Here is a 72,089-nt window from a genome sequence, read left to right on the forward strand (position 1 = left end):
CACACACACACACACACACAGGCAAACACACACACGACGTCATAGACTGGAAGATTGCAACATAGCCAAACGGAAAAATATCCTTGAATGTCCTTAAGTCAACTAGCTATGTAACAATATAAAATGAAGTACAGTTTCTTTATGAACACTGCAGATTTTATTCCCTCTCCTTTTTCTTTCGAACCTGAATTCTTTAGCCATCAACACTGAAAGACGGGCAGTGACGGGGCGTGTTCCGGATGGGAAGACAATTCAGTCACATTGATCTTAGGCCTACCTTCGATACACTATAAAAACTAAGAAAACAGAGAGTGTAGGGCCACACATTTCAAGCTTTAAGCTGTCCGTAGACATCACTACGAGTATATTCTTTCTTTTGTTATACATGAAAGAATTGTGCTCATTACGATTACAGGAAATCAGCGTGTTGGCTCAAATAAAATGTCGATATTTTGCAGATGTAGAAACCCATAAATCAAATCAAGTATAGTATCTTTCATATATTTATAGCGAGATAATCATCAATCATCAATCAACACAGGCATGTACAAAAATTATAATCGCTTATCATGTAAGCCGATATTGTTGTGTGTCTATGTGTTTGTTAAATTGTTTTCTCCTTCTTCTTCTTCTTCTTTCCCTTGTTTTTTTTTTGTTTGTTTCCTTTTCTTTTTTGCTTCGCAAGTGACTGCATTGCACGTTACCATTTCAACTTGTACGGATATTTCTTTGTAGTCCATTTTCTCTGTTATTATAATTGAAAGGGTGGAAGATTCAATTAAGCCTATGTCAAGGGCTGCGACTCTGATGAAGACCAAGGAGGAAGGAAGAAACTCCGTTTCCAAACGAGATGACAACATAGTAGCTAGGAGGTCGGCAAAACGCCTCCGAGACATCTTCTTAGTCGCGGAGGAACGTCTCCGCGAAGTCTCCGGTAGGTCGCCAATAGTATGGGTCCCTGCATGGTCGCGGAGACGGCTCGGAGACCTCGTGGGCAAAACTGATCTCCGCGACTTAGCCACGACGTTAGGCGACGTCACGGAGACGTCCCAGGAGACGTCTTCGAGACTAGTTGGAGACTGGAAAATGTATCCGAAGGTGTTGAACATGTCTAATTCTTTCGCAATACCCTGGAGACCGGGTTAGTCTAAGAGAGACGTCCCGGAAACGTTGCGGAAACGTCTCCTTGACCACCCCGCAACTAGCAAGACTCTCGAGTTACCCAGGTCTCTACCTATAATATATAGTCTCTAAGCCAATCAGGGCACTCACCAAACCGACAAACGTTCAATTAAAAGTTACGAAGTTATTGTTATTCACCAGTGTCGGATAAGTGTGAATGGAAATCAAATACATTGTAGGCCCTACATCATAAAATGACGCATGATAGCTGAACCATGCATGGAGAGTAGGGTGATGTGTCAGATATCACCTGATTATAGTCAAGGTCAAGGAGGCTGGGGGTATGTACTTTTGTTTCAATTATTGTATACGCAACGTATACTTTGCAACATTACTAATCTAATGATTATTGAAACTGGCTCACGCTTGTGAGAAGTTTCCTTTCTTTTCCAATAATGTTAACGGCTGAAATTGTGGTATCATAGTTTCACCTCTTTTCCGCTTGTGCATCATGTAGGCCCTGTGTGGCATCATATAGAAATGGACAGAAGAGGAAGCATGTGGGATGGGTATCCCCTCCCATAATATATGACGCAATTTTAGAACTAAACGTTCTGGTGCACACTTTGAGGGGAGTATTTGGAAAATCGTCAATCTGAAAGAAAAATTTGTATTTCTAAAAGTATCATAGGGATTATATCCAAGCTGAAGTTTTTCTTCTCTCATTCAACTTTATTTCTATTATAATAAATTCCTTCATTCTCCCATGTAGGTTATTGCAATATTGTATGGAGAAATTGTGTCTCTATACCAAATATTCTGTCTTTGAATTACAAAAGAAAGCTATCCTATACGTGTTTGTACTGGATCGCATTACTTAGCTCATACTGCTGATTCTTTATTTCATGAGCTTAAAACACTAAAGATTTCTGATTTGAATATTATTCAAGTATAGCAGTTGTTAATTATGTTTAAATATTTTCATGATCAATCCATCATCTTTCAATAAAATGTTAAGGTTTAATACCTCTGTCCATTCAAACCCTTCTCGTATATGAATGTTAGTACAAGTGTAGAAATTTACATCTTTCGAATCCAAAATTAGTGACACACAAATCTATTAGACATTCGGGTCCGGATATTTGGAATAATCTTCCGGACATCAACAATATTACACAACTATTTATTCTTTGAAAGCTTCACTCAAGCGGTATTTGATATCCACAATCATGCTCCCCACTCATTACGTTAATATAACATTATATTTTAGGTGAATGATTGTTATTTTTATTCAATCTCTATTTTCTTTCTTCGACTGCATACTGTATTGCACTCACACACCTAATTTCCTCGTGTTGTGTCGCCGGAAAGTCTTTTTATAAGGTCCCATCCTTTTCAACCTTAATCGCTCACGATGGTGGTCCCCTGCATTCATTAACAAGTATATGTTTGTTTAATTTTTTTTAAATGAAAAATACTGTATATCTTATCTATCTTAAATTTATTTTGTTTCCGTGTTTACTGCTCAATGCCATTGCTTATGTGTATCTATTTTTCTAGTGTTATATTATCTTTTTTGTATTATTGCACTTGCTATATTCTTTGTCTTTATGCTTTTGAAATTTGTATTCAATTTGTATTTGAATGAATGCGGAAATAAATCAAATCAAAATAAAGATAAAAAATAACTTGAGCATTCAAGGCAAAGTAAATAGCATGATAAGGTATATAATCTGCCATCTCTTCTTCGGCGTACCCAGAAATTCAATCATGATGATGATAATGACTATAATAATGATGATAATAATGATAATAATAATAATAATAATAATAATAATAATAATAATAATAATAATAATAACAATAATGATAATAATAATAATAATGATAAATGATGACGATAATGAGATCCAGAGAGTTAAATCGCATTTGTAGAAGTGTAATTCAACGAACTGGTGCACACTTTTGATTGAAAATTTTGATTTTTTTTTTTTTTCAATCAAAAAATTAATTTTAGATTCGAGCTAGGCGTTCAGGGACAAACGTTCGGGAACAATGACGTGAATGGCATCGACCATCTTTTATTTTCTTGTTCTACACATGTGCTTCTTTCACTGTCTAAGAAGCCTATGAACTTTGAAAGAAGGGGCAGACTTGAGAGGGAGGGTGTGAGACTCCAGGGGTCTTTTTGAGGACTCGGCTTTTTCATAATCGAGTTATGCACTCTTTTATATCCACGTCCAAAAGGTTTTCTGCAGGTCCTGAAAAAGTCTAAAAGGGTTTTTTATGTTTAATAAACATTTTTATAACGTCCATTTGAAACGTTTTAAATACGTCGAAAACCTTCCACAAAAAGACGTTCTGAAAACATTTTGACAAAACGATCGTTTCAAGAACGTTCAGAAAACGTCCAAATGTTAGCTGGAATGGCATATCATGGTAATTTTTAAACGAAAGATTTTATTGATTTTCATCATAATTTACCCTTCTATCAGGTTAGCATTTACTAAATCGATTAAGAATCCGAAATGCAATCTCGAAAGTACAGTAGTAAAATAAGAATAGGCCCTAGTATGTCAACACGTAGATTGAGAAATTTAGGGGAATGAGTCCCTCTCTCTTCGCTATATGGTACAGTATATAAAAAAGAAAAATAAGAATATGTGAGGGGCTAAGCTTTAAAAATCGAGGGTATGCCCCTCCCTAAATGCTAAATGCCATTAGGATCCTATAGGCCTAGGTCTATAGGAAAATACTTCAACTCTTTATAAGAAAAAGGAAAACAAAAAGAAAAAATGAACAACTTGTTCGAATGCCTCAATGCACTAATAACTAAACCCAATTACCTTGACATGTAAAATTTATGACTAAAACTCTTGTTAAAGAAAATCCCCCCCCCCCCCAAAAAAAAAAAAAAAAAAAAAATACTCATGGCTCACTTTATTGAAAAACGTCTTAATGAAAAGACTAGCGTTGTGGGATTCCCACACCAACATTCCCTTCTCTTCTGCCATTGCCACCAAATCAAACAAAAACAATAATGGCTTCTGGTAGTGTTACCACAACCTGGAGCTGGGCTGGGGGAGTCAGCTCGAACAAGAACGTGCACAATTGCTGAACTTTGAACTGAACTGAGCCCTTTTATGTATGCGGAAGACTCGACTCATCAAATTTACTTTGCTTGCACCATGTACCACCGTTGAACATTGTCATTGCATTTAGCATAGCATTTTGGTTGAGTACGTCGGTCTACGGCTGTTATGCGCATGCATGTTGAGTTTGAGATCTGCCTGCCGGTCTAATAAGCTGTTACTACGACTGTGTAAGTATATTAAATTTAGTTTAATGCAAGTGTCTGGTCATCTTCTTTTTCTGCCTCCTTCAATAAGCTGAAAATTCTTGCAGACTTCACGTTCAGGTCAGAAGATACTAGACTCTAGATCTAGTGAGTAAATTTACTGTATAGAACACCAGGGGGTAAATTTACAAGTCTAGTAGAGGAACGTCCACTTCACTGGATGTGGATGGGAGTTGAAACTTGTAACTTGTTAGTGAGAGGGTTACACTGGAGTCTGTATAACCGCAGCAGCTACCCCATACGGACAAATACGTACAGCGCCCCGCGACGGGGTTAGAGTCTGTAGGCCCTAGTGCTACTAGTACAGTAAAGGTACCGGTTTTCGACACTTTAGCACATTTCCTTGTTTACCATCAATACTGCACCGTTTTACCTCGGAATTTCGATATGATGTTGAGCTACAAAGGCCAATAATAATATGCCTTGAACGAATTCCAATTTGAATACACTCGTGTTCAATTTTAGCAATTTCCGTCACGCCGTCGCTGGCATCAGATTTCGACACCCAGCATCATTTTTCGACACAATCACAGCGCGCATCACGCATAAATCACATGGCGCGTACAGTATGCGTACACTGCATTGTGGACGCAAACCAGCAAAGTACCGGCGCAAGAACTTCTTGTTTCCTCTATATACGTGTCTTATAATGGGAATGTCGAAATCTGGTGCCACATTCTCAAAGCCAACTCTTTCTGCAAGTTTGCTCATTTATCACGAATTCAGCCATGAAATTACTAAAGTCGATTATGAAATCAAACATCAGGATTTGGCAAACAAACTGATACTAAAGTAAGATAACCGGCATGGGTGAATTTCATTTTACGGCGATGTTTACAAAATGCGTCATATTGTTTGAACACCTAAAAATGGCCGACATCAAAATTTCTGCTGACACTGTGTTGCTTTTCTCCTAAATATTCTACCGTCGGATTATGATGACAAGTGACAAACGGTGTTTATATAAGACTAGAAATGTGATTGATAACTTGGTTGATTGTTGAAGTCAGACGTTTGTACTGAGTATAAAATCTAATAAGAATTATCTGCTGGGTGTCGAAATCTGGGTCCTGTCGAAAACTGGTGCACTAACGGTACTAACGTTAGTAGTAAAGAATCCTGAAATAGGGCCTAACGTTGTTAGTTGTCTAGTAGTCAAAGTGGTGTGCACACATTGATCAAACTGGAAGCACAGATGGGCTCTCGGTGCACATGTTTACAGTGAGGTGACATCTAACGACTTAACGTTAGGAATAATTCCCACAGTTTGACTTCCTGTAACGGTTAGGCGTAATAATGCCTTTTGGAAGTCATCAATATCATGGCAATAGACAGAAAGATCTGTCTGTCCAGAGGAGTCTTTTATTTTTTTGATGTTATCGCTCTCCTCCGTAGACAGACGGAAGTTATTAGTACCCATCGCTGTGTGGATGTTTTAACCACGATCTCTATGGAAAATTGGGTGAGGTACCTCACCCTTCTCGATTGCGTCTAATTCACGGCCCTAGGTCGGCAAATTTAAGCTTGTATAGCAAAATCAACATTGCAAGAATGCACTACACTCACCAGATTAACGAATAATCCAACATTTTGGTAGAAAAAAAAAAAAACATGTAAAACACACATCAACCAACCCGTCGCATCGTCACGTTCAAACTGCAGAAACATATGAATCCGTTAGCCAATCACATGCGAGGTAGTTTCTACGTGTTTTTTTTTCATCAAAACACGTACCGCGGTACCTCGCATGTGATTGGCTAACAGATTCAAGATGGCGACTTACTGGGGTAGCGAACGGCGATGTTGCGATATGGATAAAATTTCTGCGTTATAACCTAGTTACTGTGAGTATTTCGATTGCACAATGTGAGAAATTTACCCCAAATATTGTTACATAATGTGTCATGTCATGTCAAACTTTTTTGAATGTAAAAAAGCTGTCTGAAATTTGGTTTATTGTAACGTTTAATCTGTGCGCGACCGCTGGCAGTGCATCCACACTGGAGCCCGAATCAATGACTTCGGTCTGTATAAGGAGGGGATCCGTGAAGCCAGACGCAGTCTCCGCGAAACATTTCCGCGACGTCCAGATGCAGACCGATCTTTTGGTCATCAATATCAAGTGATGGGAAGTCAGCTGGATCCTCCTTGGTAAAGGATTATCTCTACCAATTTGTGGAAGCCTGTCTGGTTCAAAGAACACTGGTGCGCTGTATTTTTACCAGTAACACTCTCACACAGGTCGCTGTTGCAGTTAGCTCAAAGAAATATCTAAAAGATTTTATGAGTGCACATGATTTTAAGAACTGATTTCAGACCTCTTATTTAATTCATCAAGCATTTTTATTTTTCTTTCCTCTTCTACTTCTTCTATGTTACTGTCCAACACCCAGCACCCCTATGAAGGGACCAACCGGACAGGGGTGCACTGCTGTTGTTTATTGCATGGAGAGAGAAGTTTAATAACTACTTAACCAGTTGCTTTGCTCTTTGATGTAATGGAGCTATAGTGGAGGATTGCTGCTTTGAAGGAGTCTTGTTTGTGATGCTGGTGACTCGACTGTCAGTGGGAGTGCGTTCCAATCTGTGGTAGACCTAGTTCTTGGGATGAATTTACTGAGTAGAACCTACTTAACCGTTTTTGTTTGTGGCAATCGGATCGAATACTCAAATTGTATTATTAATTATAGGGGCTGCTAATGGCCTAACATCTGTTTTGTCATTCTTTTTTCAGTTCACCACTGATGATGCATCTGCTGTCAAAAGGCTTCTATCTATAGACAGTTGTCCTGACCTGGGGGGCGTTTCATCAAGGAGTTCGTCGTCGGTTTTCACCGACGAATTTGCTATCAGCCAGTCAGACGCAAGGATTTCAGTAGCTTTTAACAGTTGTCAATGTAAATCACTGACAAAAAGTTTCATGGAACGGTCCCCTGGTGTGAAAGAGAATACTGAGGCTATGTAGCACCAATGTCGGTCATTGTAGGGACACGCGTCGTCCGTGGTCCAAACTGGGAGTATGGTGACAAGCTTGCTGAGGAAGGCCATGTTGGGACTGTAATCGAAGTAAAACAAGCGCTCTCGGTCACTGTCATTTGGGACAACGGAAACAGAAATGACTATCGTGCTGGTTCCCAGGGTCGATTCGACCTCTGCGTGTATGACAATGCCCCCACAGGTATGGCTAAATGGATAGCATGTATTTTGTCAAATGTGTAAAGCACTTATAAGTTTAGTTAGATACTGTAAAAAGTGATACAGTACTTGGTAAACCTCACGTAAGTCAACATAGTACTTGGGACTAACAAAAATCTGTTGGCTTTCATACTTGACTTTCAGCTTTCCCATATGAAGACAAATGTTGACTGACACATGTTCAGAAATTAACAGTATATCGTGAATCACCAGTATAATTGTTTGTGAACATATCTACATTTGGTAATTTGAAATTTACTGCTAATGTAGTGAACCTTAGCAGTTTGAGGTTACTGTAGAGGTGGAATTTTTTGCACATTTCACGTGACATGAAACTACAATAGGGCAAAAATGAAAGCTTGCAAATGTTTGTGCATCTTTAGTATGTAATGATATTCTATATCTTAGATGAACTGCAATGCCTCTTTCCAGGCCCTTTCAAATATGTCGCTAGCATTATTTTTTCTAGATTGAAAATGTATATAATTGTTCGATAATTTGTATTCAGTGCATAACAAAAGTAGCTGATGGGGCTGCAATGCTCAGCAGATACTGAGTAATAACAATAGTTTTTATCCAGATCTGTTAATCAGTCAATGATAATTTTGCATACCGGTACGTGTTTAGTTTCATTTACTGATAGCATTTTATGTTCATTTGAGCTCTTTTAGAATTTTGATGAAGAGAATTTACTTTGATATTAGATTTTAGATTGCTTTTGACAGCTGCAAGTAAACTTATTGATTCTCATCAAATGAATTCTGTCTTTTATCAATTATGAACATGGTAGCGAAATGGAAATATGTGATGTTCCTTTGATAATCAAATCTTTCATCCATTATGAATTAACCAGTACTTCCAACTTTTAGGTGTACAGTCCTCATAAGTCCATAATTTGTTGAATACCTTAGTTTTTGCATGTAAAGTAAATAGCATGTTATATGTCAAACATGTGAAGCACAGTGTCCTCACTTTTCTTTTAATAATGTCAGTACTACTATGTTTCTATTTAGAGTGTATCTCTCAAAGCATTGTGCTACTTTTAATTATTCATTATCTTCTGTTTTGTCTTCTGTTTCTATTCATTGTTATGCTGTGTTATATTATTTCATATATGTTTCAATATGAGGTGATTGTTATGGGTGTACTACACATGGTTCAAACAGGGACAAGAAAAAACAAAACAAAACAAACCAGACAGAGCTTGACCTCTGATGAAGCTAACCTGAATTCCTTTGGAAAATGTGAATTTGCATTTATGTAAATTTATAAACAAGTGATCATCCACCATGCAGAGGTATCTTCTCAAACATTAACACCCTCATTCTCTGTCTTGTCTTTTATCATCACTCCAAGGTGTTATCCATCAAGGTATGCACTGCTCAGGTTGTGGGCAAGAAAGCATAAGGGGCATACGGTGGCAGTGTTATCGCTGCTACGATTTTAATCTGTGCCAGCCCTGCTTCAACAGTGGCAGTCATGCGATTGGTCACGAGTTCCTCAGATTGGTCAGCAGCGACTCGCAGGGGTAAGTCAAAGTTGACCCCAAAGCAGCGTCATCATACTAAGAGTACCGGTATAGTGAAAGTTTCTAAGGAAAAAAAAAAGAAAGAAAAAAGAAAATGATAAATTAAAAGAATTTAAGTTTCATTTGATGTCACAAAGCAATGGGTGCTGTTCACAATCACAATCAAATTAGATGAAAAAATAGGGCTTGTCCTCGTATGATTCTCTTTGGCTTGCGTATAAAATTCCTGTAATTTTCAAATTTCCATTGGCTGGGTTTAAAGTAAGAAATTGCATTTTCCCTATCACATTGCTCATTAATTTCAATGATTTGCCAGCAGTTCATTGACAAAGGGAGATACAATTGTACATAGTTGTATTATGTTGCTTGAAGAGTTGCATAGTTTGGTTGTTCGAAAAGTGTTCAATACGTCATTTATTATAAAAATTCTCAGAAAGGTGAGATAGTTATCATCACCTTCCCTAGTAATATGCATATGATTGTTACGAGTATTGCTGTTTTGTGAATACACGTGGAACTTTCAAATTCCATTCCTGTCACTATTTTGTTTACTCACTACTGAAAGTTTGATATTATGTATCAAAATTTCCAAATTAAAAAACAAAATCAAATTCTATTTAATTATAACGAGTAGTCCTGTAATCAGTTTTCACATAATTCCTGCATGATAAAGTGCAATGTGTAGAGTTTGTGTCAATATTTGTCAAGCCTTCCCCCATTCAGACATCATGTGCCGGCTGAAAATCTGCCCGTAAGATTCTTGTGATTATTTCATTCACTAATCAATATAAAATTTGTCATAAACAGCCAACCAAAATTTTTATCTGTGGTCCACTTCTGATGTCTTTGTTTTTCTCCATTGTACTCACAAACCAATGTATTTGGTAATTTTGAGATGATTATTAAAGTCATGATAACCCTAAAAACACTTGGGGGGGGGGGGGGAGAGTCATTGATCATGCCCTCCCCCTCCCTCACCTCACCCCAAGACTTCATGACTTTTTTCTTTAGAGTCTTGCACATCTTTTGATACCTAACTTGTGTATACCTGCAGCGGTGATGGTGTTTCGTAGCATTTCACGGTCATTATGTCAGTCAAAAATGATGTATTTGTATGTGTTTATGTATACAATTAATGAGGTTTTGCAAGATTCTAATGTGTTACCTAATTTTTTTTTTTTTTTGGAACGGTTTACAGTGTGCAGAAAATGTTTATTAAGTACCATGGCATTTTGTGCAGCCAGATTCTGTGCAACTGTAACTAGTTCCTCACAGGATTAGTAGATTTTTTGTTATTCCTTTGCCTTTGGTTATGTGCCTCAAAAAGTTGAGTTCCAAGCAATAGTGTGTGCCTACTGGTAATAAAGTACTGTTATGTGTGTTTTTGCTGTTGTTCAGGACGAAGTTGTACTCTAGAAATTCAGCCCGGCAGGTAGAAGCCCGGGGGCTGTTCCCAGGAGCTCAGGTCCAGCGAGGAAAAGACTGGAGATATGGAGATCAAGATGGTGAGATTGTCCTGTAAAATTTTTGAACTTTCTAGACGCTGGTATTCTTTTGAGGCAACCAATCTTAACCATTGTTATATGACAAGTCTTCCTACAAATGCTGGGAATAGACCAACTTCTCAAGACACCTGTAGAGAACTATAATTGTATAAAATAAATCATTGTAAAATGCCTCCAATGACTATTCAATATCATATGCTTTGTTTGCAAGTTGATGTAGTTTAGAATGCAGAGAATTTTACTGGATTTAAGCAGGTTTTGTCATACAATGTTGACAGATTTACCTTTTTCTGTGCAGTCAAGCAATGACTACCTGCAACTTCTTTCTGCATTATCAACATGAAAGACAGTATAACAGGAATATGTGACATTGTAAAATGACTTGCATTATTCTGATGTTAATTTGATTGTCTACAACACTATGAAGGGGGTGATTCGAGGCGCTTAGGTTATGTCATCGACGTCAGGAGCTGGCAGGAGACCGCCTACCGTGGGGCCGTGGCGGTGCGTTGGCCAGGCAAGTACGAGGACAAGATGTACCGCTACAGGGTCGGAGCGGATGGAAAGGTGGACCTCAAGAGCATTCGTGATGGTTCAGATGGATCCTACTACCCAGATATCCTTCCCAAGTTGGGTGAGTGAGCTAGCCAGTAGTTGGACAGCTCAAGACAGCTACTGTAAAAGTGGAAATTTTCGCAATGTTGACATTTTTTGGCATTTCGTGCAACAAGAAACTAGCACCAGAATAAAAGCACTCAAATATTTTTGCTTGCCATATGTTCCATTACATGATGTCTTGATTTTGAGGAATTGAAAAAACTTGCAAAACTCAACTTACCTGGCTGAGGGTGAAAAATTACTCTCACGAAAATATCCACTCCTACAGTATTGCCATCATTCACTCCAGTGTTTGGCGTGCATTTGACCATGCAAACACGTGGTCAAATTTTCTGCAAACTATGCAGGCATTATTGCAGGTGTGAAAGCAAATATACACATGGACACCATGCCCCCTTTCCATGAGTCTCCCACATATGTTATGTTCTTCCTTGTTAGTCTCCAAGAATATGCGGAAGGTAAACTTGTGATACTCAGGTGAGTGCTAGACCCACTGGGTCTCGCGTTTCATTCTTCAATGTTTTTTTTTTTGCGGTTATGCACTTTGCAATTATATGCCAGGCTGCATTCATCAGTATAAGCCAGTTCGGGGTTATTGTCTGCGCATGTGCACTGACCCCGGAAGCCAGATCCGCGCTGGGTCACAAATACCAAAATTCTGTAAAATCTGTGAGCTCCCATTTGTTTACCTACGCTCGGTCGATCTAAAGAGTTCTTCTTCCTGCTTCTTTTCCGAATGTAAGTTTGATATATTTCGAAAAAAGAGACGATTTTCTTGTAAATCGTATCACAATTTAGTTTTAAGTCAAGAGGTTTATTTCATATTCCAGTAAATACGGCTTTAGCTGGTAATCAAAGTCTGCCGTCAGCCAGCTCGTGACTGCCGTCGTATCATGTTTATCGGTCCGATATGTGTAAATATGTGTTGGCTATAGGTCTACTTATTTTGAGGAAGAATTCTGATCGTCTCGTCGCGTTGCGTTTAAAAAAAATCGTTACTTGAAAATCAAAACGTATTTATTCGTTGTCATATTGCATCTGCAGTTGCACTATTGAACTGTTGAGTTATGAAGTAGGTCTACACCCCCAAACTAAGTCTCACATGTACACAAGTGTTGACTATGATATAGATCTAGACCTAGACCCTAGTCACTTAGTTTTAGTTGGACCTAATCTTCTACTGAGTAACTGACTTCTTTAACTAAAAAAAAAAACCAAACAAACAAACGAAAAAAAAAGTTAAAACGAAAATGAATCCTAATTTTTGACATTGACATTGTTGTTTTATTTTGGATTCTGATGATGTCCAAAATAGCTACAATTTCGTTTGACAAGAAGACCGATTGATGACTAAGTAAACTAATACTAAACGCAAATATGTTCACAACTTTAAATTCAAGTAATGAAGTAGATCTATGTTGTAACTTGCAGAACCACAGAAGTAAACTATTTAAAAAGCCTTTATATTCCTTTCAAGACTTTCAGATTTATCAGATATTTCCTGGATGATTATTTAGGTGGATGTAGTTATTGGTGAAAGAAATCTGTGATTAGAATAGCTAGGGTCATGATGAATATTCGTTAATTTCATCCTACCGTAAATCATGGCAAATTAATTTTTTTTAATCCTTTTCTCTCATTTGCTTTTTCAGAAAGTATGGGACGAATATGTGCAATCAAGGGCTGCTCAAATAGCCAATATAGACTGGATAATTGGTTATCCCAGCTATGTGATATCCATGGACTGAAGTTTGGTAGTTGTGTATGCAAGCCACCCTTCACACTATTCCCATTTCCTACAAAGAAGAAGGACATTGAGAGGCGAATGCAGTGGACAAAATGTGTGAACAGAAAATCTACTTCTGGGAAAAACTGGGCTCCTACACCTAATGATCGAATTTGCTCAAGACATTTCAAAGATGGAGAACCTACAGAAGCGTGGCCTAATCCTACGGAATTTCTTGGATACGATTTACCTGGATCCAGTACTATCAAGCCATCTCGAAAACCTCCCAAAGTAAGAGAACCATATGTCAGCAAAAAAAGGAAAAAAAGGATACTAGAAGAGATTGTAACAGAAACAGAGACAACACTTGAACAAGAAACATTGGAAAAAATACATGTAGAAGAACATGTCTCAGTTGACGAGACTGTACCTGCATCATTCCAATCATGCTATGAAGATCAACATCATAGTTTGAAGGATCACACCTATCAAGCAACACGTGCTAAGTGTCCGGGATGTGCAGAAAGGGAACGCAAGATTGAAAGCCTTGAAGAAAAACTTTTAGATATTCAGCCCAAGTCGCAACTTAGCAAAACAAAAGGAACAAAGACGCCACTTTTCACCATGGAAGGAATTGTCATGAAAAATGACAAAACATGTCGGCAATACACAGGAATGAACACTAAAAAGCAGTTTGAATCTCTACATTCTTACTTGGAGCCAAAGGTGCTTCGGATGAGGTACTGGGAAGGTGGGAAAAAAGAGTCCTCACCAAGAAGTACACCTAAAGGAAAAAAAACTCCCTCAAAACCAGGACCAAAGAGAAGCCTTGGCTCGAAACAAGAGTTCATGCTTGTTCTCATGAAATTGAGATTAGCCCTTACATTGGCATTCTTAGCAAGTGTATTCGACATATCGCAAAGTAGAGCGTCACAAATTTTCAACACTTGGATTAAATTTCTTGCCTCTGAATTAAAGCACCTTATATTTTGGCCTGATAGGGTAGCAATTAGCTCATTTATGCCTAACTCACTGAAGGACAAATACAACGGTCTCAGATGTACTATAGACTGCACAGAAATTTTTATAGAGAGACCAAGGAATTTAGAACTCCAAGCACTCACCTGGTCTGACTACAAGAAACATAACACTGTGAAATTTTTGGTTGCAATTGCACCTAATGGAATGATAAGCTTCTTGTCAAAAGCATGGGGAGGAAGAGCTACTGATGTTCACATTACTAGGGAATCAGGTTTTCTGAATCTCATTGATGCAGGTGACATTATTTTGGCTGATAGAGGCTTTGTTATCAGGGAGGATTTGCTTATGAGACATGCTAGATTAGAAATCCCAGCATCTAGCAAAGGCTTGGAACAACAGTCTCCAGAAGATGTAGCTGCAACCAAAAAAATAGCTAATGCCAGAATACACGTGGAAAGGGCAATTGGGCGAATGAAAGTATTTAACATTTTGCAACACACTTTGCCATTATCCATGGTTCCTCTTATTGATGACATTGTCATTGTTTGTGCAGCATTGATTAATCTCCAACCTGCATTAGTTAAGTAGGAAGTAAAGAATGGTGTACACTGTAAATGTATGACATTTTCTGTCACTTTGATGGGTTTTTTTTTTCAAATTCCTCATTTGTGAAAAATCCTTTCACTTCAGCATGTGAAGATAGATAGAATGTTAGAAAGGTTCAAGGGCTTCATTTATTGATTTAAATGTTTAAAGCCATTAGTGTTTTATTTATGTATACATGCAATCAGATTTTGTAAACCTTTCTTTAGACTACAGTATAAGATAAGTTTCACATTGAAGAAAATCAAGTGGACTGGAACTATCAACTCAGTAAAATAGATGAAGTGACAAAAGGTAATGTATGTGTCTATGGAAGGATATTTGTTTTAATTCATGGGTACTTATCTGCATGTTAGCATGCATGGGATGACATAAGTTGAAATTACATAAGTTCATGTTTATACCTGCAGGCCTAAGAACTTGCGTGTGCTAATTCATACAGAGAGATAACTCCTGTAATTTAACAATGTTGAGTATCTAGAAAATTTAGCCTATTTTCTGCTTGTATGAAAAATATCCTGAGCTGGTAGTGAATAGCCCAGGAAAAATCATGGCACAGGAATTTGCCTGCACAGATTTGTAAAAGGCTTGATAATTACATTTACTCTAATGTGTGAGAAGGAAAACTGGAACGTTTTTATGCCTCCGCCAACGAAGTGGCCGGAGGCATTATGTTTTCGGGACTCACGTACAGACGTCCGTCCGTCCGTACGTCCGTACGTCTGTCCCGTTTTGTTTTAGTCGATATCTCAAGAACCGTGGGGTGGTTTTGCATCAAACTTGGTATGCGGGTATATCATGGGGGGATGATACTTTGTCTGGATTTTAGGGTCAAAGGTCAAAGGGCACAGGTTATTTTGTGAAAAAAAGGTTGAAATTTCATGTTTTTCTCCATATCTCGCAAATGGTTCAAGGTATCTACATGGAACTTAGAATATATGCATGTACGGATGGGCAGTGATTATGTAGGGAAGTTGGGGTCAAAGGTCAAGGTCAACTCCTCAAAATATCACTACTTTCCTTATATTTATGCAATGCCTGAAGGATTTTTTTTTTAACTTGATGTATGCATGTATAACCCAATATATATTCTGTGGTAAGTTTCTTGCCAAAAGGTCAAAGGTCAAGTGAAAGTGTTTAATTGCACATCTTCCTCCATATCTCAAAAGTAACTGAAGGTATTATCATGAAACTTACATATTTATGCATGTTCTACCTAGCAGTGATTCTCTTTGGAACTGTGGGGTCAAAGGTCAAAGGCCAGGTTTAGATAATACTATTTTACCATTTGATGCTGAAATTATACTTTTTCTCAATACCTTGAAAATTACTCTATGCATAAACTTATAAAAGGGTCAAAAGTCAAGTAAAAATCATCATTTCCCCCAAATACCTGCACTCTGACGTTTTAATCATTCATCCAATTGAACCTAGTTCTAGGAAAGTGAACTTTTTGGGGGTCTTTTTTCTGTTATCAGTCAATTGCAGATATCAGGTGTGTAGCAGCGTGTGTAATTTTCACAAATTCATCACTGGACATCTCTATTATTATGTATTTTTATACATTTCCTTACTTTGTAATAGAACAGAATATGAACACTTCCTAAATATCAGACCTGTGTCTTCGAGTTTATGTATTTGTACGTATACAATGTGTGTAATTGCATGTTTGTGTGAATGTGTGTGTGTGTGTGTGTGTGTGTGTGTGAGTGAGTGTGTTTGTGTGGGGGGGGGTACATGTGATAATTGACTTGGTAGGATCTGTGTGAGCTACATGTAGAGTGGTGGGGGCTGATGTGAGACTTTTGTATGTATGGTGGATAAAATGTACACGTAGATTACAGACCATCTCTTTGGTGAACTATCACAGGTTATCAATACAAACCATTACAACATTCAAGTGTAGGGGTAATTTACATGTACTTGTCAACAAGTGCGACCAAATTGTATAAGGACTGGTTGGTTCTGAGATGGTCTCTAATCTATGTTTACAACTGCCAATTCCATGGATAACATGGACAACTTTGAATAACGCTCATATTTCTCCACAGTGCACACTATTTTATTTTCTTCTTCCTCCTTTATAATCGTTGCATCATAAAACTCATATTGTAATAAACACACACACACACACACACACACACACACACACACACACATAAACACAGTCACATACACACAAGCACACCCACACAATCCACATACACACAAGCACACCCACCCACACACACACACAATCCACATCAAGACGGGTCAAATACAATGTATGATACAATCTATCACAATTATCACCAATCTATCAAATACAAAACAAGAAAAATAAGATTGCTTTGAATTGTTTGTCATGATAAACTGACCAGATGTTCTAGGACATTTTATTTGTATTAATCAAAATAATGAATTTCATAGGTATACAAGTATCAATAACCCCCCCCCCCCCCCCCCCCCCCCCGAAAAAGAAAAATGAATGTCACGATTTCAGTTCGGTCCTCAGAATGAAACGTGAACAAGCAAAATAAGTTACTTTTACTGTTAAAAAAAAATCCCATTTCGAAACTTCACAGAATTATTAGTAACTTGCATTTTCCAGAAATGTACATGTAAATCATATTCCTTCACTGAAAGAAATTAACAAAATATAAAACATCGAAACTCAACACAATCTTGGGGAATGCCAAGGTCTAGGATCAGATTATCGCTTAAACATTCAAATAAGGCTGACTATTGTACTAACTGCATTTTGTTCTCAAACTTAGTATTGCATGTCAGTCTTGATAGGTCCCAGATTGTAAACACGAACTCAAAATAAGGGAAACTAATATGAAAGATTTTTTTTTTTCACAAAACCATGGTGAAACTATTAAGGACAGTCCACAGATGAGTAATCAGCTGTGCAGGCCAGGCAGATATAAAATGAAAAGCATCTGGTACATGTATGATTCTTTGCATGATGACCTTGCTAGTATGGCCATTTATGTATTGGAATGCTTCAGTTGACTAAACTGATATGGAGGAGCAGATGCAGTGAGGAATGTCCGTAACTGCTGTATACAAAGTAAAATGGAACATTACATCTGAGCAACCATTTTTTCCTCTGTCAAACAAATGAGCATGAACTGTACTCACTAAATGAAAATAACTCATGCTGTCTGTACATATCATACATGTATCAATCAAATAACTGGCAAAATGATTCTGTGACCATGTGACCATATCATCAATGTACTGAAAACAGTAATGTTAACTCTGTTGTTGTATGTGCCATGGTGGAAACCCCCTGTGTGCCACGTTATTCTGAGACACGAAGGTAGTTATGCTTTGAGAAAGAATTTTGTTTTTTCGATTTGTATATGCCAAGCTTTGTTACGATATAAATTGTACGACGAATCTATTTTCAATTCTTCTTTTGAATGACCAGTTTCTACATTACTGTAAAGGCATGACTTTTGCACATAAAACCGTGACAGAAACTTAGAATGTACAAGCAAATCTAGTTGGGAACATCGCTTGATAGTCGACCACCACATATAATGCAAGTCGTATATAAGAGGAACAAAAGCACGAGAAACGCTTTCATTGTGCCGTGGGATTAGCAGTGATTAGCGGTTTATCGATCGGTTGGGGCTGCTTTGTTTGTTGAGCAGAATATGCGAAGTTGGCACGCCGTCGACTGAGTCGGGCGTGCAAACGTGGCACATAAAGAGTTAATGTAAAGCAGAATATAATAAAAATTTTCCTGGTCATACACGTAACATATTTACACTGTATAACATAAAAACATTTAAATTGATCAACCAAAGTACCATCATAAATGTAAATACCAATCAACATCAAGAGTAGAATTTCCAATCAAAGTACTAAATTTTCAGTGGTTAACATTGTGGGGGATCAATTGTAAAAATTTTAAAGCTGAGCTGCCTGACCTGTATCTGTTCAGATGGATTAAAAGTCAACCAAGAAGGCAAAAATAATGAGTGGGTAACACATTCACTAGCAGGTTACCTATGAAAATTGCATTTATTTTCACCTACTACAATAATTCTAGCATAGTCTATATTCATAAGGACTGGTCAAGAAGTGTTTGCAAAAAATATGGGAAATTTCAAAATGTCAAAACTTCTTATCTGATTCACATAATTTTTGAACCATTTTGTTTGGAATATATTTCTTTTTCTCATTAAATTTGGTTACTTCTGGCTTGGACTTCTCCTTTAACAACTTATTTATTTGAATCCTCTGAATGCTACTTTACATCAGAATTGACAAATAACATGTAAGTGAACTGGACTGGAGTTTGATTTCTCATTTTCTTGTTTCAATCATCACTACACGTAGGATCATCATCACACTTTTCTTCATGTGTCATGTTATTCCAAATGTCTTTAGTGACAAGTTCCTTAGCGACCTTTGAAATGAAAAATTCCTTGCATGTTACAAGGAGTTCTTGCCATCTATTCTCATCAAAGAGCACACGTACACAAAGGCTCCCGTGGCGCGAATACACATAAAAGTCACACCATCCTCTCTTCCAAACTCCCATTTGCAACTGTACTTGAGAATAGTATGGATGACTCTGTCGCAGGTTTCGCTGTCCATCTATCTCGTCTATGTAGGGGACATTGGTGCTTGTTGGCTCCACAGCCGAAACGCTCAAAGGGCACTTAATTTCAAGAACACCTTCTCCACAGCATGAGCAGCTTACCAACCCATCTGCACTAGCTCCAATGTACACCTGATCTTCTTTCACAAGAAGTCCACACTCCTCTACCCGTAAATGAGCATGTCCCGCTCTCTTCATTTCTTTAGCATACATTTTCCGGGCCTCATCCTCCATTTCTCTTCCATATTTTAGGGATGGAAGATTATTACTGGGCGTTGAATATCGCAGTACCCTCCGAAGCAAAGGAGCACTGTCGATTGCTTTGCCGGAGCTCTGGAGAAGTCTTCTCTCTCTAGTCAGCACCTGATGCGCTACTGAACTCGTAATGCGTCCTTTTCTGTGCTCGAACCATGCCTCGTTGTTTGACTGTCCTCGTGTGATCCTCTCCAGCTCACTGGTGGTTTTTGAACAGTATACTGGAATATTGGCTAAAAAATCTTCTACGCTGTTTGATTGTTCTGCTAAAGTTGTTAACGGAATGGGAAGATCAGTCGTGGCCACTTCTGTCTCATGGTGTACATTTAAGTCCGATGATGGGTCAATGGCAAATGACGCAGATGGTGCTTCCTGTTGAGCATACTGAAAGCAAGCTGCCTCCTCAAAGTCAGAGTAAAGAGCCGCAACTAGCTTCTCCAGTGTTGAAGAGGGCCTTGTTCCACTTGACCTTGCCTCTATCGGCGAAAACAGTTGCCTCACACTAGGATTGGTGCCTTCATGATCTCTAGAAGGGCCTGCAAATAGAAAAACATAATATTCAATTTTGTGTGTCTTTACATGTGTATATGTGTGTAAATGTTTACCGTACATGTGGGAAAAGCGGAAAACTTTCAAATATTTTTAAAACAACCTTATGTTCATGTTGCCTCTTCAGTACTTTGTATTCCTGTGCCTGAGCATCTGTTGTGTCACCAATGCAGGCAAATGTTAGCTTTACAACATGAAATGTTTTTTTTTTTCTACTAGCTATAATACTTATATGACAAAGTGAAAAATGCTTAAGCCCTGTAAAGGGTACTTGAAGATTATCTTGTACATCTCACATGTCACGTAAAAAAAAACAAAAAACAAAACAAAACAAATACTGGATGGAAATTTGCTTCATTTTATCAGGTTACAAACAAAGCTGCATAATATATTCAAATATAAAAAAATCAGAGACTAAGCCATGTCCTTACCTTGCTTGGAAAACAAGGGCTTTTTCCAAGTCATCTCGCTGATCCTCTTGGGCTCTACAGCTTGCTTGCTGCCGAATGCTGCCCATCCACATTCACGTGATGTGCAAGCTGGGTTGGTGAGGCCGTTGCGCCAAGCGAAGTCAATCTTGAACAGTATGGCTGCAACATGATTACATGTTCCACTGAAACTGTAAGGAAAATCATGAAAATGAGAGAAAAAATTATTTTGTATGACATACAGTCTCAGTCAAAATAGGATTTCATTAACATAATACGATGAATGTAGCTACAGGGCAAAATTAATGATAAAGAAATTTTTGAGGCGATATCTTAAGTAATGACAATAATAAGTACTCTCGCACTGATGGAATACGAAGACTTGACATGCAGATTTTTAATACAGGTGCAGGTATAGAATATCTGCATTTATAATATACTACAAGTGGACAGACTCTGGCACACTGTGATCATTCACATCAGATTTTGTTAGCAAAATATCAAGTGACCGATAAAGAAAAATATAAATGTGTAGAAGAGGTCTACATATTATAAACAATTGATAATTGTATACTCTTTCTAGGTATTGACTTGTTTTTGCTGTATATGCCTTGAAGTTTTGAAGTTTTCATAAAGTCTTAAAGAAACTATCTGCTTAATCTGATCATCAGGCATCACATGTGACACCCACGGCACCACTAACAACTTCATAGGACATAGACTTTTAATTATAAATTTATTTCCTTGTCTATACTATAGAACTGTCCTGTTCGTTTGTTAAACTCTTACTGTCCTGAACAAGCTCCAGCCCTACACAGGTTACAGGAGTCCTGCACGCACAACTTAAGTTATAGTTTCAGTTTTAGCACTCATGACTTCGACTTTCACATGTTACACAGACTTTGTCATCTTTGACATGAAAAAATAAGCTCAGCCTCAGCTTACCCAGCAAAACATGTACAGTAGGCACTCTTTACTGTTCCCGACGACTTGCCAATGGCCACCCAAACTTTCCATGGAATATTTCTGATCCGCTGCGAAGGGCGACATTCCGTACGCAGGAAACAGAACTCGCTGTTCTCAGAGATGGGATGGAACTCCACCTCCTTAACCCATCCGGATTCGAAGTACGAGTACCCCTTCCCATCTTTATAATCCGCCATCAGTCTTTGTCGCAAGTCAACATTGTCAATAGATCTGAGATACTCTCCAATGTCAAATGACATAGTTGGCGGCCATTGTGGTAAAGACTTTACCTCTGAAATCCACCCAGTCAGAGTGTTGGGGTCTGGAAGGCTTTCCTCAGCCCTGAGTCGCAAAAGATCCTCGTACTTCTCCGACTTCGACTCAGTCGACGGCCGGGCAGGGGCTGGGACCAGGTGAGGCATCGTTTTAGCTGCATACACCAACGCAACAAGCTCATCCTTCCTCCGAGAAACTTTCAAATTTCTCTCCTTCAGAAAGTCTCTCAACCTTCCAACTGTCCAAAGTTTGATATCATCGATCGAAACTCCCTGTTCCTCGTCCATCCTCACCTTGACTTACAGAAAAACACGTTAAAATCGCTATTTTATTCGGTAGAATGAAGTACGATCGTCAAGAAAAAGAGTATGCAAACACATGTACGAAAATCACATAGCGTTGTACACAGTACGTGCGGCGCGTACTGACACACCGGACATAGGATCGGCGAACGCTGAGATTTTGGTATTTTTGACCCGATGACCTGTGACGTCATGATCTCCTTGTTACAACCCCGAACTGGCTTATTTAGGGAGCCTTCATTTCTCTGTAGCGTAATGTAAATGAGATACTTAGGTGTTACAATGCAACAGGTCCCTCCTCAAGAAGTCTCTTGTGAGTCATTTTGGACTACAAGGATTAAATAATCCTCATCAAGTTGCTTTCATCAGGACCTACGTGATACTGAAAAAGTGGAAATTTTCATGGTGTGGAAATTTTCACACATTTCATGCATCAAGAAACCAGCACGAAAATAAAGCATGCAAAATGTTTTCCCCAGTATGTAACGCTATTTTGTGTTTTGATTTCATGGAATTTAAGACACTCAAAATTCATCTTACCCTGCTGAGCGCAAAAAAACACTTGCACGATGATATCCACTTTCACACAGTAGTAAGCAAAGAAAGCATGCCCACTGATATGCTCTCACGGTCACACATGCTTGTTTGCTCGGACTACTTTTTTAATGAATTGACATTACTGTGAATTATTTCCTTCCCATACAGGAGAGGATGATGACATCCGAGTTCATGATAGTGCCGTCATTGCCCCCAACAAGGAGAGCAAGAATTGTCTGCCACCCCAAAAGACCTCTGCTATTCAAGAGGTAATTATGCTATATCGTCATTTCTCTGTTTCAATGCTGTGCAGTGCAATGATAATTTGTTATACTGTATGAGCCTTGCTTTACAGTAACAATTGTTTGCCCTTATTTAACGAGAGGTACATTTTCAATAAACGATGTTGTGTTTGCTTTCTTTTAAATGCATTGCAATGATACAACTTTCTGAGCTTTGTGGAAATCTAAATTTAAATTTAATTTTTTTTAAAATTTAATTTAAAAAATTAAATTTATGTCACAGCATGGTGTGAGTGATTTTTATGTTGTGTCATTTTGGCACACAAATTTCCAAACAAGGAAAACAATGTTCAGTTACCTTTTTCTTTATCACAGTCTTTGCATTTTGCAGATACTCTCAAGCATTGTCCCATCTATGCAAATCCATGTGAGATTTAATTATGATTGAGAATACCAACTTGCTTGCATATCCAGATTTCCCAGAGATTTAATAATGCCTTGCAGTAACTCAATTTTATTATTCATCTTTTAGTCTGTATCACTCATTACCTCTATTACACTTTTGTTGTTGTTACTACCTTCGTATTTTTTTTTTTAGGTATCGGGGAAAGAGTGCAAAGTTTTGGCCCTAAGTGACAAGGGTATGGTCACTGTTTCTGTCCAGGCCACAGATGAGCCTCGTATTCTGGAGGTGCCCTCTTTTACCCTTCGAAAGGTCAGTACCCTTGCCATCAGCTATGTTTGTGTTTTTCTTCTGCTAGTAGTGGTTTTGATAGAGCTCATTGGTTTGACCTAATTTGGGTTTGCGCAGTCTCATGTAGGTCATTTACTTACTGTATGCGCCATATATTTTGCGAGTCTAAATTTTCACGAATCGGGAATTCCTGACGATTTTGCGAGTGGTTAAATTCGCGATCGTGGAGTCTTGAACTGAACGGAGAAATGTACACGCGTGCGTCACATCCACATCGGGATCAGAGTCAATATTTTCGTGTGTCTTTAATTTCGTGAATAGCACCTAGACTCGTGAAATTCGCGAAAATAAAAACCTCGCAAAATATTCGACATATACAGTACTTGGTCTGATGTGCTTTTAAAATGTCACTCTTTCTTTTCCAACTACTCATGGTAACTTAAACAGGTTGGGAATTCCCCTTTAAACCAGGATCTGAATCTGCTGTTTCTCATGTACCAATTACACATCCTAGAATGAGTAATCTTCTCTTCTGTTGTACTTCCTTTAGGTGCCCAGCTTTCATCAAGGGGATAAAGTGCAAATCGTTGATGACGTTGAAGACTTGGCAAGAATGTTGGATGGAAAGAATGAATTGCAGAGCATTGTGAAAAGGGTAAGATATGATGTTAGCGTTGTTTGGGGGGGGGGGGGTGAGAGAAGGGCTGGGGCCCAACCACTTTTTTTGCACAACACATAGGAATACATACGGTGTAACCAATTTGGGGCCCCCCACATTTACCCGGAAATGGCACCCAAAAAAAAAAAAAAAGCTGCTGAAACCTTGAAGTAGGAGTGGATTTTTTTTGCTTGTTAGCTGATGAAACCTGCAAGTGGCACCAGAAGAAACTGCCCCCCCCCCCCTCCGAAAACGTGGCGCCGGCCATGTTAAGTACACGTAATGATTAAAAAAATAGTACCAAGTAATGATGGTGATGACCATGTAACATGAATTATAATTGAAACTGTGATGGATGTGTCTGAATGATTTTGTGATATCTGTCATTGCTGAATAATGGTAGTGTATTAACAGTACTAACATTCATGGTTGTTGTGAGTTCTGGGCTCCATTTCATAAGAAGTTCTATATGACAGCAACTTTTGCTGAAATCGCAAGCACCATGGTAAGAATTCTTCTTCCTTATTGGCTGTTGCTCCAAGAAGTTGTCATTCTAGCATGAGTTGCTATCATCGTATCATCCTTCATGAAATGAGACCCTAATATATGCTGTAAGCCTGTCTTCACAATGCTGTCCCAGTGTGGCTTATCATAATTTAGGCAAGTAGAAATGAACAGTAATACTCCACATTAAGTTGAAAGAGAGTATCCGCAGCATGTCTACATTTTGATTTGATTTTTTTTTTTTTTGGTTTTATTATGTTATGTTTTGTTTTGTTTTTGGTAATGCCAAGCATTTGACACAAGCAATGAAAGTTTACTGGGACTTTAACATGGACATAGACGAGGTAATCAAAGGCTTCATCATTTTTTCTGTTGTTTTTCTCTTCTTGTACTGTTGTCTCAACCAGATCAAGGAAAGGCAATTAAGTAGGCCAGGCATTGTGATGAAAGCTCCGGACAAAGCGCAAAGGTTGCAGGTGAAGATTGGGGACGAAGTGCAAGAACTGCCACCTGTTTTCCTCAGCCTTGTGGAGACGGGCCAGCGAGAGGCAGGGGCCCAGTCACACCCCGGAGGTGGGCAGACACTTTTTGACTCTTGGAATGATGCCAAAGGGAGCACAGATGATGGACAACTTATGTTCGTTTTTTTTTTTTTTTTTGTCCAGCTCACTTCTTGATTGTCTGTCAAGCATTTTCCATCATGTGCCTTGTTTTCCCCCATTTCCCTTTTCTTGAAAACTGGTGGCTGGATTTTTGACCAAATTTGGCAGAAATCATGAATAAGGAGAGGGGATCATAGTTTGTTCAAATGATGGTGGTGTGTGTGTGTGTGGGGGGGGGGGGGAGGCCTAGGGTAGAACCCAAATAGCCCAAAAAAGCAAATTTTCATTGTTGTTTTTTGTATCTCTGCTTTTTGGAAAACCAGTGACTTGATTTTAACCAAATTTTGCAGGTATGATCAATGGATTTTAGGAGGGGATCATAGCATGTACAAATGATGGTGGTGCCACATAAGGGAAAAGCGGACAGGCCTTTTTGTGTATCGTATATAACTTGTGTCTCTGATGTGTACCTTTCATTTTGATACTAAATTTGTGAGGATTTGATCCACAGTTTTGGTGTCAAATAACAGAAGCCAATCACTTGTCCAAAGTATGTTTTTTGTGTTATTCCATGGCAAAACAATGCTTATTTCCATAAATCATAACTATTTAAATTGTTATTAACGCTTTCATTGTTTGATACTACTGTCATTTGATTGAGCATAATATGTGATGCAATATCAAAAGTGAAGAAACACCCAAGAAGAATAAGGAAATAAATGAGAAAAAGTAAAGAAATTAATAAAACCTGTAAATTGTTACATTAACTTGTTGAGGAAAATTTGCACAACAAAACTAAAAAACCCGTTCTGTATTTGCTAATGACTCCCATTTGACAAGTGATAATGAAATTTTCGCTCCTATCCCTTTCATTCAATGGAAATAGGCAGCTTTCGAGAAATTGTAAAGTGTGCAAATTTAAAAAAAACAACAACAACAACAAACATGCAATCCTTGCTTTTGTATAATGGAGGGGGGGGGGGTAGCTCAGTGATTCAGGTTTCAAGAGGGGTTTCTTGGACTTCTCTGGACTGAATGTTAATGTTTACAGCAGACTTGTAAGTACACATATTTCCCTAAGAGATAGTGGCAATGTCCCAAGCCCTAACTATCACAGATGACTATTTGACTTACTGTGGACTTTTGCAGGTGGGCCCCGGTCCCTTCGTAACCCAAGATCGTCAACACAGATGGAGGAACGGAAGCTCAGCCAGGCAGCAGCATGTGGCCACATTAAAGAGATCAGGAAGATTTTGGAAGCAAATCCCAGCTTGGTACGAAAAGACCTCATTCAGCAGTCACAATCCTCTCATTTAAAAGAAAAACTGTGGGGGAAAAATGTAAATATAACACCAATGAAAGCGCACGATATAGATTTCACCTTCAGTGAACAGAAACAGAAAATTTATATTGAAAATAGTGATGGTGACAGTAATGATTGCTGATAGCAGTGATGATAATGATGATGATAGTAATAGTCATAATGATAATACATAGGACCAGGGACTCATTTCTTAAAAGATGTTTGCCATGAAGGGAGGTTACAATACTTGTTACCATGGCATGGCAACATCCAGGTAACAACGAGTCAGCCTTAAGCATTTATTTTATACTAGTCCTGTGGCATCTGCAACTACCGCATCTGACAAACATCCCTGTGAAACGGGCCTTAGTTTTGGCTCTGCCAAGGAGGCCAGCAGCTTTGAGTTTTGAAACTTTCTCTGTATTTTAGTCTCAAATAAATGGCAATAAGAAAGTCAGGATGACACAGTTTTATGCTTTAACATGTCTAATTTCCCCTATTGTGATGTTATCTGATGTATTGCTTCCTCTAGAATTGAAAAGAAATTGACTTTGTAATTGTAGCTTTTGTATATATGCTACACCTTACTTGATATCTAAATGTTGTCTCTCTGATATCAATACACCAGGTGGACTCTGCATACTCAGGTCGCTCCCCGATGCAGGTTGCTGCTCATCAGGGCCATTTGGAGGCTGTGAAGGTGTTGATGCAGTATAAGCCTTCTCTTGACTACAGAGATAGTGACGGTGATACTGCCCTGCTCTATGCAGCCTACGGGTAAGGTCTTCTCAATCCTGCTTATCAAACTGTGACTCGAATACTCTAAAACCAGATTATTCGTGGCATTAGATTTTCGCAAATTGGAGCCATCTGCCTTTTTAACAGCGTGACATTCTTACGTATTGCCACTGGCATTTAATATGTTGTAGACAGGAATTTTCTCGTGCATTTCAATTTCGCGAATCTCGGTTCCTCACGGAATTTTTCAAAAATTTCTGGTTTTACTGTATGATGTATTCCTTGTCTGAGAAGATGCACTTATACGTAATTTTACTCTAAAAGTACTAGGAGGAAGGGGGCAGATAAGTGCACGTAATTATCAGCATTGATATTTTTCTGTGATCATAAATGTGCCAATATTAGGAAGAGATGTGTACCTGAATGATAGCTCCATCGATATGACTTGTTTAGTGGATGTGGCTTACAACAATTGTCTAATAAATGTGAGACTACAGTAGAAGAGCATGCCATTGTTCTTTTTATAAGTGAACTGAAGAATTTGACAAAAAAGTTTACTCGATTCTTGTCAATTTGGGATATTTTCAGTCAAACCTGGAAATAAGAAAAATGGTTGAAAATAAGGGATATTTTCAGTCATAATGTCAAGAATGTTACCTGTTCATGCATTAAGTAAAGTATCAATGGCAATGTTCTATTTTGCTGTATCTGATGAAGGACTTTCTGTACCATGTTCAGAAGTGGTGCTTAACTAGTTATGCAATCAAACTCATCATATGCAAACCTTGCCTCCACAGTATGTAGGTCATTGTGCAAGTAGCATGTGAAGGGTTAACCTGTCAATCACATTGGTTCTCCTAGGTTGGTAGTCCCATTCTTAATAAGCATATACTTCTAGGAAACTGTCAAATCTGAAAGAGTGCACAAAATTGTGAAAAGTCTTTTTTTCCCCTTTTCGCCAGGAATAACATGGAAATCATGAAATACATGATTGACCACTGTAAAGAGGCAGGCGTCACAGACCACCAAACTTTTATCGACGTGCGCCAAAAACAGCAACGCACCTGCCTTCATGTTTCTGCACGCCGTGGCAACCTAGATTGTGTGCAACTCCTCCTAGACAGAGGATGCAGTTGCAATTTGCAGGTGAGAAGTTGATTTGCTTCCACCATTCAAGGGACAGTATAGTATGCATCTTGTTATCTGAAAGTGATGAATGAAAGTGGGCAAAATGTAAGAAAATGCACAGAAATGTCGCAAAGTTTCCTTTGATCTTGCAATCATTGTACGGTAGAAATATGGGAAAAGTGCTGCATGCATTTCTGGTATCAACTGAAGTTGGAAGTGCAGGGAAATATGCTTCTCATTTGACATTGAGCTTGTGGATCAGGTTAAAGGTAATATTTACCTTTTGCAGATGAAACAAAAATGCAGCTTATTGCAGCTAAAATGTGAGTCAGGGATTGAAACAACCAATGTAAAAATTTGAATCAGTATAATCAATGTTAGGTAGTGTTGAACAAAATGTGAACAATAGTTCTAATAAAAATGTTTCTAGACTAAACTGTCTATAGTTATGGTTTATGGAGAACAATAGTGATATCTCCTTATATTTCATGCTTTATTGCAACATTTTTTAATGGATGTTTTGTGATACAACTGCCCTACATATATACATCAAATGTGATATCTCGAACATTTTTTGAATCGCTGCTCCCAATGATAATCTGGACTTTAAAGTTTTTGAGTGATACATGCCAGTTGGGGAAATATTTTTTATCAATATTGTGGATACTCCTGGGAGATTTAGATACCTTTGTATGAAATCTGGTATTACATGGAAATCTGGAAAGATTGAATACATCAATCAGTGTTATTCTGTGTTTATTAATGGTACTTTAACTAATTAACATTTACTCGTTAAAACTGTTAAATACAGTGGTATCCTAATTCAAAGTAAATTTGCAAATTTTGTACAGACACAACATATGTCATAAAACATGACAATTGTGTAAACTCTAAACATGTTTGTTTTCCAGGATAAAGCTGGGGATCTTGCCCTCCATGATGCAATACACAAAGACAAACGAGATGTGGTGAAATACCTGGTGGAGTGGCCTCAATCAGATCTCACCATGTGCAACAAGAAAGGCCTGTCTCCACTCCACTATGCCGCACTGCGGGGAAACAAGTAGTAAGTAACACAAGGAGATTTACCATGTACCGTGTATATATAGAGAGAAACTACACTCTATGTTGCAATTTTATTAAAAATGGCTGTGATTTGGCTCAGTAGGTAGTGCGTCCGCCTCCAGATCCAAAGGATCCGCATTTGATTCCCGAGGCAAAGTGAGCAATGCCGTGGTATGAAGTCATACCATCCCCTCCTTAGTATTAGGCAAAACATTCTGTCTCTCAGTTAGGACATGAAATAGAGGTCCCGTGTGCGAGAGAATTGGAACTCGGGCATGTGAAAGATCCCACTTCATTCATTCATCGCAAAGAGCAGGGTGCATAATGCAGTGAAGTGGTCTGCTTCACATCCAATTGGACTCCATGGAAGACCAGCTAGTGCAGCAGAGTATGAGCTATCCAGCCCTCATCTCAGATGGAAAAATGAATTAAACAAGCAAACAAACAATATTTGAATAGATAAACTTGCATTTAAGTCAGAAGTAGACAAAAAAGCAAGTAGTTTCAAAATTCCCTGTTCTTTTTGACCCATGGATACAAACAGGTGAAATGATGATCTTTGGATCACTTATGGTACATTAATGGTGATTACTAGTAATCTAGATAACTAGTAATCATCATGATTGATGATGATGATGATGCACATGGAATACCTTTGGAATAATGATGGAGTGAAATGAATTTCCCATGACATTGTTTTCCTGGAATGTTTTGTGTTGTGGAAATTTTCAGGAATGATATTGAACTGGTACACAGGTATGAATACACAAATATTTTTTTAGATATAAAATTTCTATCAAATAGAAGTACTCTCATTCATAAGATTCTGAGCTCATATTGGTTCTGTCTAAAAAAAAATGAATAAAATCAACCAAAACTAAATATTGTTGCTGTTGTGTGTAATCTCTCTGTGAAGCCAGATTCAGTGCAGATCAATTGATTTAAAATCACCCCATCTTCCCCCTATCTCCCTATCCCTCTCTCTTTCTATCTATCTATATCTATCTATCTATCTATTTATCAATTTTTGTCAATCTATCTATGTGCTTTGTGTCCAACATGCTACTATACATTTGCACATCCATTGTCTGTCTCTACACATGTTATTTATTGTTTGCTTTAAATGTATGTTTGTTTGTTTGTTATTTTTGTAGTGCCACAACTTGTCTGGTCACACATGAACCATCCTTGATCAACATGCTGAGTGGATATGATGGTCAGACTGCCCTCCACATTGCTGTCAGCAACAACTTTGAGGACGTGGTTGGAGAACTCATCAAAGTTAGTGTGACCTCATGTCAACCCCATGATCAGTGTGATTAACTTGCTTACCAGTGGATTTGTTAGGGTGGTGGAATAATTTTTCAGGAATGTATATTCCTGGGAGGGGGAGAGGAGGTGATAAGATAACTGGAAAGGAAACTTGCACTATTTACAGCACCTTGTAAAGTAAATTTCACATGTATCCCTTTGTGTGTCCAGACATTGGGCTTAACCTGCCAAGCTTTTCTACAAGCATTCAGCAATCTATCCAAACTTGACCTAGTCCTTGATTAGCAAGCCAAACTTAGGTGTAGCAATGTGCCTCAGTCAAACAAGAAGACCATGATGACACTTATGAGATTAGAGGGATTAAGTAATCTCTATTTATTTCAATAGTTGCCAGATATCTGCATCAGTTTTCAAAGAAAGCACTTCAACATGCATGCCAATCATTTTACAGATCACAGAAGGTTAGATGTAACTGTATAAATTTATTTTGACAATTAGCTTCTCAAAAAGGTACAAAATGAGGGCATCTTGTTGCAATCATCTTTATGGATCAAAGACCATTCTTCAAATACATTAATTCTTGCATTGGGCTGCTTTTATTACAATTGATGAGCAAATTACCCTACATCGACATAAATAAGCACTGAGTATTCAGTGTTGTAGTAATGACCATGGAAAAAAAAAAAAGATCATTAGCATGCACTGTACATGCCATGGTTGGATCTGAACCAATGATCTCTTGATTACAAGACAGGCATTGTATCCACTTGATTGCTGAGCTCCTGCCCGAAAGCCAGTGCTGGTTCTAATCCGTATAGCATGCAGTAGGTATAGTGAGGTGCCCGCACCTCGTCAGGGGCCCAAATACCGTCACCCCGCTTAAAATTGTTTTAAGCGCACTAAACAAAAATTTATGCCCGGGATTGTGTTCTATAAGCTTGAAACTTGGCGGGGCTACCACAACCAAGCAAATTGTGGTGAAAACCGAACGGTTTTTCGCGAAAATCTGAAATTTTAATCGGAATATGTGTTATAAGTATCACCACTGTCCCCGCACACATCTTGTACGTATATGTCTATGGGAGCATCACAGTCACCCGCACACGTCTTTTACGTGCTTTGTTTATGGGAGCGCGGGTGACGAGTTGCGGGCCCCTTCCGTAGCGCGCAACTTTTTCACATCGTACGCGTTTGACGACGATAGCTGCAAATTTTCGATATTGATCAGTGAACTTGTGATTCCATTGGAATTTTCAGCATTTTTCCTGTATGTGAGTCAGATTTCAAAGAATTTCGGTGGCGAAATGTGATTCAAATATGCGCAAACATTAACTATGACGAGGTGCAGGTCACCCAAGTATACTGCTTATTTTGTTGCATTGACTTGTTTTTAATTGCAGCCAATTGACTAACTACCCTATATCAACATAACTAATAAAACCATCGTTAGGGCAATGTTGCGTAATGGATAATACTTCCGACTCCCAATCGGAGGACCCACGTTCGATCCCTGCCCAGAGCTTACGTCCATGGACAAGATGTTTTTACCCACAACATCCTTCTCGACCCAGGTGTATAAATGGGTACCTGACAATGCTGGGGTGATAATAATTGCTGGGTCCTCTGGTAGAGCAGTGGCAACACTTAAGAGGCTACCCTGGATAAAATAAGAGATAGAATGTAATTGTCATTATTGTTATTACTGTTATTATTATTATTATTATTATTATTATTATTATTATTATTATTATTATTATTATTATTATTATTATTATTATTATTATTATTATTATTATTGTCATTATTATTATTGTTGTTGTCGTTGTTGTTGTTTTCGTTGTTGTCGTCGTCATTATCAACATCACTCTTTGTGATTCCCTGACAGGGCAAGTGTGATTTGGAGGTGACCAACTACCAGGGTAACACACCACTCCTCCAAGCCCTCTCAGGGGGGCACATCAGGATTGTCATCCAGCTGGTGGAAGCGGGTGCAAGACTGTCGGCGGTCAACCAGGACGGAGAGACGTGCCTCCATCTTGCGGCTGTGAGGTCAAGACATTTCCATTCTCCGGAGGGGGAGAGCAGCATTCTTCGTCTGGTACTTTTTTTCTAAATTCCAGAAGCTGATTTTTCTTTCATTTGATTTAAAGGACAAGTTTACCTTCATGTTTGTGTGGATTGGGATGATGCAACAATATGAGTAGAACACATCAGTGAAAGTTTGAGGAAAATCAGACAATCTGTTCTAAAGTTATGAATATTCAAAGTTTCTGTGCAGTCACTGCTGGATGAGAAGGTTACTACAGTTGATGATGTCACATGCATGGAACGATATCAGGAAAATATAAAGTCAATTCCACGAAATTTCATTTTTTGAAAAAAGTACACATTCCCTCAACTTGTAACTGATATTTGTCAAGGGTAGTAGTACTCCTCCTGCCTTCTGAAAGACACAAGTCATGTGCTCTTTTATAATTCGAGAAAAGTGAAAATATGCTGAATTTTCTTTGTATTTTCTTCATATCGTTCTACACATATGACATCATTAGCTGTAGTAGTCTTCACATCCAGCAATCGCAGAGCTGAAACTTCAAAAATTCATAACTTTTGAAAGGATTGTGTGATTTTACTCAAACTTTTAGGTGTTCTACTAATATTGCTGCATTCTCTCAATGCACATGTTATGAAGAAGAACTTCTCCTTTGCATGCTGAATATTTTTGTGGTAGATATTACAATATCATTGATTGTTCAGAGTTTTCTGTGAGTATTTTTCCAGCACCATAGACCCATGTTACATGCTTTTCAATGATGCTTCAATCTCCCCCTTTTTTTACATTGTTATTATTATTGTTATTTATTCTTTCTTTTTTTTTTGGGGGGGGGGGGAGGGGTCAAACTGGCATTCTTAAAATGCACTAGGCTTTTAAATGTCATGGTTTGAGGACATATATCAGATAATGTTATTTCAACTCAGCCTGTGTGTCATTATGCCAAGAGCATCATCCTCCGTCAAAATGGATGTTCAGGGATTCATATATTCATATATTGATAATGGTTACAAGTAGATTTCTTAGTCATTCTGTAGTGACCTTGTATGATAGGGCTACTTTAAATGACTAATGAATCTGTAAAGAAATTTGGTAGGCACAGCAATTTCCTACGACTAGCATGATATCTTCAGCATGCCTGAAGTCATTTTTTTTTTCAATCGTTGTGACAGCTTTCCAAGGAAATCGATAAGTCCCTCCTTGACAAACCGGGGGCAAACCTGCTCTTTTACCTGATAAAGAAAGGTGCTAAGATCGCACAGGAGAACGATGCTGGTGACAACCCCCTGCAGTACCTGAGGGATTCGGCGCTCAAGGATGGCCTTTTAAAGTTCTCCCAACGTCGGCAAACAAGGTCAGTGTCCGCATTATGTCACCATGGTGATGGAGAATAATGTCAAGAATATTTAGATGTGTGTATATAATGTGTTGGTTCCAAAGTGTCACATTTTTTCATCTTATGGCAGAAAGCTGTATGTGCCAACATACAGACTTTATACATGCCCTTATGTGAAACTTTGTCAATGGTCTGCCACTGGTGCGGTGAGGTCGTATATCAACCATACAGGTTGTATATAACTTTGAAGGGGAACTTGACTTTCTTGAATTCATTAAGTCAAACGTGTGGCATGATTTCACAATTCATTGATCTTTCATCTGCCGCTTTCAGTCACTTTAATTGTATGTTTAGCTTTTTCTGTGTAAGTGCGGTTTGATTATGTTGAAAGGAGAGTGGTGAATGGGGCTGATTGTTTTGTCAACCAGGGAAGTGATTTAAGTAGTTTAAAATAATGTTGATTATGTTCCAAGATACTGCACCTCTCCAACTCAAGGTCTAGTGAGAAGGCCTTGTAGCCTTCTAGAAGGCTAAAATGTCCAGAAAACTGAAATAAAGATATGTAGATGCAATTGTGTGATATCTACAGTGTTGTAAATGCTACCACCTTTTAGCGCAAATTATAACGTTGGAAGGGACAATGTACTTAATTGTATCTGTTATGTAACAGTGAATACTTTTCAGTATGTTGATCATGGTTGATGACGTGTGAGTGATTATTGGGGGGACGTCACCAAAAGAGAGAAATGCTACTTCAGGTGCTTCAGAGAAGCTAGAGGGACACTCTGCTCTGTGATCAACCTGAGAGCTTGCAGTCATGCAAAAATTTGATCTCTTTGATACAGTTTGGAAGACACAAGCGATTGGGGCGAGCAGCAGCGGGTTTTCAATCTTCCGCAGGAGAAGATTGGTGAGGAAAAACCGGTGTCTCCTGAACCAATGGACGATACTCCAGCACATTTCGGTGAGAGAAATTCTGCATGTTTCTTACTGGAAAGTTTCTCTAGTCAAAAAGATAAAAACAAATACGAAGGTTGAGTGTGACAGACCTTCCAACCATTCTGAATTTGGAGGAAGGAATTTGATTTTTGACCATTCTCAGCTCTTGTTTCAAAAAGATTTACCTATTTTTTTCGATAATTTTGCTATACACTCCAATGAAAATTGCTCTTTCTTTCCTACTTTTGAGCCGAATCATCCCTATTTTTTAGTTAGAAACATTGGAGGTCTAGGCCCCGTCGCTAGAAACTTTGCATTTTAACACAACTCGAAAAATTGAACGCAAGTCCCTCAAATTACACTCTACTTTGCATTTAAACAAAAGCGCATTGCTGAAGTGACTTGTGTTTGATTTCCTACGTAAATATCAAATGTAACTTTGATGAATCAAACGCAACTTTGCATTTGACTTGTAACGGTCAATAAAACTGCCCACATTGTAGCAAAAACCGGCATTGTTACCACCAGTATATTGATATCTTGTTCAGCAAAACTTTATTTAACTGTGTGAAGTAAAAGCAGCAGCTGAGACAATGCAAAAATTCATCTCAAGGTCTGTTTTCAGCAAGTGCGTTGTCTCACATCCATCCCGTTTTGTTCATGGTGGCCAGAAGTGTGATTGCCATAAGCTCCCAGGAACATGGTGTAAACGTAGTATTAATCACGTTCAGTGAAATTTTGCCTAATTTTAAATAGCTATTGTTTTATTTCCATTCATGACAGTATTTGTGCTGAGTGCTTGAAGCGCAAGTATAAAACTCTTCTCTCAAAACTGCCATTAGGATAAAAATGCCGCTAAATCATAAGGGATTGTTTTCCAAGAATAAGGTTCAATGTGTTCAGCATGCCTTTTTTTTTTGTATTTCAGACTTTGAAGGAGTGCATCGAGTGGACTATAATGAACTGGACCTGCACGAGTCTCTTGGGAAAGGTTCATTTGGACAGGTCTATAGAGGGCGCTGGAGGGGAACCCAGGTGGCTATCAAGAAGCTGCCCCTAGAGGGCAGCAGTAGATCCCAGGTGGAAAAAGAGGTTGCCATTCACAAGTAAGTCGATAGATGCAGCCAGATGCCTAATTTAGTACCATGGCTGCATAATATTCACTTGGGGTGGCGGTAATCCAGAGGCCCCAAAGACCCCATATTAGAGAATCTATAGAAACTTCATTTATAAAACCAGAAATGCTCTGAGTAAATATAGTACATACTGTCAAGTTCGTTTACGGCAGATCCAGGGGATGGCCCCCTTTGGGCGGGGACCTAAGTGTGGGCCAGTTTTCCTATTTTGATATTCCATTTGAAGATGTGCGATCAAATTTTCTGCAAATCCGGCAGGTGGTGTTTTTTGCAAGTGTGCTTGAATATATACTAATAGACACTATACCCCCCCCCCCCCCCCCCTGGGCCCTGAAGGCCCCATAAAGTGGCCCCACCAAGTTTGCTATGGTTTTCTGGAGTAACAGTCTCCAAGATTGTGTGAAAGGGGAACTTGCAGTACTCCGGTGAATGCTACACCCACTAGGTCTCTTGTTCAGATTAATATTGGCAATAATGATTGTAATGATAGTATTTGATAAAGTAAGAAAGGTTTACAAACGGTTTTGGCAAAAATTATGCGCTTTCCAGATACCCACATGTGCCATTCACGAGACATGGTGATCTGTTTGCTATTTCAGGCAAGCCACTCATCCAAACATTGTGCAGCTGATGGCTCTAGGCTACAATGAGACAAATGCCTTCCTGGTAATGGCCTTCATTAAAGGTCCAACTCTACACGAAGCCATTTTTTCCAAAACGGGCAAGGTAAGGTGCAGACTCCGTGTGTTACAGGGTTTTTTATGCCTCCACCACGAAGTGTTGGGGGAGGCATTATGTTTTCGGGTCGCCCGTCCTGTCTGTAATCAATTTTGTGGACAGCGTAACTTTAAAAACAAAATCAGAAAAGGTTTGAGGTATCCTAATGAAACTTGGCATGTATATGTATGAGTGGGAAAAGTTGTGCCTATCAGCTTATGGGTGCACATCCTAAAGGTCAAGGTCAAATGCTCAAAATTTCACTATTTCCCCCATAACTATGCAATACCTGGAGATATTTTCTTGAAACTTAGTCTATGCATAAAGTGAACACTGAACACATTTGTGACAAACATGTCATTTTAATATTTTGCCAATTATGTGAAACTGTCGTCACGCATCGTCAAGACTTACTATAGACCTACTGGGAGAACCATGCATCATGGCAGAGGCATACCGATTTCTAGTTGGCTTATAGCTCAGTGAGCTCAGCTGAGTGATGCTGTGTGGTATTATGTAGTTACATTTTTTAAAGAAAAATGCCATCCTGATAAAATGATTGGGGGGCTTTTAATCGGTAGCAGCTAAGGGCAACACTTCTACAATTTCCTCAGAGCTTGAAGCAGGACCCTCTGAAATCCATTCATTTTCTTGACTTTGTGTTATTTTACCTTTTATTATTCAGCCAACAACAGCCCCCAAAAGTGCACTATGAAGTCTTAGTTTATGAAGGGGTTTTTATTTCGGACGTGTGGTATAATATGGTTGTATAAAATCTGCAATTAGAATCTTACTTGAAATACAGGATGGTAAGGAGGTGCTTACCTATTTCTATGCCGGACTCAGTCAAAGCGTGCCAAGTTTGCATATTTTGCTCAAAGGCAGAAACTCGCCAAAACCGATTGATAAATCGCTAAATGCCACTGTACAATGTAAGTTTCACTCAAGATCCCATTCTTCTCACATGTATCTTGCATGGTGTGATAAATGAATATCAAGCAGTGTTCCCTATTGGCTTTTCAAGTAAGTTCTGAGGGTTTCTGTCTCTGTTTTGTATGCAAAAGTCATGCATTGACAATGATGTAGTTATTGGTCATTTGTATGAAAGGTGATCATAGATTTGTCATAAAATTTACATCAAATCAGTGCTTGGAATTTTCTCTACATCTTTGCTCATTGCATGTCCAGCAAAACAAAAATCTATAAAAAGTTACTATGAGAGGAAAAAAAGAATGTTTCACAAAGCATGCTTGCGTTGCAGTCTCAGAATAATGTGGAACACTGGCAGTTTACACCGAAGCGCATAATGAGTGTCCACCTGTTTGTGGACACAAGTTGTATTTTGATATTTAGGTAAGAATATTTTTATGCCTCCGCCACGAAGTGGTGCTGGAGGCATTATGTTTTCGGGTTGTCCGTCCGTCCATACGTCCGTACGTCCGTCCGCTTTCGTTTACGCGATAACTTGAGTAATATTTATTGGAATTTTACCAAACTTGGTCCAAGTATGAAGTATGATGGGGCAATTATTTGATAAGATTTTGGGTGAAATCGGCTAAAGGTCAAGGGTCAAAGGTCAAGGTAAAATCATGAAATTGTATCCGTTTACGCGATAACTCAAGACTGGATGGAGCAAATTTCACCAAACTGTTGGAGGATGATGTATGATGGGACAATTACTTGATTAGTTTTTCAGTGAAATTGGACAGAGGTCAAAGGTCAAAGATCAAGGTCAAATTCTAAAATTTATCTGTTTACGTGATAACTCAAAACTGGATGAAGCAGCTTTCACCAAACTTGGTCCAAGGATGATGTATGATGGGACAATTAGTTGAGTAGATTTTAGTGACATTGGCAAGAGGTCAAAGGTCAAAAGGTCAAGGTCAAATGCTACAAATGTTGCAATTTCCCCCATATCTAAGCAATGCCCGAAGGTATTTTCTTGAAACTTGGTGTGAACATGTACTACTGCGTTAAGATTCTCCAGTGAGAGTTTCATGTCATAAGGTCAAAGGTCAAAAGGGCAAAGTTTAGGTGAAAATGTTGCAATATCACTTTTCTTGCAAATGGTTCAATGTATCTTCGTGGAACTAGGTACACACGCATGTACTGACTGACAGGGATTATCTAGAGAATTTAGGGGTCAGGGGTCAATAGTCAGGGGTCAAAGGTCAAGGTCAACTCCTCAAAATTTTACTATTTCCCTCATATACTAGGATATGCAATGCTTGCATTATTAGTTTCAAAACTTAATACATGCATTACCTAATGGAGATTCTCTGGGAAATTTCCAGCCAAAAGGTCAAAGGCCAGGTTTCAATGCCCCCCCCCCCCCAAAAAAAAAAAAAAAAAAATAAATAAATAAATAAATAATAATAATAATAATAATAATAATAATTATAATAATATTTTTTTAAAAATGAAATAAAAAAATGAAGAAATAAAAAATATATTTTGTACTGTCATTACACTCTTTCTTCATACCTTGGAAATTAATCAATGCATAAACTTATAAAAAGGTCTGTCAGAATTCAAGTAAAAATTCTCAATTCCCCAAATATGTGTGCCTGCACTCTTAGAAGATTATAGCAAACCCAGTTCAAGACATTTCTGACAAACCTGTCATTTCAATATTTTGCCAGTTATGTGAAACTGTCATATGGATCACACATTGTGAAGACATTGTACTATACGCCTATTGAGAGAATCATGCATTATGGCGGAGGCATCAGTCGCCATAGCGACATTTCTAGTTTGTTGTATTTTGATATATGTTCAAGAGAGCAAATGTTTTTAGGTGTGGTACACTCTAAACCATAGTAAAGTATTTTTGTATTGTTTTTTAAGGAAATTGGTGATGTTGCCTTGTCTCTTTTTTCCCCTTCTATGTTCATCTCCCTCTATTTCTTTCCAAAACCCTCCCCTCTCTATCCCTTCATCCATCTCTTTATCTCTCTCTCTCTCTCTCTCTCTCTCTCTCTCTCTTACCCTCTTCATGCACCTTTCTCTCTATATATCTCCATTTATATCTCTCTTTTTTTCCATCCATATCTCCATCTCTCTCTCTTGGCCTGTCTATCAATTTCTCTCTCATTCAATTTATCCATCTTTCTGTCTCTCTTTCCATCTCTCTCTTTAGATCCATCTATATGTCTCTCCATATTTCCATCTTACTCTGTCTGTCTCTCTCTCTGTTTATATCTCTGTCTCTTTCTTATTTTTTTTTATTTGTATCATTATTTCTTCTTCTTTTTTTTTGCAGAAGCTAAAGCTGACAACGACCCAAAAGAACACCATGTCACGTGATATCTTGTCAGCTGTGGCATTCATGCATTCTACCAAGCTGATTCACCTGGATATCAAACCAGGCAACATTTTGGTATGTTTTTATTCTGCTGGAGCATTGCGACTTTCCATCTTTCAAATTTTGATGTCTGTGGATGATGTTTAACCCATTGAAGATGAGTCCCGAGTATATGTGGATTGAGTGAATGCAGCAATATCAGTAGAACACATCAGTGAAAGTTTGAGGAAGATGAGACAATTCATTCAAAAGTTATGAATTTTTAAAGTCTTGGTGCTGTCAGTGCTGGATAAGGAGACTACTACACTTCATGATGTCATAATGGACAATGGTATGAAGAAAATGTAAAGAAAATTCAACATATTGTAACTTTTGTGGCATGATAAAAGAGCACTTGACTTATCTGTTCCAGAAAGCAATTGAATGCAGTTGAAAGCAGTATGCCCATGATTTTTTGTCATCCCTACTACTAAAACACTGATAGATTCAGTGCTTATTTACGTCGATGTTGGGCAATTTGTCAATCATTCAAATTCAGGAAATTCTTCCATTTAGATGTTTTTATGCAAGGGATTGACAAATTGCCCTACATTGACGCAAACAAGCACTGAGTTGATCAATTTATCGCAATAAACACAACTTGACACTAAAATTGTATTTATTTGAAGAGGAAAATCATTAAGATATGAAATCCATGTCAGAGGTGACAAACATGATTGGATGTGTCTGGCATGGAAACTACAATCTATGTCTTGCATCCCCTGAATTTACTATGCATTGCACTCCCTGTCTCTTGTTTATGGGGGGGGGGGGGGGGGGGGATTTGCCAATGTCTTGTCCTCGTTTGGTTGTGTGTTTATTTGTTTGCTTGTTTGCTTGTTTTGTTTTGTTTTGTTTTTGCTTGTTGGCCCTTTTAAAGTATGTGTTTGTTTGGGGTTTGGGTGGGGATCGGATGATGGTGATATTCTTTGCCTACATTATAAAGGGTTTAATATATATGAAAAACAGTTTGTAATTCATGACATTGCTCTCTGTTTTGTCATCCTCTTTACGTCAACACCGGCCTGTGACCATCTCCCAACATCTTTACAGCTGGAGCATCTAACTCTCAAGCCCTACCTATGTGACCTCGGGCTGTCTCACTTGAAACAGCAAGCGGAGATGTCCTCCTCTACCATGATCACCGGTGCTCGTGGTACCTATATGTACATGGCACCAGAACTTGTTTTGGAAGAAGAACGCGGTGGCTCTTTCACAGGTGCCCAGGATGTATGGTCGGTGGCATCCACACTAGTGGAACTCTTTGGGGAAACCCAGATGTACGATGACAAAATGAGACCTGTACACCTCATCAGGAGATTTATGCACGGCAAGTTTGAACCGGAGTCACTTAAGAGTGTGGAGCCAGCCCATCGCAAAATCCTCACGCCTTGTTTTAGTGGAAAATCTAAAGACAGACCCAGTGCTATGGAACTACTTGAACAATTTGAAGAGCTCTGTGAAGATTCATGACGAAGGCAGTAAAGGCTGTTCCTTGTGACTGAATTCCAAATCTGCCATGAAAGGCATCAACTTTTGATATGGTCTGCATTCAGAGGAGGCTTGACAATGCCTGTAAGACGATTTTAACATTCAAAGGACCAACGATACCCTTCACTGATTGTAGCTACTGAAAACCAGTCACACATCTGACATGGCTTACATGTAGTTGCACAGGAAGTTGCGAAAAATATATATTTCTCTCAGTGAAGGTCTATCAAAAGCAAAGATGAGGATTTCGTATCGTAGTAGGAGGAGGAAGCATTCACTCACCATGGATGCCACTTCTGCCAAAGTATGTCATGACTAACATGAAATTGAGGTTAGGGAGCACTTGGGACAAGTGAAGTGACTGCAGAAACCGTTTCCCACAATCTTGATTACAGGAAGGAATTGAGCTTCATCTTTGCATCACTGTCATTTAGACAGGACTCACTTAATGTATTGTGACTGCATTCATGTGTACAGATGTGCTGCATGAGAGTTGGAAGCATCTAAATGAGTGGTGTAAAGTTGTGCAATGAGTTGGTCTTACTTTCTTTTATACAAATAATGAATTTTTGTGAGTGCAATGGACAGAATATTTCATGAGGTGAAAGATGAAATGATCCATTCAAAGAGGTACAGCCAAGTTGAATGGATCAAACATTTCATCTTTCACCGAATGAAATATTCTGTCCATTGCACGAATGAAAATCATTTATTATTTGTTTTATATAATGCCTAAAATAGATCCTTGTCATTTGATGTTTTAATTTAGAAACAGAGAATCTGAAATCGAGAGAGTGCTCACTGAACGCTTAACGCTATAGCGCCCTGTCGCATACATACACTGCAAACGCAAGCGTTTTACATGCGTGGTGTTTTTAGGCTCTCAACGAGCGTGCAATGGAGCAGATTGTATGGATCCAAAATTGCACATATGATGACGTCATGACGTCATAGTGAAATGGGCCGAATGATCAATATCAAACAACCAATCAAATGACAAGGATCTCTTCAGGCATTATATAAACGCTTTTGATGACATTTCCTCGGTACCAGAAAACCTGGAAAGACTGGCTGAAAGAGTGGCGGTTTTGTGAATTTTTTTTTCCTTCTTCTTCTTTTGTTTGAACTTTGAAAGTCATGTGTAAATAGAAAACAAAAGATTTATTTTGTTGAAATTTTGTCAATGTATAATTTCCAGAGACATTTTTTACATGTTTAGATTATGAAGTAATACATGTAATGTATTTTTCATGCTGCCACACTGTCTAGTTCGTATGATGTTGCAGAAATGATTTGTTACCTTTTTTTTTTTTCATGGCTCTTAACTCTTAAAGGACAAGTTCACCTTCATAAACATAAGGATTGAGAGAATGTAGCAATATTAATAGAACACATCATTGAAAGTTTTAGGAAAATCGGACAATCCGTTCAAAAGTTATGAATTTTTGAAGTTTTTGTGCAGTAACCGCTGGATGAGAAGACTACTGCAGTGTGTGAAAAACTTAGATGTCACATGCGTACAACAATATAAGGAAAATATAAAGAGAATTTCACAAAATTTCATCTTATGAAAAAAGTACACATTCCCCCGACTCGTTACCGACAAATGTTATGGGTAATATTATTCCCCCTGCCTTTAGAAAGAGGCAAGTCAAGTGCTCTTTTATTATGCGAAAAAAGTGAAAATATGTTGAATTTTCTTTATATTTTCTTTATACTGTTGTACGCATATGACTCACAAGCTGTAGTAGTCTCCTCATCCAGCGGTTCCAAAACAGAAATTTTAAAAATTCATAACTTTTGCATCGATTGTCCAATTTTCCTCAAACTTTCACTGATGTGTTCTACTAATATTGTTGCATTCTCTCAATCCTTATGTTTATGAAGGTGAACTTGTCCTTTAACACTGAATAATGAATTTATCAATCAGTTTTGATAAAAACAACTCAATGCGAGAATCTTTAATTTGAATACCGGTAGATACGCACTATCCAGCTTCCACAAGGTATTAACGTCATCGCTGCTTATCGGATGGAAGCTCAGTAGTGAGTGTAGTGAATATGGCGCCTGTCTGACAACCAATAGGAGTCCGTGGAGTGTGTATGGTCATGATTTTTATTGTTGCTGCTACTCAAACACTGTATAATCATTGTGTATTTACGGTGATGAAGGACAGTATGTCAATCAATTGCAGAAATACGTCCCCATATTTTTTAATCTTACCATTTTTAAATCCTGAAAAGTCATAAAAGTCAATTCATTAGAAGGTGCAGAAAATCTGTTTTGATTCCAGTGGGACTGGAATGGACAGAGATGTCATAATAGCCAAAGATTCCTATGGCACTTGTTTTTATTTAAGATTCCAGTCAGTTTATTGCTACTCAGTTCAAAGAACTTTGGTCTAATTTCCTCAGCTCTTTTTAGAGCTACCCGTAACAAATCCAAATATTCATCAGCATTATCATATTGTGACTCAACAGACACTTTAAAGTTCTTTGTTATGAACTTGTATAGGCCACATTATTCTTGCCTGAACAAAATCATGAGAGTGTAAAATACCAGTACCACAATAATACATAAAGTACCCCGATTTTCTTTATGTACTCGTATGTATCAAGATCCATTGTGTTGGAAGTATTTATGCACATTATGTGGTCAGGTACTATATATATTGTGTTGGTGTTGGTTATTGTGAATGTGTAAGACACATGTTTTTATTTTGAATATGAATTTTTGTAACTGTTTCAGAAAACAAATACATTCAAATATGTCATTACAGGCATTTAAATGGAACTATAAGAGGTGACCGTCGTAGACAGGTTGATAGTCAATTTGCTTCTACGACTGTAACTGTAATGACAGGCACGTACATGCCTCTTTTACACAAATGAGTACAAAAAAGTCATGAAACACAACTTACTCATATTAATTCGTATCTCGAATATGAATGAGGGCAAAACTTCAAGGTAATGCGGCATTTTCGGGAGTATTTCCACTCAAAAACTTGGTGAAACACTCCTACAGGGTGATTAGCAACACTGCTCGTTAGAGCACTGACAAATAGACTTTACATGGAGTCCAGTCTGCAAGCCCATGGCTGCCAAGCCACATTGAAATATTTCCCAGGAGGGGCAAATTATGTAAAGAGAATCCTCGTTCTAAGAAGATCTAAAAACTATGGCAATTACCTTGTTATATCTTTTTCTTGCTGTATCAGGGTATGTACAAACACAAAGAAATGTTCCAAGAGTTAGGACCTGCAAAATCACATTGTGATGAAACAGTTTTGTTACGTCCAACCTCTTTAAAAAAGAGGTCCCACGGTATATAGCTGGTATATGCTAGGCCTTAATTTCATGATGACTATTAATGACTGGGCCCTCCAGTAGAGCAGTGGCAACACTGAAGTGGCTACCATGCATATAGAAGACCATATTATTATTATCATTTATGTTCTGAAATTCCTCTAGTGAAACAAACTAAAGGTATGTTCCCTGTATGTTTAAAGCATCCTTGCCGCACTACTTGTAGGAAGACGAAAGCTACAGCATTCAGCTAGAAACACAGCTGAGGGATTGGCGTACTATTGTTGAAGATTTTTACTCCGATGGTGTTACATGACTCTGATATGATGAACTTCTTAGAGTTATTAAATATGTCAATTTTTATACATCTATATACCTAAATGCCATTTATGACCATCTGTGTAGCACTCCCAACCTTGGTAGAAACCAAATATACTATTTATTTATTGTGGGTCACTTCTCTGCCAATATTAATTTTTCTCTGTAAAGACTATTTACTCATCAAAGAGGAGGAATTCATCGCATTTGAAAATAGAAAAACTGTTACAAGGCAAAAACGACAAGGCATTTGGTGAATAGTTTATTTGGACCATGTAGATATTCCTCCAATCATTGCCATCCTTGTACCTCGTGTCGTCAGCTGACGTTATCTATCCTGGAGGCATCCAAAACCGGAACCTGCTGTAAATTGATATTACCTGCACAGTGCTCACACGTTTTATGTACATGAACCGCCGCCAATTTTCCGTGAGAGGTTTAAAGGAATAGTATTGTATTGGTAGAGACGAGCATTGAGCGTTTACCTTTTTGCGAGATACTAAGAAACCACTTAGGCAAAAGTGCAGAGGATACCATTTAAGAGGAATTTTAAAGGTTATTTGATGAAAATCGGTTTGGGAAGGACTGAGACATCCAAAAACAAAGTAGAACAAAGTGATTATGATAAAAGGTGGGTCCCACATTTTATTAGGTTTGCTTCGTTTTGGATATCTCAGCCATTTCAAAACCAATTTTCATCAAATGAATATTGAATACCTTTTGAAATTACATGCTCTTTCACATTTCATTTAAGGTTTCTCATTATCTCACCAAAAAATGTTAGATTTCTGAAGTTAGGTCTCAACCAAAATTATACCATCCCTTTAAGGTTGGTTATTCCATATTCAAGTTGACTTTATGAATACAGGAAAATCAAAACAGAGAAATTTTGACTCAAATGGGACAGGAGATTAAAAAAAAAACTTAAGGGTATCAACAGTTCATACAAATTTTTCACAGAATAGTGACCATTGGACAAAGTCCAATCAGTGCAAAATAGCAGAAGTAATGATGTTGTAGCCTTACAAGACTACGTTTTCTTGGGCTCCTATATTTAGTGCATTTTCTCTATTGTCATGAATATGAAGAAAAATTACATCCTCTGATTTAAAACAGAGAACCTTGCAAATGGAAGTATAGTTGCTGAATTATTCATCTAAAGAGTGGTATCATTTCATTTTCTTGTAAAACCATATTGGAGACTTGTAAGGGGATAACAATTGCATTACATAATTTCTGAGTCTGCATATTACATTATGTATGCGAATTCAATGAATTTTACCGTTTTGCGAAAAGTGTTTTAAATTTAGCAATGCATAACTTTTTGTATACCTGTTTTAGTGACTTTTTTTTACTGTTGTAATTGTTTAATTTGTCTCGTATCATTGTTAACTTTGAGTAACATCTCCCTTTGAAAAGTGGATGAGGTTTGTCCACGACTTCGCTCAAAATGTATCCAGGATATTGATTTTTGTTGCATCTTTTAAGAAAAATGATGTCTAGAATCTCATTGTTTATGTGACACATGTACCAATAATCATTCTTGAAAATCAATCCATGAATTTACATTCAGTAATCCCAATGACTATAAGACATTGATAGAAATACATTTCTCTTTTCAGGATTATGCTATTTACAGTGCATTCCCATTTTAACAAACAGTTGAAGCAAAACATCTTGTTACAATGAAATCAAAATTCAGGGCCCAGACTTGCTATTTATATATCTTTATAATATATTGTTCAGTCGTAGAGTAATTGCAATACAGTGCACTCCCGTTATAACAAACACGGTCATGACAAAATCTCGTTACAAAGAAGTAAACATCCAGGTTCCCAAAATTATCATCTATAATTATATCTTAATGTACATTACTGTTCGACTATAAAGACATTTTGAAATAACGGAACGGACCGCCGGTCCCGAGGACTTTGTTATAACGGGAATGCTTGTAGTATACTAAAAGAAAACTGCCTGTTCTGAGGACTTCGTTATAACGGGAGTCACATTTACTAAATTCATGTTTAATACATGTCCATGTGCATATTGAGTCAGAGTTCATGATTTATGTTGTTGCTGTGTAGTTTTCTCAAATTTGTGGAGTGCATTGTATAGTCTATTGCATCAATCGTGTGAATCAGTACTTACATTATGGTACCTTTGAGGTTACACTCTTTGAGAATATTGGTAAAATTTCATCTCTTTCAGTTTATCATCACTGCATTTCAATATACATGTAGAAATCAGCATGTAATTTGCTAGTGTGCTTGTGACCATGAGGTCACTGAGATTCTCCCATTTGCTCTATGAATGTGAAAAATCATAATTTTTCATTTTTTCGGTTATTGGTGTACTTTGGGTTTTTAAATGTGATAGATCACATTGTATAGTCTTACATGTGTCACCCACACTTCAATTCCATACATAAAGTGTGGTATTTTATGCAATAAATTCGAGATATTTCTAGGTATGAAAATTATGTTTCTAGACTACTGTATGCAAAACTCTTTTGCAAACACATTTTATTTTTTTTTTAATTTACCTTGTTGATTTGATATTTCATGTTTAATGCTGATCTCTGTCTAGAAAAGAAAAAGACGCAATTTCAACATACAGCTGTAATTAGAATAAGAGATGATGGTTACCCCTTTAAAATTATTGAACGCTTGGCTCCCGTCATTACAATAGGGATATATATATATACATATACATATATTGACAAACTTGTTAGCGTATTTGTGTCTCACCAACTCGAAACCTTCCTATAAAATGCACATCCATTATTGCTATATCAAATTGAGATACTTCGCTTCAAAATGTACACAACAAATTTTAGATTAGCGAAAGCCTGAAATTGAAATCTGCCGATAAGTTACATCATTGTTAAAGAATTGTTAAGTTGAGAAAAAAGTGCAGGTCCTAACATAGAGCCCTGTGTCACACCACAAGGTAACTTTTTACGAGAGTTTATTCTCCACCATAACTAATTGGGATCTATGCCGTTAATAAAAACGAATAAGCCATTGGAGATATATTTCCGTCACTCCATAGTTTTCGCAAGGCAACAGTGACAAGTTAATTTGTAAGCCAATTGCCCATTTTCAACTGCTAGCCTTTGTATGTTTGTTTGTCTGTATATTTGTTTGTCTGTCTGTCGTCCTCTCGTTTTCTTGTCTTTCTATAATGTAGGAGTGAACCAAGGCAAGAGAATAAGAAGGGGGTAGGTAAGAGAGAGAGGGAGAGAGTTGGAATCCATTTACGTTTTATGGGGTGTAATTCTATAAATATGTTGGAAGCTTCCGGAGCTAATCACCCTATTCTCCCGTCTGTTTGGTTAGTTAACAACCCTGATTATCAAATCACTGTTACCCCATTAACGATCCATAGTTTGCCCTACCCACTTGTATTGTGTTCCATAATCACGTACCTATTTGTGGTTAAAAGCCGTTTAAAAAGACCTTATAAAGTGAAATGACCAGATTATTGAGGAGGACTCCGTGTCTCACAGCGTGTGACACACTCGTGACATGCGAACAGCGTGAGCTCCGGTGATCCTCAATTTTGGCGCGTTCTCGGGTGTAGTAGCTTCCGAACAAATCTGATGACAAGATTATGGTATGTCATCCACTGGAAACGACGGTTTGTAAGTTGAGATTCATATAACACAACCTGACAATTTGGGCAGACGATCAATGGCTACATAACACAATTCTAAATCGACCCCCTCCCCCGCAAAAAGTGGCTAATAGCTAAAGCGTCAAAACAGATAAATTCGCATGCGCTTCTGCGTATGATATTTCGCCAGTGTTCATGCTGCCATTAACCCTTTCTGTCCCACTGAGTCAAACGTACACAAATTTTACACACATATCTGTGGGCAAGAAATGAATGTGGCACGTGGATGGTTAAGATTAAAGAACATTTCAAATTATGATGCTGTGTAGTGGCCCGTGCAGTGGCATAACATCACAATGGAGAAGCTTCCTTAAAGTAGACATTCACAGAAATTTGATGGCAATAGAACTTGGAATATGGGAATTCCAATGTATAATGAAGGTATATATGGAGTCATATACCGAGAGAGAAAATGTTTTTCTACTGCATATTCGCTATTCAAAGCTCGGTCCTGGGAGCGCTCGGAAGACCCAGCTGAACGGTCCGCCAGAAGGCTCTTTTGTTATTCTGGACCAGCGAAAATTTGATCCATAGGGAAAGATACGAATTGTTTTATGAACTTTTCACAAAATGCTCCTTGAACACTCAAGATGGATATGCAAATGAACTGATGTCATCACCCCACAACTTGCCATATTTCTATACACCAAACCTTGAAATTTCCATTGTGTTGTTGTTATTACTATCATTATTTTCAGACACAATTAGGCCTATACTCTAATTTCAAATCCTAATATATCTGACTGATCATTATGATGAAGTCGTTCAGCTGGGAATAACTTCATGTTTTACTCATTCATAGCAGAGAATGGAATTTTCGTCAATTTGTTTGTTTGTTTTTAACATGATCACTGAAAATGTATGACGCGATGAAATGATATATCAATCACACTTGTACAATCATAATAACTAACTGTTCAGGAACTGTTTTTGCATGAATTAGTGAAATTTTTCAGTTTCATGGCTTCCATACTTTCTTGTCAATTTCTATCAAATTTTCATAATTGGTGCTTATTAGATTTCAATCTTTCTTTTCAAAGCAACTTTCAACTGATCGGAATTTTCACTTCAATATACAAATACATATAATGTGCATACATAGGCCTATAGGTCTACAACGCTATGAATAATACTGTTTTGTCTCGTGATTGTTTTTTTTTTCGGGAAACCATGCACTTGATAAATATATAACTAGCCAATGTCATTGTTTCCTAAGTGTATTGCTATCCAAGACTTGTTCTTGTCAAATCGCCTGTTCAATGGTTGATCCTAAAATACCATGGTAATGATTGTATACTTACGCGTATATGGTACCCAGAGCTGTGAAGCTGCTTAAACGGGAGAATTCAGTTAATGCAAAAATATTAGAACAGGGCAGTGAAAATTGAGGAAACTCTGACAAGCCAGTCCAAAGTCATGAAAGTTTTGGCTAAATCCATGTGTCATGGAGACAATTCGTGACGCCACAGTACAGTGAAACGATATGAAAGAATTTGTACAATGTATAAAGAGAATTTCACTTTTTTTTTCATGAAAAGTGCACATTCCATCATTCGTTTCATTAAATTCGTACAGTGTAACATCATTCCGCCTGTCTTCTCGAGGGAGGTAGGCCTAAGTCAAAGTTTTCTTCCATTATGCTACAAAATGCAGATATGCAATTAGAAATTGAAACTCAAAATAAGATTAAAGGATTTTTTTCATCATGAATTTAACCCGGAAACTTAAATAGTCTTATCCAAGGATGTGAGATGGATAACCATGAAAGTAGTCAGAAATCTATCAGCGTTTTTATTTTCTTCGAAGAACTGAACCATTCATTGAAATGACAGTAGGCCTACAGGAGACCAGGGGACATGTCACAACGTGGCATCCTGCCGTTGAGTAAAAGTATCCTGACTTCGTGTGCTATTAAGACGTTACTTGGTGTTCAGCTGATTAAATTCTATGGACTTTGAGGATGATAATGGGGAAGGGCGGATGGGGAAGTCTCCTCCGTGCTGGCGATGGATTGAGCAATGTCCCAACAGAAGACGAGTGATGAAACTGACAGTATGTATTACCTTTGCCATGACAGGTTGTTCAGAATGGCACCGAGAAGGTGCAGAAGAAAAGCTAATCCTTTCTTTCAGTTGATGCCATCTCGTTAGGCTTATCTCCTGATGATGGGAATAAGTCTAATTATCTGATCAAATATCCTGTGGCCATTATCCTTACATTTACTGTCTCGGAATGTAGGAGCCTATAAGGGAGGATATAAAAAGGGAAAGGGGCTTGGTATGAAGGGTGAGCCATGGCATTTTGAATCTGATCGCGAAAATAAGATGGCTTGAAAGTGGCATTAATGAGGCGCCTTTCACTGTATGAAACGTCATTCAACCAACTCTTTTGGTATCCATTCAAAACGTGATGATTACTATCCGAGGCACGCACCACCCACAGTCATTGTCGTCCAATTACACCGTAATTAGCGTGAAAGGCGCCTCATCATCGTTCATTGTGACTGTATAAAGCTTAGTTTGGATAGAGGAAGGGATGCCGGACAAAGATTTTATTAAGAAAAAGTCTTTAGTTGCCCCCTCCGAATACCCAACAGGTGGAGCTTTGGGGTGTGCACGATAATTTTCTCAAACAAACAACACCAAATCGCATGCGTGCGCGTGTGTTTGTCCGCATGTTGCTATAGGAGTGCGAAGGATATGCTACAGGAATGGAGGACTTCTTCTCTCCCTCCAGATTGGACTGAAAAAAAGTAAAATCGGGCTGGAAAGGACAGAAGAAGAGAAAATAAAAGACAGCAAAGAAAAAGATGTCGAAGCGAGGAGAAAGATGATGAAGAAGTCAATAATGGTACAAATGAAAATGAAGACAAAGTAGAAGAGATGGGAGAGAAAGAAGAGGGAAAAGGAAGAGAAGGGTGGTAGGAGAGAAAGAAGAAATATAGAGGATGAAGAGAAGAAGGAATCGTCGGAGAGGAAGAAAATGGAAATATGATGGACGAAGGAGCTTGGCAGCATTACTTTGGCTGAGATGGGGATTAACTTTTTACGAGATAACCACTCGTGACATATTAAAAAGCTTAAAATTCTAACAGGAATTCAAAGTTTATTTGATGAAAACCGGTTTTTTAAATTGCTGAGATATGCAAAAACGAAGAGGTTGTATGTTATTAGGACCATTTTTTTGTTTTGCTTTGTTTTGGGGTATCTCAGCCATTTCAAAACCGATTTTTATAAACTAAACTTTGATTTTATTTTTTCTTAGGATTGTACGCTCTTTGATCTTTCACAGAAGATCTTCCAAGTGGTTTTCAATAATCTCGCAAAAAAAAAAGTTCAAACCTGAATTCCTCATCCCAACCAAAACTGTATCAGCTTTTTGTGCTTTGAGTGCCAATTCTCACAGAAAACCCCAGAATGTACGGGTGCTGTTCGTTATTCCGAAGGTTCGATATTCCGAAGTTTCGTTATTCCTAAGGTTCGTTAATCCGAAACACACAAATTCCCTATACCTAGAGGTTCATTAATCCGGAAGTGAAAAAGGGTTCGTTAATCCGAACATTTGTGGCGTTATTCCAAAGATTCGTTATTCCGGAAGTTCGTTTTTCCGAATTTCATTTTCAGATTAACAAATCTTCGGAATAACGAGCTGTAACCGAATGTACACACTGTACAAAGTCCCTGGCACATACCCCCCCCCCCCCCCAAAAAAAAAGGGGAGTTTAGTCGTGGTAAGGAACCCCTCAAGTCGGGGTACTCTTCTTACACACCAGTGCCACAATGAAAGCTAGTGAGCAAAATGGGTAACCATGTAGAAAATCAATGGTGGAGGAATACTTGTACGCAGATTATTCATAGAAAGCAATACATGAAAAGTCGTGAAGTATAGTAGGCCTCCCATGACTCCATGGTACGTATTAAGAATCGGGCATATGCTATTTGCCGTATTTTGTTTTATCAATTTGTCAGCATTCGTCATCTTATCTATGCAGTTTATACGGTAATTTCTTTTTAACGAATTATACACGATGGATATACATTTTGTTAACAAGTGAAGCAATTTTTCTGACTATCTAAAAACGACAACAACAACAACAAAAACAACAACCCACAGTTGATTGACAGGTTCGGTCACATTCAATTATGTTATCAAATTTGTATTTTCGTAAAATATGATCAGAAACTTAACTCTGACGGCAGAATGGTACACATTAGTATATTGATATATTGTTGTTGTGTTTTAAAGAAAGAATAGAGAGAGAGAGGATATTGGGCCCTATACAGGGCCCCAATATTGATATATTAATAAGTAATGGGTGAGAGAAAAGTAGGAAGATATGTTTAACGAAATGAACTTGAATAAAATAATGAATTTTCCGTCGATTTCTCTCCAGACGTCATTAAAATGCTGCAAGCCACTGTCTTTTTAAAGCTCATGAACATGGCTATAATTAAACGTTAGGTAGAACCACTTTTACTCCTGGGATACAAAACAATAAATGCACATTATTTTTTTAAACAGCAGCAACAACAACAAAAATACATGAAATACTTTAATGATAAATTAGCCAAACTCTTCAAAAATAACATTCAAGATTAAATACACACACACTCGCACCAAAACGTAGGATTTTCCGAAAGTTTCGTCCTTGCACTAATTCTTGGGCTGGTGTTGTTCCTAAACCACATCATGATTAATATGATGGACCCACATGCTCTCCTCCCCCCACTTTTTCTTAATTCTATTATTAATTTTGTTTCTTTTCAACAACACTAACAACAAACAAACTGCAGACACAAAACACTTTGCACTGTCCAAGTGAGGTCGGCTGACCTATGCAGTTGGAAGAGCAAAAGGTAGAGGAGCGCGCATCTTTCGTTAAGTAGATTCACAGTCCTTACGACCGTAGAGAACGGGGGGGGGGGGGGGGGGGGAGGGAGGGAGGAGGGTGACGGAGAGAGCGGACGAATGCTGTGATCAGACATGGGTACACATCGTCTTTACTATCCAGTAAGGAAAATCAGATAAGTATTATAATGAGAATTTCGAATTACATTTCATGATTATCTATAAAGTCAAGCCTATTGATACTCGTTTTGCGATCTGCATCTCATATTTTGATATGTATAGGGCCTACTCAAAATTCAGTCCAAATGACTTTGTTGATAGCATCAAATCAGACAAACAAAACAAGTAAAGTCTTACGAAATTTTGAACAAGTTATTTTAAAGTAATACATGGAATTCCAACTCTCTCGAGATGAATATCAACAATCACACTAACTATGCTAATGAGTTGCGATGATGTCATGACCATACACATCTCCCATTCGACTACACTCAGTGTTTAGTAAATTTCGGATTCAACAAGAAACGTTTTCATGTTTACGTGTTCTAGAATTGCAACTATGGTTGAAGATTGAATGGCAACTTTGTATAGAGGGGTAGGGTATATTAAGTAACTGAATAGGTAATGAATATTTGCTATTTATGCTTTTAAAGCAATTTCATAAATATGTATTTATGCAAATAAGTGTAGATGCTAAGCCCACGTGGAATAGAAAAGCTTCAAGAGTTTTCGGGGACAGACATGACGCTCGAGGGCGAAACAAAGTTGTCAATTGTTTCTCAAAGTCTGGTGGTGATACAGTTTTCTGTTTGGTGATGTCACTGATGATGGTGCGTCCCTGTCGATTACCTCAATCTTTTTCTTGGGTCCATAGCACAATATCTGAATTGTAAGGCAATTGTTTCAAAAATGATTGTCCCGAGATTCGAGTTTCGCGAAAAAGAGTTAAATTTCACATTGCAAACTTTCCTGGTGTTTTGGATCTCATGAAAGAGTTTACCGTTTTATTTGCTTAACTCATTCATCTTTATGGAAATCATCTTGAATATTAAATTGGGTTTTGGCTTCAAGGGAACCAAACAATGCCTCTTCAGCGCTTCAACTTCTTACGCTCAGATTAAACTTTGTCAGTCGTAAAAAAAAAAATGCTCTTGATTTTACAGTTTCAAATTTAACGTGTGAATAAAGTGAAGCCTTTATTGATTTTGTGCTTTCACATTGTCGTCAGTCTTTCCCTTCAGAAGGTGAAAACAAAGAAACGCGGGAGTAAGGAGGGCAAAAAGAAAAAAAAAAGCATGCAACTTTCCATCACATTCAGAAAGGGGTAAAAACTTCCAAATCCTCATCTTGGTCAACTTCGTCGTGACTTTGTTGATAAAAAGTCTAACCGCCGCCCTTATGAATAGACAGATTATCATTCCGGTGCACAGTCACACGCCTTTGCCCATCAACCTGTAGATCGGTATTTTCTCTCTTCTCTCCTCTTTCTTCCCCTCCCCTGCTCTTTCTTCTGTTCTCGTTTAGTTTCTTTTTTTAATCCGTGTCCCCCCTTTCTTTTCTTTTGTATGAAGAAGGGATAATGCGCGTGTGGGACCGGGTCGCAGCGCGTGTTCCCACGGCAGGATTAGACCACGAGAGCGCGGCGAGCGGATCGTGGGGTTTGTTCTCCGAACAGGTGGATCGGAGGGGACCGTCAAGTAAGGCATAAGAATGTCGCAGCAAAATGCGCGGGGAAGAAGAGAGCGGGGGAGGGAAAGCGGCAAGATTATTCTAAGAAGGGTAACGATATTCAAAGGGCATTATACCGAAGGAATGCCTGAATTCCGTTAGAGACATAAAGCATCATCGCCTTTGTATCTTCGCTTTCACTTTAATCGTTTATCTCGTTGTAATATCTCTCTTTCTATATCATCGTTAAAGCGAAGACCGAGTAAACTCATTTCGGATTTAGGGACTAGGGGTATATGATTATTGGGAAACCAGGAAAGAGAAAGCTGAAATGGATCTCGACAAAAGTTACTTGGAGATTTGTTATTGGCGTCAAGTAGCTCAGAGGGAATAGATGCTGTCCGTGGAGAGCAGGAATATCGTTACAGACACAAATAAGTGTTGAGAGGATCGAAAGAAAATCATAATACTACACTTTCTAGTCTGTAGGTAAACGGTTTGGGATAATGAAGCTTAAATCAAGTAAGCTCTCTTTGAGATGTATAAAGTAAACTCCACTCTCTTATAGATTGCAGTATGCCATTTCATTGCTTCGACTGATAAGGCATATAATTCCAGACTATCTCAATATGAAATTCTGGACAGTATTTGGGTGAAGATCAATTACTACCAACTATACTAGAAGATGAAACATAAAGACCGACGCAATTAACAGGTCCAGTGCATAAAATATTGAATATTTAACCTCATAGATAACGCCGAAATTATGCATAAGCCTACTGATATTGTCAATTAGAACTATATATATTAAAATGATTCAGCGCAATGTTTTCACCACAAAGAAAAGAGAAGGTCATCGCTGGTCACTCACAGGATTATATGAACGATATTCCCATGGTTTAAGATTGATGTATATGTATATTACTTCTCTTCAAAAGCCCTTAGACCTACTAAACTATTGTTATCATCATCAGCAGCAGCAGCAGCAGCAGTAGCAGTAAATATAGTATTTTTTTTAGTTATCTCGTCATCCCCACTCTTTTTTTTTTCAACACATGTTTGTTTTTCCAACTCCGTCCGAGAGCTGTATGAGCCAATCGGGATGCCGCGAAACACAAAATGAGAGGAGGTAAAGTGCTCGATGTCATTCAACCAATGGGCGAGAGTATCGGAATGCCCAATCAGGCGGCACGACCAGTTTGAAAGAGAGAGAAGGAGAGAGAAAGAGAGGGGTGGGGTGGAAGAGAACAAAAAAAAAAAATGGGCGCACGTGCTGCACTCAGCCAATACACCTGTTGCTCTCATGGGAAAATAATGTTCTCATCTGTATCTCTATTGAATATCTCATTTTCTCTCACATTCACCTGTCTTTGTCATCTTTGTGGCTGCTCGCCACCACCAAGTCCTTTCTTTTCGTGTCAATTATGGATTCTACCATCCATGAAATGTGATGAAGCCAACCGCTCCCTTTTCTCTTTCAAAGAGAAATGTGGGCTATTTTGCCCCCCAAAAGTTTAATTTTGGCACTGGAATTGTATTCTGAGACAAGCTGTCTAAACTTTTGCTCCGAATGACTGCGTATGCACTGAATTTTTTTTTTTTTTTGCAAAATAGGATCGGATTGGATTAGGGAACAAACCTAAGGTAATTAAGACTGGGACTTTCGTGGTCATAAAACTCTAAGGGAATTTATCAATCAATAGAAGAATGGTCACCGAGTGCGGCTAGTGTGACTCTTTCTTTGCATAATGGTGTCGCTAAAGTTTTCTCCAAAGTGTAATTCCCTACATGCTCAATATGATCATTTACAGTCGTACAAACCGAGCTTCAGAGTTAAAAGCTGAGACACACACGTCACACAAGAAAGTTCAGAGGTAAAAGGTCGCAACATCACACAAATCAACTGTAGCCATGGTGATGATTGCCTCATTTATTGGTTACAGCTCGTTATTCCAAAGGTTCGTTATTTCGAAGGTTCGGTATTCCGAATTTCATTTTAGGATTAACTTATCTTCGGAATAACGAACCTTCGGAATAACGCCACAAGTGTTCGGATTAACGAACCTCTAGGTATAGGGAATTTGTGTCTTTCGGATTAACGAACCTTCGGAATAGCGAACCTTCGGAATAACAAACAGCACCACATTCATTGTGCTATTTGTGAGAAAAAATGTCTTTTTGGTTGATTGTTAAGTAATTGCAACATCTAACCTATAACAGTCATTGTTTAACTCCGCAATAACTCTAAAGTAATATGGTGCGAAGAATGCAAGTTATACCCTCAAAACAAGAAATGAAGTCAAGATTTGTATGCAGGTCGCTGGACAGCATTATGACATCATTACTTCATAAGATTTACGCCACGTGATTATGGTTAATTTTAGCACTTTATTTTCAGCCATATAGGATCAACTACGAGTCTAGTAACGTCATGAAATTAATCTGACATCAATCATATCAATTATTTATTATCCTTAGAAGCACGGGATGTCAGATCCACAGATAAGCAACATTTTTCTTCTTAATTGTAATCACACTGCAACACCAAACATTCGATCTCAAGACACAACTATAGAGTGTCATTGTTTATTGAGGTTTGTAGACAATAGCAGACAATTGCATAACGATTATATACGTGTTGGTCCACAATAATCAAATAATTACAGGAAAAAAATCAGACTGCAGCAAGTTCACGATGGTACTACTTTTTACTAATGTTACATTTATTTTCTCTCGCCAGTTCTTGAGGTCAATGATTGGTAAAGCGCGCAACAGATACCTTCTTGCTCATACCCTTTTAAGATGGCTCTGTCATTGACGCGTCTGGGTAATCATGTAATTAGATAAAATTTCTCAAAACGCTGTACCGTAAAATCAACCGCACAAACTTTACCGTCCCTTGCACACCTGGTCCTATCAGCAGGTAGATCATTCTACTAATATATGATTTTCGAGTATTGTCTCTGTCTTTCTGTCTATCTGTCTATCTATCTATCTTTGTAACCTGATAACTTAAAGAATAGTTTATTTACGAGTGCAAACTTGGAAAAATTTTGTCCAGGGACGAGACTTTCTTTTTGCCTTTGGCCATCTTTTCTTTCAGAGGTAGAATCGACCACCGACAAGACAGGATAACCATAGATTGTATCATAATAGTGACTAGCGCCTCGAATTCTGGACCTCGACTGTCTGCACACGCCAAAGGAAAGTATTGTGGGGGTAGATGTGAATGAGCATGTCACTCTGGCGTAAGATGTGGTCGAGACATTGTCCGAGACAGCACAGGACTTCGCTGAGACATTCAAGAAGAATTCAAAGAGCTCTAAAGACAGTGACCTGCATTGACCAAGTACCTCCCTGCATAGCGGGACTAATCACCGTAGGCGAGCCCCTAACTAAAGTGTCGAGACAGCGCTCTGCAACGGCCAGGGTGGAAGACGACGATTGGCCCTGAAACAATGCCTTCGACACTTGGCAGTGGCGTTATCCTAGTAATGACCCTCTTTACACAATTAAGACGTCGCATTAAGGACCCCCTTCATCCCATATGACTGATAGGAGCTGGTGCGTATTTATGGAAGAAAGCGTGTCTGTTGCTCCCAGGCAAGGTTTGTATTGCCTATTTATATCGGACGCACAATGTCTGAAAGTTAGATTTAACACCATATAGAGCCAACAACAAGCTGATGAATGCGACAACGACAATCAAAAACTACAAAGGATTCAAGACGGTCACTTTGCATGGCAACTCATACGAGAGGCGCCACATCCTATGTATAGTCAACGATTTGTTGGCGTGTCTGTCGTTTGATGAGGATCACAGCGAATTCACATCGTCTCCAAATCACGCTACCAAACGCAATACAATCATTACGAAACTTTACCCCCTGCAGTAGAAACAAGACCCATAAGCATCAGCTTTAATCATGGACCTACAACGAAACCCATGCTTTAATTAAGTAGAAAAACATAATGTATAATACGTGTGTATATTCAGAGAAAGTGATGGACAGCATGTCTATATTTTCGTGGTTATTGTGGCATATGCCCCGGGCATATACATTTCTATTCAAAGTTGACATTGAGTTTTTGAATGCTTTACTGACGTAGAACTACATGGTAAGGAAGGACATAAATACAACACTAAAACTATATACGTAAATTGTAACCTTGCCCACCACATGCATCATAGGCTATAGCGTGCGTATAGAATAAACCATTTTATAGGAACGGTTTACTTTAATGGCGAATCTATTCGTAATCATGGATTCATATAACTTCTGTGTAAGTTTCTTCATCCATTTTAAACGCCACAGTACATCTCGGTTAACAAAGTTCGTCACTTTTTAGAAAGATTGGGTCACCATTGCGTAAAATGATGCATATCATGACAGTTCAGCGTTTATTTTTGTATTATTACATCGCGACAATGCGCCCGGCAGAATGACGCGAAAGCACGCGATTCAAGGAAGGTGTGCCCTGGAAAACAACACGGACGCTGCAACGCCAGCACGCTGGCGAGGTCCATAAGTATAGCACGCGCCTCGCGAGCGTTCGCGTCGTTCTCCCGGGCACGCGACAAGTTAAGGAAGGTACGTACATCTAGTGTAGGATATGTACGGACTCTTCCATATAATTATGAGAACGTATTGAGAGTTAGGGGTCTATAATTATGCTTGATTGACATGCTATTGCGTTCGTGATAACATGTAATCGAAAATGTAGTTTGCAGTTTGTAGACGGCGACTAGGCTCATATACAGTGTCGGGACAACGCATTTACAAATGCGTTTCAGAAACGTGGAAACACAAACGAGATAATTACGTCGCAAGTGTGAACCCTCTGAATTGGATCGCATGACGTCCCGTGAGAGTCATGCACATCACAAGACATAATTGGAAGGTCTCTTCTGTTATCTTCGCGACTGTCCAAAATACTTATTAGGTAACGACAAGGTCTCGTTTACTTGCTGGGGTTTTGTTTTGCTCTAATATCATCGAGCAACAACACTTAATGACAATCTGTGATTGACATTGAGTGACGTCAATCACGGATTGAACCATGACATTGTGAGAAGGGATTCCTTGATATACTGCCGTCAGTCGCCACCCGAGCATCATTGATAGACAGGGTATCAATGTGTCATTAAGATCATTTCTATTATTACAGGGTGTATCAGACCTTGTCAACAGACAGAAAAGCGCCAAAGCTTCGCTAGGTAAGAATGGGATAGGGGAGAGAAGGACTTCGATCTGAACAAGGTGAACGACGGGGAGTCAGGGTGAGATGCTCTGCTTACTCCTGATTGACACGTGATGTGAAATCGGCAACATGTCAGATTAATAGTACTCGTTTTTACTTCGTTGTTTCAGCCATTTTGTGGCTGCAGATCATTACTTCCGAAGAAGACATCTATAACATTATACAGGGAAGTATATCTCACAGAAAATGTTCCCATTCTCTTGACTACAAACGGTCCTAAACTTGTCATCAAAAACGAGCTAAACCGGACAGAACAACTCAACGTCATTGTCAATGAGATCATTATAAAGGCGGCTTATGACTAACGATTGTGAACATGATTATGAGGACCAATATATATATATATATATATATATATATATATATATATATATATGTGTGTGTGTGTGTGTGTGTGTGTGTGTGTGTGTGTGTGTGTGTTTGGGTGAGGGTTGAAGTCATATTGCCTAGTGATTTTATAAACAATAGGCATCCAAGGGAACAATGAGGAAGCGACAGCGCGGGTCATGCAAAAACAAGCAAACAAACCACAAACCAACAACACTCCGACTCACTCGTGCTACATTGTCTTTCATTATCAGTTTGTCTTCTTTTTACTACACCTAGGGTTACATTATTGAGCATACTCAATCATACCTTATTAGTATGGAATATAATCAATGTGATTCATCTTTTCGCCTTTCCGTCCCTCAATCCAGTCTCGCGCGATCTTCATCTATATCTTTCCATCTTTCCTCTTCCTCTTCTTCTTCCTCCTCTTCCTCTGGATTGGTAATTGTTGAGGCACGATGCGCTCTTTGTTAAACTAGTCAATTTTTGTTTCTGATATGTCGTTATTCTTCATTGTGATAAAATATTGTGTTTCCGATTCCCAATTGCTCGTATTTGTCACAGGTCTCTCGAACTGCCCGGCCGCGACACGACCGCACCAGGAATGGGAGGACATGCATTCATGGCTTATCGTCGTCATCAAAGCATTGCAAGTCATCTTCATTTCCCCCTCCCCCCCCCCACCCCCCCTCCCACCTCTCTCTCTCTCTCTCTCTCTTCCTCTCTCTCTCTCTTATCTATCTATCTCTATTTTTTCTGTCTGTTTTTATCTATCTCTTTATATTCATCTTTCTATCTATTTCTATCGATCTCTATCTACCTATCTATCTATCTATCTATCTATCTATCTATCTCTTATCTAGCCATGACTACCTCCTAATGTGAACAAGTTTAAAACCTCATCATCAGACTATGGGAGAGAGATCAGCTTCCGCATCAGCAGCGATTTCCGACATAAGAAGAGCCTATATACACTTTATCGACTTCAAGTGATACCTCCCTCATTCGAGCAATACAAAAAGAAGAATTTCCATCTTACCATACGGGTAAACACTGTTCTAGATTCCATGGACCATTTTTTCAAGAAGCGACAAAGGAAGATGATTATTCACTGCCCTGTTTCGCTTCTTCTTCCGATATTTGCACGCAGAACGGCTGTGATGTTTCCACAGGCATTTTGTTTGCTTCTGACAAACACGGAAAAAAGAAAGAAAAGAAAATGCGGAGATCAAGTGCCATATGCTGGAAAATGTAAACTATAGGGGCTACATGTGTACGTGTCACCTGGATATCGCATGAAAAAAAAAAAAACTAGAAAAAATGGTGGGAAATGATACAGGCTTGTATATCTCATTTCCGCTTCTGAATACTGTCTTGTGTTGAGTGCTATACCTCTAAGGGTATTCTAACAAAAAGAGTTCAGTGGATGCACTGCTCAACAGGATTCGGCGCTCTCTTTCATGTGGTTTATTTGAAGCGTCATTTCTCTCTAGGTTTGTTAAAATGCATGTAGGCCTATTTGTAAAATGAGGCAAGTCATACCTTCCTTTCACGCACACACACACACACACACACACACACAAATTAGATCTGAAAATCAAATCTTTCCATAGAATGGTTACTCTCTGGACATCATGAGCGATGATAGTTCCTGCCAATCAATGAAAGAAAACAACATAAAATTACCAAAATCAAATCTACAATATAATGACATAAACAACCATATTATACAGATCGTTGGCACACTCTAAGCAATACTAATCACCCGAATCTGCAAAATATCATCCTTATAATACCATCAATACCATCATCCTTATGATTACGGTGCTGTAGCGGAAAGCATCGAAAACGGAGCCCCTCGGAGAGGCGAAATACCCCCACCCAACTCGGTGTTTTACTCGGTGACTGTTCGTTATTCTGAAGATTCGTTGAAACGAAAACGAAACTAGTGTGTACTTATATAGTAAGCAACTTTCCTTTAACTTTCCGATCAATGAACCTTATTTCATTTTTTTTTTGTATTAACGGGCCTTCGGAATAACGACATATATATTCGGATTAACTAATCCTATTTTATTTTCGGATTAAGGAACATCTAAGTAATATATAATTCTTGTGTTTCAAAATAACAAACCTTCAGAATAACGAACATATCACCCGCCTTGACCATGACTTTGGATGTTAGATCGATGTCGTTCTATAGCTGTGGACTGAGAAACCAAATAGATGTTTCCATAATCGTCCTTTATTCCATACGAAAGAATCGCTTTCCTCTATATACATGCAATAAGATAATAGATTATCTGAGAAAAGTACGTAAAAACGCATTTCATTAAAAAATGAAATCAATGATATAAAAATTTACGTTTTTGCAATTATTACAAATATGTTCTGCTTATACATTATATACAATTTTCTCTGTTTATTTGGTGGAAGTGGAAATAAATTTGAACTTTGAACCTTGAACTTTGAACATTTTATGTGCCACACATGCAGTGAATATAACCGTCATATGACTTTGGCCAATTTCTCGCGGTGTCCACTGATACTTGACCGATATTTTGAAGAGGTCAAAGTTTTTCATATTATTTAATGCGATGCCTCTGTCACTTTCACTGATCTCTTTCTGTCACTTGGCTGTGTACACGAAAAATAAATTTAGATATTTTCATGGCATGCATTTTCTATCAAAGTGACCTACTTACGTGATTATATTCTTTACTAGCATTCAGATGCGAATTAAATTCATCGTAGTTACACTTGCAAGGTGACTGGATGTTGTCAATACACCAATATGCAAACGGCTCTAGGCTCTTTGGATTACTTTTCACAAATACGTTCCCAGGTGGGTCTGAGAAGTAATAGACTAGTATCACCGTTCGGATCAGAGCGCAACGCGCTTTTTAATGGTGCGGGCGCGTGCGCCATTGACGAGGCGCCAAACCCACTAACGGGAGGTCTCCCATCGTCGGCACGTGTCTGAACGTCGTCCAATCTAACAACTGAGATGATTCCATACGATGATAATCATTAAAAGCGATACATATGGCTGATAGCGCATATGGGCATGCCTCATGCTGGCAAGCTAGTCATACATACCTTACTTGCTCACCCCTCAATTCGGTTTTTGTTTTGTTTAATTTTGTTCTCACTCGAATTTCTGGCAACCCTCCTTTCTGTCCAGCGCGTGCACACGAGCGCGCACTCGCAATCAACTCGTGGTCATCCGCGCTTGAAAAAAAGCCCCTTCTGTCTTGGCTCGTGCGAGTCTCGTGTCGTGAGATAAAGACAGACTACCGTCATACAAGCTGTGGTTGCTATCATATCATACTAACGAGTAGTACAATCACGTTATAATGAGAACGAAATTTGAACACAGTGACAATGATCCCACTAAATTCTTGTTGGTGACAATAGAAACAACCAGCAATTCACTATAATCATGATTTGTATCATATAATTGATAGTGAACATCACATAAAGTAAAAAGGCAGATGAATGGAAACATTTTGCCTTTTCGCATTAACAGTTATGATGGAGCATAAAGTAACATCATGCACGTGCGTTGCGTTCGGATATTCACGAGCACATTGTAACCGCTATATACACAGGGAAAACGGGTGAGTAAATCACTCATAAGCTATTTTTCATGTCCAGAATACAGTCTGTAGTATCAACAGAAAGACGACAGTCCACTTTGAACACTTTGAAAAACAGAAGGAAACTATTTGCATGAGCAATAAGAATAAAAAAGAATTATCTCATAAAAAAAAAAACATTTTAAACAATCATTGATAAATTTGACATAGTTTTGGTTTAAATTCGTTTCGTGCGATACAAATGCGTCTTATGTTCCCACGGGATTGCTGCATAGGTCCTACTGAAATTCCACAGTATGTTTTTCGTCAATAGGAAAACAGACAATAAACACGTGTTGCGGTGTCACTTTTACAAACTGTAACGAAAGGTGAGGTTGTAAGCAAAATTTTGTTGTCTCCTTAAAGATGTTTTTATTCAATTGTTTTAATTCACGAAATAACGCTCACTGACACAAGGTATGAGCAATTCTTACACTAACCAAACATCCGAGATATGTGCAAAGCATTCTGCTTTCAAGTATTTCGTTTCAGTAAAAACGGAAAAAGAAAAAAAAACAGAATCGAGGTTGAATGTTAACTTCACATCAATTGTAATTTCTCTATAGCCATTGACATTTCTAGAATTGGAACAACAGCAACAAACAAACAAAAAAAGGGGGCGAAGAGCTGTGACTTATGTCTCGAGAAACTTGCATTTTTATAGTGTAACCCGTTAGAGAGTAACTGTATTCCGTGTTCACTTTGAAGAGGATTAATAAAAGAATAATGTAGTCCAACAAACAGAACTGTGAAGTTTGCATCAAAGTCGAGCAAAGATAAAAGTTGTCCAATCTTGCAGTTTCATATGCGTAATGCGTTCATGAAGAAGTGATGGTAATAATAGTGGTGCGCAATGGCAACAAGTGCAATTGCGTGTTAAAGACCTTGTTTTTCATCCTGAGCGGATTTTTTTGAGAGGAACATGATATTGTATATCCTTCAAACAAAATGTGATTGAAATTATAAACATTTCTAGACGGAAGCAAACCAATGCACCCTGAGTATAATAAGTCAAGGCTGAAGAAACCATGGCCAATGTTAACAGGATCCGTCGGTCAAGAAAAAGTATATAATAATCGATTACTTTTTGTATCCGTTAAACTGTTATGTCTCTGTTTTTTCTTGCTGTTTTTACTACTCCCTCACATTTTATTTCATATAAATCTTATGAGTAGATTAATTTTCTTCTAAACGGTCCAATTACAACAGGCAAAATGTAAATGCTTTCACCTGTTTCACCAAACACGTTTTGAATCCAAAGTTTCATCGAGCAAAGATTCTCGTTGATTTTTTAGAGGAAGGACGCGACACTGTGTGCAGAAATATAGTGGTCGTGAGGAAAGAGAATATGTAACAGTCATAGGAACAAGAATAATATCTTGTGTTTGCTGTTTCCTTTCACGTCTGCGTGACGATTATAAAAGAATGTGTATCTATGTGTAGTATCTTGGATGTAATTTATAAATATGCATACTAGTAGTTCAATGTTGCCAGTATGTAATGTTCCGGATAGAAAAGACAGAGCTAGTCACTAGTGTCTTTGTTATGTACATAGGAAATATGATTCTATGAAAACTTACCAAAACGTTACAATCTGTAAGTGACCAGAGTTATACTTTCAATAAAAAAGTAGTGTTTGAAGTATCCAATTTTGAAGTCATTTACGAGCAAGCTAATTCTTATCTTTTAATCATTATTCAAATATATCTTAGTAATGACATGATTTAGAGACAGTTGAAGGTTTAGTGTTCCTTCATTCATTTAAGCTTCTTTATACAGCTCAGTTATAGCATGGTTTTCATAGCTTTTCACAGGGATTCACCAATAAGATTATTTAAACCTACCCCCCCCCCCTCTCTCTCTTTCCATTCTAGAATGTGCCTAGTCAGAGGGCTTTTGAAATTCCGATGCAGCTTATAGTGATCAATAATCAATGGTGACTTTGAAATTCCATCCCGCTGGAGTCGATTTTTGGGGTCATTACCATCCGAGTGTGTCCGGTGTGTCGTCTGCGCCTGTTGTACGAACAACCGCGGCGGAACTCGGGCAAAAGAAAATGATGTACATATGGCATGTAATGATGGGTGCAAGGCAGTAATCGCTGAGGGAACAATCACGAACGAAGAGTGGGAACAATGGTGTCAAAGAGGAAATAAACCATAACAGGTTCTCCACGAGACATAAATGGAAATAAATAGACGCAGGTATACTAAACACGAAATAGATCGACGTGTGATACCACATGTGAAGTCTAAAGCTTTTCATTTCTTGTGCCATTGACATTGTTATCCCATCATGACCAGATCAAGGCTCCATGTCTGAGCTTCTTTCCTATCAGACATTTGGCTAAACATCGTCTGCATGAGAGACACGTGTTCGCTTCAATTATTACCTTCTGATTTGCTTCCAGATTACACCGTTCATTTTTTTTTTTCACAATAAATGAATCAGTCTGGGTAAAAGACTACTGTATTATTCCTTTATTTTCCATCCCAACAGCCAGCGGATAACTTAACTGGAAACATGATTATCACCTAAATTTTCAGGAAAAGTTGATAATGGCACAGTGAGCAGATGATGAAATTGTGGAAGTGATCGGGATCTTCGTCTGGATCCAGGATTTCGTATTCTGTTTCTAATTTTTTGAAGGATTCATACGACAGAAATATGACCATTTTTAGCAATATATGCGTCGCAGCAGAGGTCTGCGCTCTCCTAAAGTGCTTCTCTATTTTTAGTTGTTGTTGGTTTGAAAGGTGCTGTATATTCAATGTGAATATCAATGATGCCTCGGAAGACTTAGTGTCATTCAAGGCTGATGTACGAGATTATTAGAAGTCACATACCGCCAGCTCGAGGTCGGGGCAACCTGATGCCTCTTTTTATATGTTTATGAAAGACAGATATGTAATTGATGTGTAGACAAGAGAGGGAAAACAAGAAGAGATGAGAACTTGGGTGTCATCTTGGGTTACAGTTCGTTATTCCGAAGGTTCTTTAGTCTGAAGGTTAGTTATTCCGAAGATTCGTTATTCCGAAGCTTCGTTAATCCGAAAATATGATAAGGTTTGTTATTCCGAAGGTTCATTCATCCGAAAATTAAATAAGGCTCGTTATTCCGAAGGTTCGTTAATCCGAATATGAACAAAGCTCGTTATTCCGAAGGTTCGTTACGGACCCTATTTCATTTTCAGACCAACGAACCTTCGGAATAACGAACCCTATTTCAGTTTCGGATTAACGAACCTTCGGAATAACGCCACAAATGTTCGGATTAACGAACCTCTAGGTATAGGGATTTTGTGTTTTTCGGATTAACGAACCTTCGGAATAACAAACTTGACTTACTTGACTTAATTGCATAGGAGAGTTCCCGTGTACCTTTGCTCTCCTATACGAGTGATCCTTCTCCAGTTTGTTCTTCCCTGGGCTTGATGTTCAGCCTCTTGGCTTACTTCGTTCCTTCGGGTGTTCGCGTTCGCGTCGGGTGGTCGCGTTACCCGACATTTCGTAGATTAGGTGCCCTAATATACGAAGGGTCGGGTAAGGAGGGGTAAAATAATTACAATTTAATACAGATAAGCCTTGACATAAGGCTGATCGTTTAACGCGACTATACGTAAAAAAGTGTCATTCAAGTGACGAAGTATCGGGTGAATCAGGGACGGCGAAACCAGTGAATAAATCAAAGCAAAAGACATCAAACAGGCCACAAAATAGCACAACAATGGCAATAACAAATAAAAGAGCATAAAATATCCTCAGAAACATAATTTTATGGCTAAATAAAACAATAGCATTACAGGATGGAGAATATTAATATTTAAATTTCCGATCAAAACAGCAAATTAATAAGCGTTAACATGAAGAGTTTTATTGCAAAACGCGCTCACTCCATTCTTGTTAATTTGATTGATTGATTGATTGATTGATCGATTGATTGATTGATTGATTGATTGATTGATTGTCTACTCTGAAACTTCTTTGTACATTGGATATCACAGCAAAATAAACATTAAATACATCACAGGTACACCACAGATATATCACAGAATACGACTGAAACTAACTCATACTAACATACAATATATAGCATATGCAGGGCTCGCTCCACAGTAACTTTTATTTTTGCCGGCCCGATCGATTGAACTTTTTTCAAGTTTTGTAGTTATACCGCTGCCGTGGCAGCGCCTTATAAAAATAACACAAAGTGTGTCTTACATAAATACACATATAAATCATTGCGCATTCCAAATTTAAAGTAATATTACTGAAATACTGTGGAAATATTCGCCCCACAAAATTTTAGGAAAATTGAATTACCATTGCGATGCTTTCTCCAACAAACGCACACGAGAATCATATCCTACAAATCTACACACGTCTCAATTTCATCATATACACTAAATTTAGATTCACTTGCTTCAAACTTGTGAAAATAATCACTCAGAATCACCATACACCCCATGTTTCATCATAATTAATTCAGAACTGATAAATAAAACCAAAAAAAAAAACCAAAAACAAAAACATCGCGACGCCTACTTTGCGACGAACCTCCCGACCGCCCGACCAACCACTACACAAATTTAGGACTATTTACCCTCTTATACACTTTGGTAATGCGGGAGTATAGTACAAAATAAGTACACGTAATAGTTTCACATTTCATTACATTTCCATGATACAAGAATTTTGAGTTTGAAGATCGATATTATGATAGAGAGGTCATACTACAGGCAAAACTTGTTTGAAGTTGGGTCAAAATGACGCAAATTATTTAAGATGCTACATCTTTGAAAAATGTCGTTTTTTCCTGTTATCTCTATTACATCTATGGTTTGATGCTTACATGTACTAGGTGTTTCAAAAAACATTTCCCACTTTTGATTCTTAATAATTCAAAAACTATATATCAGATAACACTGTCAATGATATGAGTGATAACTGAATAGTGTACAATTTGGTTGAAGGTGGTTTAAATATGAAAGCATCTATAAGTTTCATGAAATCCATGATTAATTTCACAGTTAGGTTCCAGACTTTGCTCTATTTTCAACCCTCTGTACAAAATTTCACTTTGCACAGGGGTCAATGGGTGTGTATGGGAGTGTGTGGTTAACACCCTGACAATGGTCCTGAACAATGGCCAGGGTTTGAATGCTTCATTATTTATTCATGAGAAATTCCACTATTACAACTAGTCTTTATTCAGCCTCTGGCAGTATCTGTGTAAAGTCAAACGGCTGTCGATACTGTCGTTGAGTCGCGACAGTACTCTCCCTACTTCTGAAAAACAAAATTACAATGAATATCTTCTGTTCTATGGTAAACGTGGTGACAGGTTTTAAAGAAAATCGATTAGAGTATATGCACTTGTGTATATGGAGCCTTAAATAAATCTACTGCGAAACAAATCGCCCAAATGATAAATGCTGCTGAACTCTTTACCAAAAATGATCTCTTTTTATCGAAAAAGCGAAAAATTTGTCAGACTATTTAATTAGTAGACAGTTGTATTAAAATGAGGAACTTAATATCATTTATGCTTATTTGTATCCCAAATTTAGTGATATGTGAAGCAAAATTTGAAAATGATTGCCAGCTGGAATGAAATGTGGTGTTTGCAAGCACTTTACCGTGCATGAATTCAGACTAGCAGTGCCCAGGGCAATCCACATAAATTATTGATTAAACATTCATGTGCCAGGGAGCGCCAGACTGACGCCTAGTCAAGAGGTGGTTCAGGCATGTCCATTGTTCAGGGCCATTGTCAGCACACACTCACATACACATCATTGGCTCCTGTGCGAAGTTCAATTTTTGTACAGAGGGTTAAAATTTGACCAAAATCTGAAACCTTACTTCAAAATCAATCTTAGATTTAATGAAACAAATTTATGCTTTCACGTGCAAATTACCTCCAACCAAATTGTACACTATCCAGCTATTACTCATATCAATGACAGTTTTATCTGATGAATAGTTTTTGAACTGTTAATGATCAAAAGTGGGAAATGTTTTTTGAAACACCTAGTATGTCACATAAAAAATAAAGCAAATAATAAAAAAACATTTCAGGGTCATTAACGGCCGTAATTTACTTACTATTTTGATATTAAGCACATTGCAGCCAAGAAACCCCTTTTCATCCTCTATTAGGTCCTATGGAACAGTAAAACACGCAAAAACTTGCAGACGTGGTTGTCAGAGTACGCTTGCTATGGCAACCAGATACATGGACATGGCTAAATTATGATAAAATGTTTGCAACAAAATCACGTACACAGAATCTATATGCTAATTCAATCCCAAAGTTTGCATTTTGCACAGTCTATAGGGTCGACAAAACGGGTACATGGTAAAACAGAGGACATGAACTGAACCAATTAATCAGAGTTCTGTGAGTCTACTTTGACCAACCAAACAAACTAATGCAGTTTTGAATATTTCAGAAAGGGGTTAAAAAGTTTCACAATCTTATCAAATTTTGAAGGGATTCTTTCATGCACCGGTAACTAGATTCTGATCATATCTGAAAAGAATTCCATCTTTTCAGTCAAACAACACAAGTATTCGCAGTGATCTGAAAGAATGTCTCCATTAATGAAACTATGTGGTTTTGTACAATAAAGGACATTTTCATGAAATAGGTCCTAGCCCACTCCTTTCACCGCCATTGAGTTACACGTACAAGTGTACATAATTTGTACAGTAAACCTCGCATGAGTCGAAGCTCTCGGGACTGACAAAAATGCGTCGACTTAAGTGAAATTCGACTCTCGCGAGAGTCGATTTTTTTTCGACTCACAGTTATGTACGGTACATGTATTATAGTACATTTGCATGCATGTGTGTGTGTGTGTGTGTGCGTGCGTGTGTGTGTTTGCATTCAAATTTGTCTGTTCTTGAAGATAATGTTCTTATTTTGTTCTAAATTGAACATGGAATTTGTATCAATACTAGTAGTTAAACGTAGTTCTGAGAATGTTTGCGCTAATATGGCAATGTACATGTGCTATGTCTATGGTGCCACATAGGTAGCCATCTCTGTTTACCTACCCTGAGACAAACACTCTCCCAGGCCCATCCCACCTCCATTGAACAAAACTATACAGCCAGCAGGGCACGCACAAACAAGCTCCGCCCACTTGGCCTGTCACTAAAATATTAAAGCAGCGATTGGTTGACCAAGGAGTTCTGGCTTGACATGGATAAAGTATGGATGTGCTGTGTGTATGGATAAAGTATATGGATCGAAGTGCTGTGTGTATACAT

At 38.2% G+C, this 72,089-nt stretch overlaps 2 protein-coding genes across 2 annotated transcripts; one reads left to right on the top strand and one right to left on the bottom strand.

Moving 5' to 3' along the window:
* Positions 1-7,450: 7,450 nt before the first annotated feature.
* LOC139739674 (uncharacterized) lies at positions 7,451-43,071 on the top strand. The gene is made up of 20 exons (XM_071650285.1): positions 7,451-7,658; positions 9,032-9,203; positions 10,602-10,708; positions 11,136-11,342; positions 22,718-22,818; positions 23,390-23,506; positions 24,036-24,140; positions 25,055-25,220; positions 26,399-26,523; positions 27,181-27,329; positions 28,253-28,436; positions 29,330-29,484; positions 30,638-30,764; positions 32,641-32,853; positions 33,978-34,159; positions 34,987-35,105; positions 36,009-36,186; positions 36,816-36,942; positions 40,196-40,312; positions 41,330-43,071. The coding sequence occupies exons 1-20, from the start codon at positions 7,451-7,453 to the stop codon at positions 41,747-41,749; spliced, it is 3,279 nt and encodes a 1,092-aa protein (XP_071506386.1). The 3' UTR covers positions 41,750-43,071.
* Positions 21,218-22,233, bottom strand: LOC139739651 (uncharacterized). Its single transcript, XM_071650262.1, has one exon. It carries the CDS (start codon positions 21,995-21,997, stop codon positions 21,410-21,412), a length of 588 nt encoding a protein of 195 aa, XP_071506363.1. The 5' UTR covers positions 21,998-22,233; the 3' UTR covers positions 21,218-21,409.
* Positions 43,072-72,089: the final 29,018 nt, after the last annotated feature.

This window comes from Diadema antillarum, unplaced genomic scaffold (genome assembly GCF_040938485.1).
Source record: "Diadema antillarum isolate AM-2024a unplaced genomic scaffold, OU_Dant_1.0 seq00000810_RagTag, whole genome shotgun sequence".
NCBI classification, from domain to species: Eukaryota; Metazoa; Echinodermata; class Echinoidea; order Diadematoida; family Diadematidae; genus Diadema; species Diadema antillarum.

What these genes read in the sequence shown, in the direction of transcription:
- LOC139739674 (XM_071650285.1), top strand. Translation starts at nt 7,451, where the DNA reads ATGTCGGTCATTGTAGGGACACGCGTCGTCCGTGGTCCAAACTGGGAG. An exon ending in CTGCTCTATGCAGCCTACGG is followed by an intron (nt 27,330 to 28,252) that starts GTAAGGTCTTCT and finishes CCTTTTCGCCAG; the next exon opens with GAATAACATGGAAATCATGA. An exon ending in TCCCAACGTCGGCAAACAAG is followed by an intron (nt 34,160 to 34,986) that starts GTCAGTGTCCGC and finishes TCTTTGATACAG; the next exon opens with TTTGGAAGACACAAGCGATT.
- LOC139739651 (XM_071650262.1), bottom strand. Translation starts at nt 21,997, where the DNA reads ATGGACGAGGAACAGGGAGTTTCGATCGATGATATCAAACTTTGGACA.